Source organism: Megalobrama amblycephala, linkage group LG24, assembly GCF_018812025.1.
Source record: "Megalobrama amblycephala isolate DHTTF-2021 linkage group LG24, ASM1881202v1, whole genome shotgun sequence".
In the NCBI taxonomy this organism is placed as follows: Eukaryota; Metazoa; Chordata; class Actinopteri; order Cypriniformes; family Xenocyprididae; genus Megalobrama; species Megalobrama amblycephala.
In genome coordinates this window covers 2,189,543-2,261,631 of record NC_063067.1, presented here as the reverse complement: position 1 = coordinate 2,261,631, position 72,089 = coordinate 2,189,543, and the positions used below count along the sequence as shown (strand labels likewise).

The window sequence follows — 72,089 nt, the reverse complement described above, 5'->3', positions numbered from 1 at the left end:
AACTGCACGGCCATTGGTTCAAACTGGAAAACTTTTTGAACCAATGACGGCGCGGCATAGCTGCGAGAGCCTATGGCGATGCAGCACGCCAAAACAGGCAGGGCTTATGGCAATACGATTTCAGATCTCCCTCCTTCAGTGACGACTTCTCTTCACTGGATCTCCTTGCTAACACCTTCGCCGCATGGAACGAGCTCTCCCGCCGTTGAAGAGGCACTGAAGCGGACTAGCTGAGATCGCCGAACGCCTGCAGCGCCTCGCAGGTGGCCGCCCGCTTCCCGCTGCCGGTGTTATGAAATATTCAGTGTCTGAGATTTTCGGTGACACTGGGCGGAGCTTACATAAATGTTTACAAGTTTCCTGTTTTGAGTTAAAGCGACGTCGAGTTTGTTTGTTTTAGTAGGCTACAACTGTTTTGATCTGATTTTAGTTCGTTTAAGAAGATAACTTGTATAAATGTATCTGTGGTTGCATAATAAAAGTTTCAGTTGTGATTGTGTCATTCCCAAGCGGCAACCTCCCCAGGTTTCTCGTGAAGTCAATACGAGGTAACTTAAACTGCGATTCATCGACTGACCGCTAGGGACAGGCTGCAAAAGGGAACAGAATCTCATTGACCATCATGTTAAAACAGCCAAGTATACAGCAGAAAAAAACATGTTTACACTCTGGTTCAAATTGTGTTTTGGTCTATACTGCTAATTTTGCCTTTCATGACAACTCTGAGGGGGGTGAATTTTTTTATAACTCGACCGTTTAAATTATATTAAGCCTTAAAGTTCTGCATAATTAAGGGCGTGGTCACTTGAGTGACAGGTGGATTGGCGCTGCTGTCTGTGAGCCGTCATGTTACCTCAGCTAATTCCAGCCGCTGAATTTGGCATCTCAGCCGTATTTGTGCCTTTTTTCTGGATTATTTTATACAATATATGGCTTGCTGCATACTTGAGACAGATGTCAGTCTGTGTACATGTGCTCGCATACGGAACACACGTTGTTGGATCATCGTGGCATTGGCTAAAAGTTTTGTTCCTAAGATTTACTACAATACCAGGAGGATATACAACTCCGACAGGACTGCTTGGATATTATAACTAAAACTGCTGCACTATTTTGAAAAATTATACTTTGGACACGTGCTCATTAGTTTGAGAGAACATTTGAGAGTTATACAGATATCTGGTACTGTACGTATAGAGTTTTACATTATAAACGATGCTCAGATTGCATCCTTTCTTGAAGAACGATGATGGAGAGCAAATCATTCCTTAGATATGTAATGCAAACGATGGATAATATATAAAGATTTCGTGGATTTAACGCTTTCATGAACAAAAAGTAGTTTTTTTTATGTTTTGAAATGGACATTTTACCCAAGTGCAACGGATTGGATTCATCTCGCGATCTCTTTTTCATTAAAGGTATGAAGTCCCAGTTGATTTTTTGTGTTATTTGCACACCCCACACACATTAATTAGCCTACTGGTGTTAGAGCATCTAAAGTTATAACGTTATCTTAAAAAATCACCGTAGATTGACAGTAAAACTTTAGTACTTTCTAATGGTATTGTTATCTTTATTAATATTTTAGATAGTATCTAAGATAGATATGCTAGGCGGGCGTGGTTTCAGCAACAAGTCGCATGGGCTCCAACTACATCCCGCCTCTATGCCCATTTTCAGTTATCCGTGAGTGACGTGCGGTCACGTGCAGCTAAGATGGCCGCGGCCTCATTTACGCGTCAAAACTACTGTTCAGAACTCTATGGGTGACGTCACGGACACTACGTCCATATTTTTTTACAGTCTATGGTCATTCCCTATTGCTTTCTCAGATAGCCTGCATAACTTTAACCAGACATAATTTTTAAAACACATTGAGAGTTAGATTTATGTTCCGTTTATGTTTTTGACATGCATTAATTAATGTAAACCTTCTTTATCCTTTTTCTGCAAAACACACAATGCTCTCTATGAATAGAAACATGAGACAATGATATTAGCTTCCCTGCAGCACTTTCACAAGGTTTTATTTTAATTTTTTTCATATTATTAGGAAACATTCTCAATCTTTTTTCCCACAAAATGATGCATTTCATTGACAAAAAAAAATTAATGTGGAAAAAACATGAAGCACTGTGAATGAGGATTCAGTTTCACAGTGTTGATATGAAACTATATGGAACTAAAAGATCAAACCTGCAGTATATTTACTATGAAATGTATTAGTTCTATTCTACAAGCTTTCCATAACAATTACAATTTTATTTATGTTAAATTAGCTGCTAAAATAATAGACCATGTAGTAATTTGCATATCTGTAATATCAAAGATGAAAGTAAATAATGAGAGTAGTTTCACTTTGAATAAAAAAAGAGCAACTGATTCTGTGTTGGTATTTTATTCAGAATACAAAGAAGGTATGCACTCTAAAAGAGACTTTAATAGAAGCTCACAGGAGATAAATCAACAAACGTTTCGGCTCTTCGCCTTCGTCAGTGTAACAGGATCTATTCTGACTGTTTATCATTGCTAGATTTGTGAGTTTCTTGTCATATGTGGCCTGTTATGCGCTTGAGCTGAAGTTTGGACTAATCATTTGTTTTAATCATGATTGTAAACACCTGTGGATTTAGAGTGTATTTTCTATGTAATCATTGAGAGTGAATGAAATTGTTACACTGACGAAGGCGAAGAGCCGAAACGTTTGTTGATTTATCTCCTGTGAGCTTCTATTAAAGTCTCTTTTAGAGTGCATACCTTCTTTGTATTCTTAATTGAAATATAAGTTATTGCACCTCATTAGCTGGGAGAGCGCGGTGAACGCTTTGATTGGTATTTTATTCACAAATGAGAAGAAGTCACGACATATGACATATTTAATTAGCAAAAACACTTGTATTTAAACACACTTTACAAAGGGTCTTGGGATCCCAGACAAATAAAAGTTTGGTCTGCTCTTGTGATACCAGCCTTTGCTACTGACACATTCAATCTGAAATATATAATAAATGACATTACAACAAACATGTATTATTAAAATTTTTAATACACTGTCATATTCAAAACAAAGTGAAAAATAAAAGTGTCTGCTTTATCTGGTGTACAGGGATATTTATTGGCAAAAGTCCTATTTGGGAATGAAAGAATATTGGCTATAGATATTATATTAGTTATCACATGCGTAATTCACTGTGGCCTATTTGGATAATAAATAAACTATATATAAAGTACATTAACATGTTTTCTAGCATGTGTGAAATTTTTGAAACATATTACATATAGAAATTCAAGTCTACCCAGATTAGAAGTGCTTCTGCAAACTAGGAAAGTTTACTGCTGCCTTCACCACAGGAGTTTACAATTAATATTATTATGTTACCATTTGGCAAACTTTCAAAACTATATGCTTAAAAGACTCAAGGTAATACAGAAACAACAAAAATAGGCTACTTAAAACGCTATTGGCTCGTTTAGCGAATCCTAACGACACCTCTGGTGAATCATTGGCTGTGTTCATATCAAACATAGCTAACACATGACACGACATAAAACAATATAACTTATATATAAAATCTTGTGCATCAATAACAGTTAGAATATAAGCTTGACATCGTTTAACGCTGGAACATATGCTAATTACCTTTAATGTAAGCCGAAGAGCGTGCACTAACATTTTCAGTGGCGCTTTAACTCAAAACAGGAAACTCGTGAATATTCATGTAAGCTCCGCCCAGTGTCACGAAAATCTCAGACACCGAATATTTCATAACACCGGCCGCCTTCTCAGCGAGTCTACTGCCGCCATCCGGCGAACAATTTAAAGGTCTATTTCCAGTAGAGCCCTGCACGGGCCACAAATCTTGGCCCTAGCCCGGCCCTGGCCCGAGACGCTCAGGCCTTAGCCCGGCCCGTGTCCGTCAGTTTGTCAGAATTTTCGGCCCAAGCCCGACCGGAGCCCGTTATGTTTTTTTTTGTTGTTTTTTTAAATCCTCTCCATAACGCAGCCTTTGTTGCAACCATTAAAATGTTCAGTTTTGTTTTTAATTGCAAAGTAGTTGTAATCCTTTTCGTTTCTTTATTAAATTAATTTAGAAAAATGTTTGGAGCACTTCTTTGTTTATTCAAAGATTATGTTTTTAAAGTGACGACCGCAGCGGCCGACAGTGAGTTGAGCATGTTTGATCGATTTAGACTCTCAAATCAACACTTGTTCAATAAAAGCCATAGATATAAAACACTAATATAAACATATCACAATGTTAGTTTAAACGTTTATTAGCCCCAGGTAGCCAAAAAGATGTGGGCCAATAATGGCCCAGAACCGGCAAGCCAGAAGAAATAACTCGGCCCAGATGCGGTTGCCGGACTCTTGTGAAACACGGGAATGAATGACGCGCCAGAATCGGCCCGAGTACACTGGCCCGAGTCCGGGTGCCGAAACTGAGCCGACACTGCCGACATAGGGCCACAATCACGCCAGCATAAATTGTACAATTAGCCGATCCCGGCGCGAGTCCGGGTGCCGAAACTGAGCCGACACAGGGCCACAATCACGCCAGCATAAATTGTACAATTAGCCGATCCCGGCGCAAGTCCGGGTGCCGAAACTGAGCCGACACTGCCGGCATAGGGCCACAATCATGCCAGCATAAATTGTACAATTAGCCAGTCCTGGTGCGAGTCTGGGTTCCAAAGGGAAATGTATATGAAATACATAACTACATCTATTTAATTAATAAGAACTACAAAAAAAAAAAAAACATTTTACCAAAGCAATATTAGCTTGTTTGTTAAATTAAGTAGACCTATATGTATGTATAAGTATTAAGACAAGTAGTTCATGTAATTAACTGGTTATCAAAAACTACTAAAATATATGTTTAAAGACTTAAAGAAATTTTATATATATATATATATATATATATATATATATATATATATATATATATATTTCATTTCCAGAAGTTGAACTGCAGAATGGAGGCTTTAAGTGTCACACTTTTGTACTGTAGGTGTAGTGCTTTACAGTGATTGGCTCTAAACTATTTGTGACAGTCACAAATCCTCTTTACACTTTAACTCATATTTTAGATGAGCTCAGACAAACCTGTATGTTACACCCCATGTACACCTGTAACTTCATGTGAAACCCATGTAAAATCATTGAGCAATATACCACAGAAAACAGTACCATGTTCTTCCGCAGGGCCTATAGCCATGTTTTAAAATGAAAACAATTAACTAATTCAAATTGAGCTTTTATTTCATTCCAAATGTGCACTGAAAATTGAGTGTTTAAAACATACAAAAGCAAATATTAAAATTACACATGAAGAAAAAAAACCTCAGATGTATAGGGTGTGTGTTTGTGTTCAAGTGCATGTGTTGTCTCAGTCCTCTGTCTTCTTCAGCAGGCTTCCTGTTTTTGGATTGAAAAAAAAATCAAAGATTAGGGCAGTACAAACACAAGTCTATTTGTTTTTATTTATTTTCTTTCAGCATTTTAGGATTGGATCTGTTATTTTCACATGATGACTGGTCTATGTATAATGGCAGTACTCAAAAATATAAACAAGCAGATACTATGCAGATCAGCAGCATGCCCTCTAGAAGCCATCCAAGACTGAGTTCTTAGGATTACACAATCATTGGTATCTTTGTTGGTCAATTGGGGTTTTAATGGCATGCCCGCCAAGGTGCCTTGGCATGTAACAACGTAAAAACTTATACAAGGACTTTAAAGTTCACTTTGGATAAAAACTTTAAAATTGATTTAGTGTCATCAGTATCTTAGCATTACAGCTATACTGATGCATATAAACAAATAATCATGTTAGAGGGTTGCAAAATTTGGTAGAGTTACTGTGGACTACTTATAAGCACACAAGGCAACTTACTCATTGGTGGGCACATACTGCAGACTGTTGTCGACAGATGTCGGCGCTGACAGATGCTCAGGGGCTCCAGTGCATCATCAAGCCCCCCCGTTTTAGCTCCGCCCAAAAAATCCTGAAAAAAATATAAAATGCTCTAACTTCACAATTCAGTACTACATAGTTCAGTCTTTGTAATGTTTCAGCAATACATTTTTAACATTTATAATGTGTTTAGAAACAATTCTCAGACTTGACTTTACAGGGACTTTAAGGCTTTTTAAGACCTGAATTTTAAAATTGTAATTTCACAATATTATTTTTTGTAATCAAAATAAATGCAGCAGTGGTGAGCATAAAAGCTTTCTTTCAAATACATTACAAATCTGATCCTAAACTTTTGAATGTTAGTGTATGTTTGAGGTATCACTTACCAGTCACATGGTTCACAATGTCTAAAGATGTTCAACTGCACATCAGCATGGAAAAATCTGGGAACATAAAACAATTTGTCACAGAGCCAACAATATTTAGTAAACAATGGCATGCACATTATAAATAAACTATAGCAGAGTTGAAATGCAGAAAAGAAAAATAATAATATACAGAATATACACACAAAGAAATCTTAAGATAACAGAATTTACATTTTTAGGTTTAATGTTAACCTTACTTATTCAGTAATGCTCATACAATGTCACTTATGTTTGGACGTCAAAGCCATTTTACCATGAAAGATCAAACAAGTTTGAGATGTTTGGAAATGTTTACCATGACATATCAAAACGTGTTTTAAATAGTTTCAGCCCATTTACACTCTCCATGTTCGTGACGTCACCGATTAACGGTACAGTGCATACTTTTAGTTAAATTAATTAGCTTACCAGCAAAACCTTTACAAACCTATCAAAATCTCTCATCTACACATAAGATATATGATTAAAAGCCCAAACTTAAACGAGTTCACGTCTATAAGTTAGTTAACCTCTTATAGTTAATGTTAGCCTAACGGTTGAGATGCTAACGAACTTTTTCGAAGACACTAAACCATTTATATAAAGTAAATATTCAACGGAAGCCAGTCATTTACATTAAAGAAAGTGTCAGGAATATTTTTATGTACTATTTGTGTAATTATAGGGACTAAATTTACCTGAAAGTAGTGAAAACAACAGTGAGAGATGGGGTTCGCTGCTTGTCAGTTGAGAGGTGCCGCGACGTTTCCATGGTAACTTTCTCCGCTCCAGTTCAAATGCGACTCGAATGATCACGCGCACGCACATTAAAACACGTAAAAGTCACGCAGCATTGATTTGAAACATTATGTTACATGATACTGATTATGGAGTGAATTAATTGATAATTTTGGTTGCCGTCCCTACAAAACATTGTTAAATGGGACAGTTACTGATTGTATGATTATGAATTAAATAATTACCAAATTCATTTAATTTTAATATATTAAACAAAGCAAAAAAGAGAATGTGGCAAAATGTTAGGTCTAAAAACTATATATTGACTTTGGTGATTTCTTCATTCTTTTTTGTTTGTATGTTTTGATTGTTTAATCCATTTAAAATTAATTTTAAATCTGAATTTGGTAATTATTTAATTATATAAAATTAAAATACTAATGCAATAAAATAACTAACATTAACAGGGAGAGGCCAGAGTATAATATATATTTTTAAAACAATAAATAAGTTGTAATTATATATTATGTTATATTAAAATATATTGCATTTAAGTAATTTCATGACAAATGCAGATCAGTTTGCTATATAGTTAAAAGATGACCCACTTTGAAAAGTTCTTAGACCCCATGTCCCAGTCCCTGATCTATTTCGACCTCACTCAGACCGTCACCACGGTCTTACCTGAATGACGCCATTCTTCCGCCTATCCTCGAGACCTAATATCAACAATGTCAGGTGACTGACCTTAGGGGTTGACTATATAACATCCGGATGAACCAACCACTTCCTCTTGCCTTTCTCGCCTCATCTGAGACCGAAGCGGTAAAATTTGAGCTTAATTATAGGAGAGATTACAGTTCCAATCCGTCACGTTTTCGTGCAGGTGCTTCACGTCCCTGAGGATTGCGGTGGATTTCTCCTCATTTATATATCTCGGCGCGTCGTTGGAACATACGTCGGTGAGTGTTTCTTTTGTTTGTATTCAGGTGTTTTTTTGTTGGGTCGGCTGTTCGCAGCTGACAAGTGTTTTTCCATCCTATCTACTGCGTGTGCGCACGTAGAATGGTGGATTTATAATTTTCTCTTAGAGCTCTGTTCGCAGAGTTATTTTGTAAGATGATTATGAAGAGTGATTCGTCACAATCTATATATTAATGGTACATTGTTAATTGTATTTTTCAACTAAGACCAAGTAGATTATTCTAAAGAATTACAGTTTAAAAAGGGGTTTTCTGTCAATCCAAGTGTTCTGTTCGCAGACTTTAAGGATGATTAATGAATTGTGATTCGTCACAACCTTTATGTTAATGGCATTTTCACTTATGGTAAACTAAATGCCAGATTGTTTATTTTTTAAATCTTGCAGTTTAATTTCAATTGATTAAAATACTGTGATTCGTTACAGTTAAATTTGTTTATTTAATTATTATTTTCCCCTTACCATAGACTGTTATTTATACGAGTGACTTGAACTCTGGATTGTCATGAGTCACTCAAAATGTCGCTTTTGCCAAACTGGTTTACACCCACGTGATGGGCACCGGGAATGCCCCTCCTGTTTGAGTATGCAGCATTTATTAGATGATATTGAAAACCCTTGTGCAGCTGCATTGGAGCTATCTTTGCAGGAAAGAAAACAGAGAGCCAGACATTCAACTGGTGGTAGCAAAGAAGTGATTCCTAGCACTTCCCCTCATAAACGCAAGAGGCCTGATGATTTCACTAAGTCCTCATGTCCTGGCATACCTCAGGATAAACGGGAAAGGGCCACAGTAGTACAAGAGCCCGAAGGTGACACTCAATTACAAATTTTGGCAGCATTGCGTGACTTAGCTGGTAAGCTTGAAACACGTAATCCTCCAGTAAACGCACAACCATCGGTACTCCCTGTTGCACCTCCTCCTGGAGATGAGTTAACATCAAATCAGGAAAGGAGGGATGATTCTATGGATGCCGTATCACTACATGCAAATAATTCTCTCTATGGTAGTGAAGAGAATGCTGAAGAAAATGAGGAAGAGGAATTTAGATCTGATGTTTCAGAAGGGTATCCACATTCTGACATTATTTCTAGCATTTTAAGTGCAGCAAGGATCCTGGGCCTTGATACTCAGGAAGAAGCTACAGCTCCTGCTCCGACACAAGGTGTATGGACGAGCATTTCCCGTACACAGCCTCCTGCATCTATTCCTGTGGCTGATGATTATTCACAGATGCTAAGGAAAGCCTGGAATAATCCAAAAGCTGCACCTCAGTTTAATGCGGGTTGTAGGCAGTTTGTTAAAATAAATTATCCCTCTGAGAGTGGTATGGGGAACATGCCATCAGTGGAGCGAGAGATCGCAGCCTTAACCACTTTGGGACCTGATAAGGTTACAGACAACCCTCGTTGTCCTGGTAAGGAGTGTCAGAAGACTGATCGGTTAATGTGCCAAGCGTATAATGCAGCTACCCGGGCAGCCCGATCAGGAAATGCTTTGGCAATAGTTTTGGCTGCTTTGAGGAAACTTGTCAATACAGAGGAGCGTGATGTCATGAATTTGATTGACACAGCACTCATCACACACTCACAGCTTACGAGAGATATTGGAGCATCTATGTCTTCAGCAATTTTAGCTCGAAGACAGATTTGGTTAGCCCAAACATCTTTGCCTGAGACTATTAGGAAGGAACTGACTAATATGCCAGTGGTTCCAGGACGGATATTTCACAATGATTCCCAGTCTTTACTGGATACTGCTGAGCAGGCAAGACGCAGAAGAGAAACAGTTCAGCAAACTTTTGGTGGACCTGCCAGATATGGCCATAGAGCTGGTCATTCCTTTCAGCCCCTACCATTTCCTCGTTCGGAACCTTGGGGGTATGACAAAAGACGAACTAGAGGATACCAGTTCCATGATCGAGGCACCAGACAGTTTTACCAAAATCCCCAAACTGACCAGCCTCACACTCCAGTCAGGGGAGGACCTCTTAAAAGGCGTACTACCAGGGGTTCTAAACCCCGGGGAGGCCATGCATAGCGGTCTAGGAGTCGCCGGGGAATGCTCCCAACTATGCCTGGACAGTTGGGAAAAAGTGACATCAGATCCTTGGGTTATAGATACCATCAAGACAGGGTACAGGATACAGTTCCGGCGACGCCCTCCTACTTTTTCAGGGGTTCATATGACCATGGTCAAAGACCCAGTCCAGGCACAAATTTTGGCCAACGAGATCACAGTCTTATTACAGAAAAAAGCGATTGTACAGGTAAACTCCAACGAACAGCTAACTGGGTTCTATTCGAAATATTTCCTAGTACCCAAGAAAGATGGCAGACTTCGACCAATTCTGGATTTACGACAACTGAACAGATTCATAAAGGTGTTACCTTTCAAAATGCTGACTACAGTGCAAATTCTGGAAGTCATAGAACTGGGAGAATGGTTCACTTCCATAGACTTAAAGGATGCATATTTCCACGTGCCCATCTGTCAAGATCATCAACCGTTTCTTCGCTTTGGCTTTCAAGGCCGGGTCTATCAGTACAGGGTCCTTCCATTTGGCCTGTCTCTGTCTCCAAGGGTCTTTACCAGGGTGGTTTCAGCAGCCCTTCGACCTCTTCAGTGTGCATGTTTGAAAATTCTATCATACCTGGACGACTGGCTAATTTGTGCTCCTTCTCACAATCAAGTCATGAAGGACACAGAAATAGTGCTTCAACATGTCCAGTCTCTTGGTTTCAAAGTGAACTGGGAAAAGAGCAGTCTAATTCCCAGACAACAGACAGTGTTTGTGGGAATTTTGTTGGATTCACAACTAATGACTGCATCTTTATCACCCCAGAGGGTGGTGCATTTGCTCACTCTAGCCCAGTCATTCCGTCTGAACAAGAGGATGAAGTTAATTCAGTTTCAGCGATTGCTGGGTATGATTGCAGCAGCAGCAGTTGTGATCCCACTCGGCCTTCTCAGAGCCCGTCCACTACAACGATGGGTGAACAACTTCCAGTTACATCCCAAATTACACAGACATGCAAGGATAAGGGTTACACGAAGGTGTATCCAAATGTTACGCCCTTGGAACAACAAGACGTTGCTATCACAAGGGGTTCCGTTGGGCAACATCCCAGCGAGGCGGTCTGTGATAACAACGGATGCCTCTCTAATGGGGTGGGGAGCAGTTTGGGAAGGCAGGTCCATCAGGGGAGTCTGGGAATCTCCTTGGACCTTGGAGCACATCAATGTGCTGGAACTCAGGGCAGTGTATCTCTCCCTGAGGGCTTTTTACCCATTGTTGCAGAACAAACATGTTTTGGTAAGAACGGACAACATGTCTGCAGTGTACCACATCAATCACCAGGGCGGCACCAGATCAGCACGATGTCTCCAGGTGACAAAGGAACTGCTTTCCTACTCCTTGAACAACCAGGGAGGTCCCTTGGGGATAGATGCACTATCTCAAGAATGGCCGAAAGAATTGTTGTACGCTTTTCCTCCCCTACCGTTGATTCCCCTGGTGCTCAGGAGGATAGCATTGGGCCATCACAAAGTTTTACTTGTGGCCCCGAGGTGGCCAAAGAAACATTGGTTTCCAGCCCTTGTACGTTTGGTCCAAGGTCACCCTTGGCCGTTACCGAAGAGAGTCGATCTTCTTTCCCAAGCGGAGGGCCAAATCTGGCACCCGAAACCAGAGACGTTACAACTGTGGGTATGGCCTTTGATAAGTCCTTCTCTAAAGACTTAGATGAAGCTGTATTGAGGACAATAAATAGTTCCAAAGCGCCCTCTACATGGAGTAACTACTCTAGCAAGTGGAGAATTTTCTCAACGTGGTGTCAAGACCGTCAGCTAAACTCGGCCAGTTGTGACACCAATGTTGTTCTTCGGTTTCTACAGTCATTGTTGGACTCGGGGAAATCGGTAAATACCATAAAGGTATACATTGCAGCCATCTCCCACTTCCACACATTAATAGATGGTGTAAGTGTTGGCAAACACCCCTTGGTATCTCAATTTCTTAAGGGTGCACATCGTTTACACCCAGGGAGAGTTATGAGATCACCTTCTTGGGACCTTACTATTGTCTTACACTCACTGGCTAAAGCACCCTTTGAACCTTTGGAACAAGCTGATCTTAAGTTCTTAACATGGAAAACGGTTTTCCTTTTGGCAATATGTTCAGCCAAAAGAGTTGGTGAATTGCATTCTTTATCAGTCAGTGAAGACTGCTTGAGATGGAAGGCGGAGAAAACGGGGGTTTTTCTTTGGCCAAACCCGTCATTTCTACCCAAGGTCCTTAAGCCTAGTACAATAAATCAAGTAATTGAGCTTGATGCTTTCCATCCTGACCCTCTTTGTACGGGTACAGGGTTGGATAATTTTTCTCTTTGTCCTGTTAGAGCATTGTGTACATACATTGACCGCACTCGCCCATTGCGGCACTCACACACACAACTATTTGTATGCTTTGACAAGAAGTGTACAGGTAAGCCTGTGTCTAAGCAACGTTTGTCTCATTGGATTGTGGATATAATTTCACAAGCATATTCGAACCAGAATCTCCCCATTCCGGGTGATCTGGTTGCTCACTCTACCAGGAGCATGGCTACTTCTTGGGCAGCACTCAAGGGAGTAGCGCTCTCAGACATCTGTGCTGCAGCCTCTTGGAGTACTCCATGTACCTTTACAAGATTTTATAGGATTAATGTGACAAATCCGAATTCTTTGGGGTCTACCGTTTTATCTGTTGCTAAATTGCCAGGAGAGGGAGGAGATATTAGTCCCTCGTGACCCTGATGTTATTAGTCATCCAGGTAAGACCGTGGTGACGGTCTGAGTGAGGTCGAAATAGATCGTAAGTTATGTCTATAACTATGGATCTATGAGACCGAACGATGACCGTCACCATCCCTTGTCACTCGGGACGAACTGGGGCGTTCCAGGCAAGAGGAAGTGGTTGGTTCATCCGGATGTTATATAGTCAACCCCTAAGGTCAGTCACCTGACATTGTTGATATTAGGTCTCAAGGATAGGCGGAAGAATGGCGTCATTCAGGTAAGACCGTGGTGACGGTCATCGTTCGGTCTCATAGATCCATAGTTATAGACATAACTTACGATCTATCCACTCTCAATATGTAACCTAACCTTCTTCAGGTCTGTAATGGCAATATTGTATGCAAAATGAGGCCAGCACTTATGGCCCATAATTGGCCTGAATGTGCCTAATGTGCCATTTGTCAACCACAATCGGGCCAGATCCACACAACCAAAGCCTGGCCAAATCTGGCAACCATTACTGGGCCAGAGCTGGCTCACTTCTGGCATGCCGGTGCCAGTACACAGCCAAATGAGCCGACACTCAGCCGCAATTGGCCCGATTCCGCTGGCTACCTGGGGCACCACCAGTAAAAACAGCTTTTTTTCAAGCTGAGGCAGGCTGCTCTGCTGCTCATAACAGTGTGCGGAAAAACAAAAAAAAACAAAAACAAAACTGGCTTAAAAACAAACTTACAGGTTGTCTTACCTTACACCACAGCTGTGCATCAAAATCAAATCTTCACCACTGAACATGGTCATTTTATTTTCAAATGAAAAGCGAGACAACATGTTACAGCCAGAAGAACACTCTCATAGAGAAAGAGAATCATAAGAGAAAAAGCATGACATCCGCATTGGAAAGTTTTAATTAGGGATGCTCATAATTGACTAGTTAACTGTTAACCAAGAAGTTTGACCAATTAATACTATCGGTTAGACGGTTTAAAAAGAAAACAAACTATAAACATATAGCTATAGACAACATAGGCCTATCCTATAAACGGTAGCCTATTCAGAACAGAACCATAACGAAAAATAAAAGAACATGTCGCTTACCTCTCCAATTCGGCACAAATCCAAATGTTTCCATATTCGTGAAGTATTTGAATGCTAAACTATTATTATTATGTAAATTATAGGCTTTGTACTTCGCTCGCGTTCCAACAATACATCCTTCACATGTGCTTTTTAAGTGAGTCGATAGTATAGGGCTGAACGCCACAGATTGTACAGACTATCCTATATACATTGAGCAGTGTAACTTTGATTGACTGTATTTTATTTTGATAATAAATAGGCTATGTTGTGTATGTGCACAAGGTGCACAAGGCGATTTCTCCATTCAAGCGCTGCGGGTACGTGACGTGTGAATACTCATATTCTGTTGTTTTATATGCCATATTTGCACATGTATAAAACTAAAGCCTTGAAAATAACATTTTGGTATTTTTAATGGGTCACACCGAAATGAACATCCCTAATTTTAATCCAATTCTCACTCTTCAATCTGCTGCGCTGAAGGTGCACTCTCTGCTACACTAAACATGAGGACGCGCACACGCAGCCTCAGAAATGAGACGCAGCTATAGTCTCATCATGTTTCCGCCAGCACAGCACTATATCTATGCATGTGTTTGTTTTACCATCATCAGCTTCTCATGGTTTATTTCAATTAATGGATGTCTAAAGTATTAAAAGGAGGAGAAGCCTAAAACAGGCCCGAGGCCCGGCCCGCCTCTGAGCTATGACGTGAAAATCGGCCCGAACCCTGCTGAAAAAAACAGCTTAAACCAGCCTAAGCTGGTTGGCTGGTTTTAGCTGGTTTAAGCTGGAAATAGCTGGTTTTAGCTGGTCAAGCTGGTCTCCCAGCCTGGTTCCCAGACTCCGTCTGTTGTTTTCACTGATTTTAGTTAAGTTTAGTCCATAAAATCACACAATTAATATATATAACTGTTCCTGATACCTTTCTTACGTGTAATCGACACACTTCTGTTGAATATTTACTTCAAAGAAATGTTTTAGTGTCTTTGAAAAAGTCCGTTAGCATCTCAACCGTTTTCAGAGGCGGTTGGCTAACTAACTCTATATTTTGAGCTCTTGTTTAATGAAAGTTTGGCTTTTAATCGCATCTTTATGTGTAGATGAGATGTTATAATAGTTTTGTAAAGGTTTTGCTGGCAAATTGTTAATGGATGATAGTAAACTAATTTATTTAACCTAAAAGTTGCTGTACCGTTAATCGGTGACGTCACTTGCATGAGCGCGAAAATGAACTGAAACTATTTCAAACATCTTTTGATCTCTAATGGTAAACAGATATGGATAAATCATGTCCTGCAGTTTCAGGGTCGACAGAAAAACCCCTCTACAACAAATGGGAAGCTGACAGAGGAGGAGGAAACACAGGTGAACTGAGAAAGCTCATTAAATACATTAAACATTTTCTTAAAAGTTTTCTTTTGCAAAATTATTATTATATTTTTAATTTATTAGTTAAGAAGTCTTTCACATCCAAATGTAAGTGACACTACATGTACAATACTGAATTCTAAATCTAAAAATATACATTTTGTTATCTTAAGTAATATATATATTTTTTAATATGTATATTATTCTTTCCACCTCTGCTCTAGCTTGGTTCCTTGTAATAAACCTGGCATTTTATACTAAATATTGTTGGCTCTGTGACAAATTGCATGTTATGTTCGTAGATCCTTCCATGCTGATGGCCTCCTGCACCCCAGCAGAGCTGAGCGACCTCCTGTCAAAGGTCCATGAACCAGATGACTAGTAAGCAAAACCTCAATCATTCAGTACACTACTGTTGAAAAGTTCTGGGTCTGTAAGATTTTTACATGTTTTTGAAAGAAGTCTCACATTTTAAAATCATTAACCCCGGGTTGTTTTAGTGAGATTGTCCTTGAAAGGCCTGTAGGCTAAATAATCAGCTAAATGAGGTAGCATAGGTGACAAGTATAAAGTTATAATTCTTGTAGTTATAATCATTTATTTAACTATTATAATAACATGATATCATGGTCATTAATCTATTTTATTGTATTTCTCTATGTCTGTATAAGTTACGTCTGTATAAGTGTATACATTAGCCTATTGTAATGTAGAATGTGATCTTGTAACTGTGCACGCTGTTGCTTTGTCTTTCTCTCTTTCTCTCTCTCCCCTCTCTCTCTCGCTCTCTGGTAGCGCCGCTTGATTGGGACCAGGTGTTGCGAGTCAGGTGGAAGAGCGGGAGCGCTTAAAGGCAGCAAACAAGGACGGTGGAGTGAGCCGTATTGCCGCGTCGTGAAGCTCCACGCGTGTTTTATATCCTGTTTCCTGCCCCAGACAACTAAAAGAGTTATTGTGCTGCTGTGTGACCAGCGTTGTTATTGTCAGTTTCGTAAGCATTATCTCCTAAAATTGTTGTGTGACGGAGATCACTTACTTAATTTATCACTTAAGAGTTGAGACCTTCTGCTGTTTTTCCTTTGTTTAATCCGTTCTGAAAAAGCGTAGTTTTGTTATTCATTATTTGGTTACGTTTGGGTCGGGGAGTGCCACTTTTACTTTGTGCAATCTAGTTTTCTCCTATTTACGTTTAGTTAGGGAGCCAGGGTAAATTCTTTGTATTTTATTTGTTGTTTTCTTTGGTCAGGTAAGTTAGTATTTTCTAAACCCTTAGTTAGCTCTCCTTTTGTTTGTTGTTTTGGCCTGTAACCCCTTCCGATGAAACCCTGAAAATATTATCGTTTCATACAAAATAATCATAATAAAAAGAACTGTGATTTGAGAAATTTGTGGTTATTGTGAGCTGGGACAGGAGACCAGGAACCGTTGCCCGCTTGAGGCTTTTTAAGGTGTTTTTTTTTTACTTTTGTCTCCGGTCCGACCGAGCCCTAGACGGCCGGATCGTGACAGTCTGTTTGTAGTTATGTTTGCCAGTGAACAGACACCATACTGTTCCACTAAAAGGTATTTATTTATTTGTTTGTACACATGTATGTATTTTTATTTTTTATTTTTAACTTAAATACTTTTTACTTATAAAGGCTGACTGTGGTTCAGGGGGTCGACAACTTTAATCATGCAAGTTATTTTCGACAGAAATTTGGCCAGCTTACTCATTGCTCAGTGCCTCTAATATGTTTGAATTATATCACCAGTGCAATATCAGGAATTATATCACCAGTAATATCAGGGGGTAAGATATCGTTAGAGTTCTTACAGTTACGTTTATTTTTGTTACCAGATGAGATGTAATCTCTAGCGTTTGGTGCTGAGATTCTTCAGGACAACGCCTTGATGCCATTCACACTCAGTACATGAAGAAGGTGAGTTTCACAATAGCTGCCACAGCCACAAATCTGAAAAGGCGCCAAAGCAACTGTGTGCGCAACTGCGCATGCGCAAGGAACCAACTTAATTTTTTTTAACTGACTTTAATGAATTTACACAGCTTGGTTCAAAACACTTGTAATTCCCATAAAACCAATTAAATTTTTTTTTATTAAAATCAAAAACTAAATTTAAATGATTTAAACAAGCAAAATGTAATTATGCTTAATTTAAGCATGGCCAAAATAATTTTTTTCAGTGAATATGATTTCCTGTAGCAGCTATGGGAGTGACGGTAAATCGGTTATCAATCTCTCTCTATTTTTTTCATCTTTTTGAAAGTTGTTTCTTTTACTATTTGAGAAAATGGGAATACAAAAAATATATTTAATTTATTCTCTCATTCACCGCCATAGACTTTTACCCAACTATGACGACTTCCGCTTCTGAGAAACCCAAAAATACGAATAGGTCTGTAGTAAAAATTAAATTCCTCATTTTAAGGACTTTTCAGTGAACCATTTCTTTCCTTTTTGTAGATTCACCAAACATCTGGCTGATTACTGGCAATTTGGTAAGAGATTGTTGTCTATATCACTGTCACTTCTTTTTCTAGTTGATTTATTAACATTTTGTGATTTTCGATTACTTAATTGAATATAAATGCACTTAGGTTGATTTTAATTTATTTACAAAGTATAGATAGGATTCTGTTGTGTAATGTTTCTCCATATAATTAGTAATATATCGAGCCCCCAGGGAAAACAATATAAGTATTAAGATTAATATAAGTATTAAATGATAATATATTTTGATGTTTGTTTGTTTTTAATATACACAGCAGTAATGACAATGGACAAGTGAAGAGAGTGGAGGGGAGGGCATCAGAAAGGACCTTGAGCTGCTGCGACTGTCTTGGATAACCCAAAGCACAACTACACTATGTGTCCAAGTACTGAACAAGGCTTTTCTCCTTACATATTATATGTATTTAATTTAAGGCAGGGTTTTGTTTTTTTTCCTGCATAGTGAATTACTAGGTGGCTCCCTGTCAAATTTGATGCTGTCTCCAGCTATTAACAAAACTCAGACAGGCAGTCACATGGTCCGATTCCCCTTTTCCACCAACACGGTTCTGTTGCAGGATCCTGGCCTGTGTCCATTCTCAAACTGTTCCACGAACCTCCACTGCACAAAAGGCAGTTCCAGGACAGAAATATCGGTACCCTCACTCTTCACCAGTCATCACATTCACAACCACCACAGTCAACGAAGTCAAGGTCCCTGGTCCACAGCATCAACCATCTTTGTAGGAAGATGATTACTGCATTTCTTGATGTATCTTTAAAATTGACAGATTTCTTATGGAGTGCAATCCCTCTCTAGATGAACTGAGGCCTAACGGTCTTACAAAATACTGTCAGACTGCATATGATGTTCTCAAAATAATAAATTAATTAATAAAATACTTAAGAATTTGTGTTTGTAAAAAGTGTTTTTTTTTTTGTTGTTGTTTTTTTTATCTAGTTGAAGGTATAGTATACATGAATATTTTGTGTCATTTTGAGCTAGAAAAGCCTTGATTTAAGGTTTGTGCTGTAATTGTAGAAAAAAAACCTTGCATTTTCATAATATGAAATTATTATTACACATATATATTACACATTAATACACATATTATTGTATGCTACAGGTTTTTAATATTACCTCTAAACATTGCAAAGTTGAGATGTTTTGTTTTATAAAGTGTTTTTAGTATTTTTTAGTGCATGTACAGTAATTATGTAGTATTGTCATGTTCGTACAAACGCAAACTAGATTGAAATTTAATGTAAAATAGTGTATTTATCCGTGTTGAGGGTAACAGGGTGAAACAACGTCGCATTTTCAAAGTTGATCCAATTTGCAAAATCGAAAGGTAATCCAACATTAATTCAACCATAAGACGGTGAAACCACGACGCGATATCAACGGTGAAACAACGTCACAATATTAACGTTGATCCAATTTGCAAAACCGAAAGGTAATCCAACGTTGATCCAACCATGGTACCTGACGTTGTTTCAACGCTGAAATGCCGGCTGGGATGTGATCAATCAAATCAAACAGTCAATCAAAATCAATCAATTTGAACAGCTAAAACCAGCCAGCCTGACCAGCTTAATCCAGCTAAAACCAGCCAGTCTGACCAGCTAAGACCAGCCTGACCAGCTAAAATCAGCCTGACCAGTTTAAACCAGCCTGACCAGTTTAAACCAGCTAAAACCAGCCTGACCACCTAAAACCAGCTAAGACCAGCCATCCTGACCAGCTAAAACCAGCTAAAACCAGCTAAGACCAGCCTGACCAGCTAAAACCAGCCTGACCAGCTAAAAAAGTGGTCAAAACCCCTCTTAAACCAGCATGAGAAACCAGCTATGACCAGGCTGGGAGACCAGCTAAAACCAGCTTGACCAGCTTAAGCTGGTTTTAGCTGTTTTTTTCAGCAGGGAAGCCCGGCCCGTGGTCTGTAAATAAGTCAGGGCCCGTCAGGCTTGGGCAGAAATGCAGGGCTCTAATTTCCAGTGGTTTTAACCACTTAAAAGAGCAATTCCTCCGCCGTTTTCACGGCGTTCTTTCATTCTGCAGATCTTCGCTCTCTAGCAGCTGTTCACTGCGCCGCCTTCAGCATCTGAGAGCATTCAGCTCATCCCCTGCCGTCTTCCATCAGGGGAGTATAGAGCTTATTTTTCTATTTTCTCGCTGGCGTTTGCTTCAAATGCCATTTGCTTCAAATGCCGGGTCCGCCCCCACAAACCGCATCATTACGAGAGCACGAGAGCGAGCTCTCACTCTCAGCAGAGCGAGCTCTCACTCTCAGCTGAGTTTGACATGATGCTCTCCCCTGACTTAGGCGAGACTCATGATACATTTTCAATCTGATTGAGTGTTTTCTCCATATCTCTTGCCGGTCCCACCCCCGCAAGCCGCATCCATTGAGAAATAAGACGTTCTTCCCCGACTCGGGCGAGAAACATGTTATATACTCAATTAAATGGAGCATATTTCTGCTGTTGTTGAGTTCTCTACGCGTTGTTTTCCAGTTCCGCCCTCAAGCCGCGTTCATTGAGAAATATAACATGTCGCTCTCCTCCCCTCGGGTGAGACCCATGTTATATATTCAGCTGATATAGCAGATTTCTGCATGTTTGTTGATTTTCTCAGCGCGTTGCTTGCCGGTCCACCCCGCAAGCTGCGTCCATTGAGAAATATAACATGATGTTCTTCTCCGACTCGGGCAAGAAACATGTTACAGTAGGTGGACAACCAAAATGGGTATTACCGCCGCCGCAGGGCCGTTGCGTTAACTGAAATTCAGTCGCGTGTAAAAAACTACCGCCAGGTGGCGCAAAGGGACGGATTGGAAAGTGACTGTAATAATAAAATGTCGGTTTGTAAACGGAGATGAAAGGACGAAGTAAAGCAACAATAACATTATAATATAAATTTTAACATCCTTAAAAACCATTAGAAAATTTAAAGTAATAGTTAATTTCAAAACGTGGGATAGTCTTTGGCTACAGCAGTGGTTCTCAAACTTTTTTCCCAGTGGGCCGCACAATGATCCAAGTGCAAGTCTCACGGTCCGCATATAATTTACATATGACGTCACCAATGCAAACTAATCAGATTTAATGTTATGGTATTAGCAGATAATACTATTATTATACCAAGATGTTGCACACAATAAATAACAAATAAAAACTAACTTACTGACATTAGCTTTACAATAATAATCAGTAATGCTCAATGAACACACAAACTGTATATACAATCACTTTAAGTTGCTATTTAATTCTGTATGACTTTATGACTCTCTTCAACATCATCGCAATAGTCACCAAACAATCACATAAATGCCTTAATAAGCAAATGTTACTCAGCTCTTTTTACAAACAACACTGAGTGCACTGTAGGCTAATTACAATTACGATATCAAGCATTCTGTCATGTCGCAATCCCTCGCGCAGCATCGGATCCACGAGCGCGCGCTGAGTTGGGCTCATTCCAGCCGCGGGTGCGCTGATGCGGTTATTTTACTGATTTAAAATACATCAAACAAACACATCGAATTCACAGTTCAGTCTTTTGAAATTGTAGGTTTTGCTTGTCAAGTACTTTACTACAGAGCAAACAGGAAGGCTGCCCATCTCGCTCATTAGGCCTAACAGCAAACTGATTCTTCCATTCTTCTTACCTTTACTGCTGATGCTGCGACTCTTCTTGTTTGCATGTGTTCCTTCATTTTATCTTCCACATTTAGTTTTTCTCCTTTAATAACAAATTTGACCATTTTGAGGCTTAAATTTACAAAATTAATGGCTACTGTTTGAATTCTTCCTAAGCGCGCACTTGTGTTTCGTTAACTGAGTGATTGCGTCATTACATTGCCTGATGTCTGAAAATAATAAAAGCTCACCAAAATTATTTTATATGACAAATAAAGCATTATAGCTCATTTATATATTTTTAATAATTCACTTTAATTTAAATTTTAAAACAAAAATACATTGTATGCTAATTTTTATTATTATTATTATTATTATTATTGTGGTCGGCATATCGCGGGCCGCATTTACATTTGTGCCGGGCCGCAGGTTGAGAACCACTGCTCCACACCCATTCAAACGCTTACTGCGCGTGAAGTGTCGCGTCGCGCATGACTCGTTGTCATGGCAACTGAATCACGGAGGAAAACTTTAAATATCTCGCCTTCGCTTTAATTTCGGACCATCTCCAAAAAGACATAAAACACTAAACAAATGATTTTGACATGCGTTTATCAAAGTAGGAAATCCAGATTTTTAATCCCTTACACACAATTGCTGTTGAAATACGAAATGGAGGCGGGTCCGGATTGAATTCCCTCCGGGTCCGGATCCGGACCGGAGTCCGGACTTTGAGAAGTGCTGGGCTACAGTATATGCATCAAAAATTAAAAGAAAGACCTTTACACAAAGTCTTACTGCATGTTATTGTCATTAAACAGTAATTACTAGGCATATATAGCATTTATTTATTTATTTATTTATTTATTTATTTATTTGGAGCATACATTAAATGCACGGATTAAAAATGTAATATTTTCATTCTGGTTTGCTCTTAGCAAAAAAAAAAAAAAAAGTTCCATATGCGGAGCGAAATGAGAACGGTCCAGCATTAAGACCGCATTAAGAGCAATAATTCTTATTAACTGATATTGTTCTTAATTTTTTTATTGTTGTTATTGTTAGGCTATGCTATATAACGTTTAGTAATTTTGATATTGCAGACTAAAATACCGGCAGGAATAAATATTTTGGCTAATTTAGGCTACTCATTAAAACCAAAGGTGTTCATCAGTGATTGTACATCAATAGCAAGGACATGTTGTGTGCATTTTGTTTTGTGCTTTTACCAGAACGAAACGCTCGATTGTCTGTGTGAAAACTGCGCGTGTGCACGAGCGCCAAGAGAACAGCAGCAACGATTCTGCTTAAGTATATTCAAATCAAGTCAAGTCACCTTTATTTATGTAGCGCTTTTTACAATGCAGATTGTGTCAAAGCAGCTTTACAGTGATAACTGGTATATAATTCTGGCTGCACAGCAGCTCTTAAAGAATAGTGTCAATGCAGGCAGATCAAAGCACTGTTGAATATCAAACTGGGCTAATATGGTCATACTTCCTAGTTCTAGTAAGAACTCTAGCTGATGCATTTTGTATGAGCTGTAGTTTATCAAGCGAGCGGAACAACCACCCAGTAGAGCGTTACAGTAATCTAGCCTTGAGGTCATGAACGCATGAACTAACTGTTCTGCATTTTTCATTGAGAGCATATGTCGTAGTTTAGATATATTTTTAAGATGGACGAATGCGGTTTTACAGCAATATGGTAGTAATAGTAGTGCTAGTAATATGTGCTAGTAGTGCTAGTAATATGGCCTTCAAATGAAAGATTGGTATCAAAAAGCACACCCAGGTTCCTAACTTTCGACGAAGACTTAACAGAGCAGCCATCAAGTGTTAGACAGTATTCTAGATTATTACGTGAAGAAGTTTTTGGTCCAAAAGTTAGAATCTCTGTTTTTTTTCTGAATTTAATAGTAGGAAATTACTGGTCATCCAATTTTTTATATCAGCTATACATTCCATTAATTTTGTGAATTGGTAAGTTTCGTCAGGGCGAGAGGAAATATATAGTTGAGTATCATCAGCGTAACAATGAAAACTAACAGCATGCTTCCTAATGATATCTCCCAAGGGTAGCATGTACAGAGTGAAAAGCAACGGTCCTAGTACTGAGCCTTGCGGTACTCCATATTGAACTTGTGATTGATATGACCTCTCTTCGTTTACTACTACAAACTGATAACGGTCAGATAAGTATGATTTGAACCATGACAATGCAGTTCCACTAATGCCAACATAGTTTTCGAGTCTATTTAAAGAATATTGTGATCAATAGTGTCAAATGCAGCACTAAGATCCAGTAACATTAATAGAGAGATACAACCACAATCTGATGATACGAGCAAATCATTAGTAACTCTAATGAGAGCAGTCTCAGTACTATGATGTACTATACTGACTGGAAATCCTCACAGATACTATTTCTTTCTAAAAAGGAACATAGTTGTGATGAAACTGCCTTTTCTAGTATTTTTGACAGAAAAGTGAGATTTGAGATTGCCCTGTAATTGACTAAATCTCTAGGATCAAGTTGTGTTTTTTTAATAAGAGGTTTAATAATAGCCAGCTTAAAAGTTTTTGGTACGTATCCTAGTGACAAAGATGAATTAACAATATTAAGAAAAGGATCTATGACCTCTGGAAGCATCTCTTTCAATAGCTTAGTCGGTATAGGGTCTAACTGTTCGTTCAAACCGCCGCCGACGGGAGGGTCAAAGTAAATGACAAGTCGCGTCAACCAATCGGAAGCCTCTCAAGCGAGGACCTCTACATTCCAATTGGTTGCCGCCGAACCGCGTCATAGCTCATTACCATAAAGTTAACCTGATTTCAACTCTCCTCGACGCTCTCACCGTCCAAGACGCGCTGCGCCGCTCTCGCCGGAGCTCGCCGCCGGCTCTCATTGAAAATGAATGACTAGCATCACTTTGACGCTCTCACCGCCGGCGGTGTGAACACACAGTAACTGTCATGTCTTGTATCTGTGTTGTTTCATGTTCATGGTTTATGGTTTATTTTAATTATTATGCTATGTTTGTTTTACTTGTTTTTGCCATGAGTTGTGTCATGTGATTTCCCATTGCCCTCATGTGTTCATGTCTTGTGCTTCCCCTGTCTCATGTGTCATGTTCTCATTGGTTGTCATTGTCATCTGATTCCAGTTCTGTCCTGTCATTGGTCCTTTGTCTTCATTGTTCACAGGTGTTCTGCATTTGTCATTAGTCTCTTTGTATAAATAGCCCTCATGTTCCATTGTTACCTTGTCTAGCTTTGTTTTATGTAACCCGCTAATGGTGAGTGTCAGGATCTGTTTTCATGTCAAGTCAAGTCAAGCCAAGCCAAGCCATGTCAAGTCACGTCTCTGTTTCTATTCATGTTATGGATTATTAATATTAAACTGCACTTGGGTTCTACCTACGCTCGCCTCCAGTGGACTCCCTTACGTTACAGTACCTTGGTGTAAACATCTCAGAGGACCTGACTTGGACAACCCACATTCAAACTCAGGTTAAGAAAGCTAGGCAAAGACTGTACCATCTGTGACAGCTGAGAAAATTCAGAGTCTCACCAGAAATCCTGAAAACTTTCTATTCAGGGGCCATAGAAAGTGTATTGACTCAGTGTATCTCAGTGTGGTATGGGAACAGCTTCAGTCAAGACTGCAAAGCCCTGCAGAGAGTTGTGCGCTTAGCTGAGCGCATCTCAGGGTCTGCTCTCCCCTCTCTGCAGGACATCTACCTCAAACGTTGCAAAAGCAGAGCTGTCAAAATTATTAAGGACACAAATCACCCTGTTAACTTTCTTTTCATTTTGCTGCCATCTGGTAAGCACTTCTGTAGCCTGATGGCAAAAACTGAGAGACTTAGGAGGAGCTTCTTCCCCCAGGCCATCAGGCTCCTAAATTCAAATTCAAACTCAGTCTCTTAACTTATATATGACTTCACTTAAAGGTACAATTTGTAAGATATTCGCAGTAAAATATCCAAAAACCACTAGGCTAGTGTTATATATTTTGTCCAGCTGATTACGAACAATATCTCTAATGTTTTCAACTACTTGTATATCATGAGAAAATTCCCATTCTAAACAGTGACATGGGGCAGTGCAGTCGCCTGTCAATGACGTCAGTTACCCTTTGTTACCGCCTTTACTGACGTAGAAACCACATGACAACAGTGTCGTGGACAAATGCGGAAGTAGTGTCTAGCATCCAGCAAACCACTAGCTTGCTTCAAGCAGTTCCTTATTTACTTCTTGCACGTTTTATGGTGGATTGTGTTACTTATTCATGAAACATAATTACTGTTTACTATCTGCCGCTGGTTCTGTCGACAAGGACAGCTCCCGTAAACGTAAGCGTACGGGCCAACCAAACGACCCAAGAAGAGTTTGGGACAAGAGGAGAGAAAGAGCGAGGATCAATATCGGTGTTGCATTTTCTAGATGGAGAGAGCTTCGCGACAAACTTCACCTAAAAAGAGATGCCGATCTCGCTTGTGTTTTACTCGACAGGTGAGTTGTTTTGATTCGTATCTTTACAGAAAGGTATGCCATTATAACGATCAACACGATTAGCATTATGGGGCATACACGGCAAACGCAGGGCATCGCGTCTCTAGACCCGCGCGAGGACGCTTCTGATCCATAGTCTGATTGCGTCTTTGCATTGACTTTGTATGTAATCTACTCGTGCAAATCGTTGAACTCGCGTTTGCTATGTATGCCCAATTATTGTGTTTGAATGTACACGAGTGTATATATTTGTTGAACAAGTGGTAATCGTTTTTATATCATCTGACTAAACAGTAATCAATTAATTTGATAATTTACTGTCAAACTATATTTGCTGTATTGTATTGCAATATAGCATGACACAATATGTAATGGTGGCATGTGAAAATTGTCTTTTTCAGACACTTACGAAATCCAGTATTGGATAGATTTTGTTAGTTACTGTAGCAGCTACAGTGTAGTTATCATAATTTTACATCATAACCTCACAATAAAAATTGTGCTGTCAATACATATGATACATATGGTAAAGTGGAAGCAGCGCCGGCGATTGTGGCATAATAAAAGTTCCGGTGCTCGTGAGGCGTGTGTTGCGCAATCGCTCCAGCGGCCTCGTTCAGCTCCCACAACACTCGGTCCTGCTCTGCTTCATACTACAGTAACGTTAATAATCGCATCCATTAACATGTTTTCTTCCCAAGTCCTATTGCACTGTCCTATTACATCTGTTGAGGTGGAGACCTCATGTCCCAAGATTCCACACTCAAACTTGCCATCATCAAGCTACGCCTTTGTTTTGAATAGGCCTCTAGCGACCTCTAGCGGACAAAATTATTACATACTGCACCTTTAATTCAGTAATATACTAACATTGACACTTGCATATAGCAATTTTTTTTTAAATTATATTTTTTTATTTATTGACTTTTTACTTATATTGCTGCTATGTAAATACCCTGTACAACCTGTTTGCCCATTCTGTTTTTGTACATTCCTGCTCATCATAATATTTATTAAGTCTATAGTATACTGTCCTGCACATTTTATTTTATAAGCTCATTTTTCATCTTATTATTATGTATTATGTATATTTGTATTCTTTAATATTTGCATTGTCCATGGAGCGGACCTAATTTACATTTCACTGCTGGTCATATGCTCTCCATATAACCATGCATGTGACAAAAGTCTTGAATCTTGAATCTTGAAGTCGGAAGAACACAGACTGCAAGTAAGCATGTACAAACAAGTGTTCGCACAACCACGGGTTGTTTAATTTTCCTGGTTTTGTCTGTTGCTGGAGGGGCTGAGAAGAGTGCGCTGTCATTATACAGTACAAGAGCGACCTCTAGAGGCGAAATAAAAACTATCACTGATGCCTCGGAGAGTTTGTTTTGACACGTGATGTGAGGCTGCACGCTGCACAGAGCTGGACACTTCAAAAATGGATTTAATACGGACAACAAAATGGTATGTTATACAGTGTACACTACAGTACATGTTTTCATATCATTATAAAGTAGTTTGTTGACTAGATGCTGCATTAGTGGAGAACAGTAGTATGTTTGCCGTTGAGGCTGAGAGGATGCTAACATTAGTTGTACCTCAAGCGGTTAAAACACTGTGACAAAACAACCAACTGTTTCATATCACGATTGTTACCATTCATTTGCATTTGTTTATATCTATTTGTTCTCTGTTATGCATTTGTTATCCAGCGAAGTTGCATATTTAAACTGTATCCTCATCATACAGCGACAGAAACAACAAATCAGAAATGTATTCGATTTCAGTTCTTTTTTTATGCACTGTAACAAATTTTGATTAGATAATCATCAAGTTTTCTAAAATAGAGGCAAATAATGTGTAAAAGTATACATATAATAGACCTATGCTATGCCTTTGTGTGTAAAGATGGCAATTTTTAAGCATGACTGTTTGGATCTATAAGAAATGGTAACACTACAATAAGAGTCCATTTGTAACATTAAATAAGGTTAATAAAATTATTGTTCATTATTAATTTCAACATTTACATTTTATCATTTTAAAGTTGTCTCTTACATTAGTTATAATGCACTATGAATTAACATGAATGATCAATGTATAATTAATATATTAGTATTTTTTTAAACTTACAATAAACATTTAGCCATTTTTTTTAATTCAAAGAAAACAAAATGTAAGAAAGAGATAAAACTGAACATAAACTTGCTGCTCAAACTGTATAGAACATTTTTTTACAATATTTTTTTCACTCCTTTTATATTTTACATTTACTTGTACTTTTACTTTCAATGCTTATGTACGTTCAATGTCAAAAAAAATACTTTTCATACTTAAGTACAAAAAATATCACATACAGGTGCTGGTCATATAATTAGAATATTGTGAAAAAGTTCATTTTTTTATTGTAAATTATTTTAAAAAATGAAACTTTCATTTATACTAGATTCCGTACATGTAAAGTAAAACATTTCAAAAGTTTTTTTTATTTTTTTTTTTTATTTTATTTATTTTTTATTTGTTGATTAGAGCGTACAGCTAATGAAAGTCCAAAATCCAGTATCTCAAAATATTAGAATATTTACATTTGAGTTTCATTAAATGACCATCCCTACAGTATCAATTCTGGGTATCTCTTGTTCTTTGAAACCACACTAATGGGGAAGACTGCTGACTTGGCAATGGTCCAGGAGACAATCATTGACACCCTCCACAAAGAGAGTAAGTCACAGATGGTCATTACTGAATGTGGTGGCTGTTTACAGAGTGATGTATCAAAGCATATTAAATGCAAAGTTGACTAGAAGGAAGAAATTGGGTAGGCAAAGTGCACAAGCAACAGGGATGACCACAAGCTTGAGAATACTGTCAAGTAAAGCCGATTCAAACACTTGGGAGAGCTTCACAATGAGTCAAATGAAGCCGGAGTCAGCGCATCAAGAGTCACCACACTCAGACATCTTCAGGAAAAGAACTACCAAGCCACTTCTGAAACAGAAACAACGTCAGAAGCATCTTACCTGGGCTAAGGAGAAAAAGAACTGGACAGTGAACAGTGGCCGAAAGTCCTCTTTTCAGATAAAAGTAAATTTTGCATTTCAATGTTGAAATCATGGTCCCAGAGTCTGAAGGAAGACTGGAGAGGCACAGAATCCAAGCTGCTTGAAGTCTAGTGGGAAGTTTCTGAAGTCAGTAATGATTTGGGGGGGCCGTGACATCTGCTGGTGTTGGTCCATTGTGTTTTATCAAATGCAAAGTCAATGCAGCCATCTTCCAGGAGATTTTGGAGCACTTTATGCTTCCATCTGTTGACAAGCTTTATGGAGATGCTGATTTCCTTTTCCAGCAGGACTTTAGCACCTGCCCACAGTGCAAAAACCACTTCCAAGTGGTTTGCTGACCATGATATTACTGTGTTTTATTGGCCAGCCAACATGCCTGACCCCTGAATCTATGGGATATTTTCAAGAGAAAGATGAGAAACAGTTGATCCAACAATATACAGATGATCTGAAGGCTCAGTAGTGCCTCAGCAGTGCCACAGGCTGATAACTTCCATGCCACACTTCACTGATGCTGTAATTTGTGCTAGGAGCAAGTCATTTGCTGTAATATGTGCTGCCGACCAAGTACTGAGTTTACAAATGAACATACTTTAAAGAACTTGAACTTTTCTGTTTTGAAAATCCATTTTTTGATTGATCTTAGGAAATATTCTAATATTTTGAGATACTGGATTTTGGACTTTCATGAGCTGTGCGCTCTAATCATCAAAATTAAAAAAAAAAAAAAAAAAAAAACTTTTGAAATGTTTTACTTTACATGTAGGGAATCTAGAATATATGAAAGTTTCATTTTTAAAAATAATTTACAATAAAAAAATGAACTTTTTCACGATATTCTAATTATATGACCAGCATATAACCTGTACATACATACACACAACTTTTACTCAAGTAATATTCTAAACAGTGACTTTAACTTCTACCAAAGTCATTTTCTGGTAAGATATCTATACTTTTACTCAAGTATGAATTTCAAGTACTTTATACACCACTGGTCACCACATGTTCACATGTGAATAAGCCTCCACATGTGAATGCCACCACATATGTTCACATGTGAATAAGTCACCACATGTGAATAAGTCACCACATGTGAATAAGTAACCACATGTGAATGTCACCACATGTGAATATGTCACCACATATGTTCACATGTGAATGTCACCACATGTGAATATGTCACCACATATGTTTACATGTGAATATATAACCACATATGTCACCACATATGTTCACATGTGAATATGTCACCATATATGCACACATCCCACCCAGCACCAGACGTCATTTCGACGTTGTTTTTTGGGCTAAATCAAGTCGGACCATCATGGCCTTCGTTTTTTGCAATTTTATTTCTATACCACATTTACCATTTCTAAAGCTATTATATTATATTATATTATATTATATTATATTATATTATATTATATTATATTATATATTAACTGACTAAAAACATTGTACATTCTCAGTACTTACTTCCAGGTAAGTTTAGTCCCTAAAATTACACAAATACTGTAGTACATACAAATATTCCTGACACTTTCTTTAATGTAAATGACTTTGGTTGAATATTTACTTTATAGAAATGGTTTAGTGTCTTTGAAAAAGTCCGTCAGCATCTCAACCGTTAGGCTAACTATAAGAGGTTAACTTTAGACTGAACTAGTTTATGTAAGTTTGGGCTTTTAATCATATATGTTATGTGTAGATGAGAGATTTTGATAGATTTGTAAAGGTTTTGCTGGCAATTTATCAATAAAAGAATGGAGGTAAGCTAATTAATTTAACCTAAAAGTATGCATTGTGCAGTTAATCGACTGAAGGGTGTTGTATTTGTGCTTTTCTTATTAATATCTCATGACTGCCACTTTTCTTACTATGTTGCTTACCAGAAGTTTCTGTCTTACCCATGATGCTCTCAAAAAAGGTCATGATGCCTATCCACAGCAATGTATAAAAACTGATTTATTGTTTTTTAAAGATGAAATTCCAACTTTATTTTGGTTTTATTTTATTTTTTCCGGCCAAGCAGCTTCCACCCTGGACTCAGTGGCGGAAGCATCTTACCTGGGCTAAGGAGAAAAAGAACTGGACAGTGAACAGTGGCCGAAAGTCCTCTTTTCAGATAAAAGTAAATTTTGCATTTAATGTTGAAATCATGGTCCCAGAGTCTGAAGGAAGACTGGAGAGGCACAGAATCCAAGCTGCTTGAAGTCTAGTGGGAAGTTTCTGAAGTCAGTAATGATTTGGGGGGCCGTGACATCTGCTGGTGTTGGTCCATTGTGTTTTATCAAATGCAAAGTCAATGCAGCCATCTTCCAGGAGATTTTGGAGCACTTTATGCTTCCATCTGTTGACAAGCTTTATGGAGATGCTGATTTCCTTTTCCAGCAGGACTTTAGCACCTGCCCACAGTGCAAAAACCACTTCCAAGTGGTTTGCTGACCATGATATTACTGTGTTTTATTGGCCAGCCAACATGCCTGACCCCTGAATCTATGGGATATTTTCAAGAGAAAGATGAGAAACAGTTGATCCAACAATATACAGATGATCTGAAGGCTCAGTAGTGCCTCAGCAGTGCCACAGGCTGATAACTTCCATGCCACACTTCACTGATGCTGTAATTTGTGCTAGGAGCAAGTCATTTGCTGTAATATGTGCTGCCGACCAAGTACTGAGTTTACAAATGAACATACTTTAAAGAACTTGAACTTTTCTGTTTTGAAAATCCATTTTTTGATTGATCTTAGGAAATATTCTAATATTTTGAGATACTGGATTTTGGACTTTCATGAGCTGTGCGCTCTAATCATCAAAATTAAAAAAAAAAAAAAAAAAAAAACTTTTGAAATGTTTTACTTTACATGTAGGGAATCTAGAATATATGAAAGTTTCATTTTTAAAAATAATTTACAATAAAAAAATGAACTTTTTCACGATATTCTAATTATATGACCAGCATATAACCTGTACATACATACACACAACTTTTACTCAAGTAATATTCTAAACAGTGACTTTAACTTCTACCAAAGTCATTTTCTGGTAAGATATCTATACTTTTACTCAAGTATGAATTTCAAGTACTTTATACACCACTGGTCACCACATGTTCACATGTGAATAAGCCTCCACATGTGAATGCCACCACATATGTTCACATGTGAATAAGTCACCACATGTGAATGTCACCACATGTGTTCACATGTGAATGTCACCACATGTGAATATGTCACCACATATGTTCACATGTGAATGTCACCACATGTGAATATGTCACCACATATGTTTACATGTGAATATATAACCACATATGTCACCACATATGTTCACATGTGAATATGTCACCATATATGCACACATCCCACCCAGCACCAGACGTCATTTCGACGTTGTTTTTTGGGCTAAATCAAGTCGGACCATCATGGCCTTCGTTTTTTGCAATTTTATTTCTATACCACATTTACCATTTCTAAAGCTATTATATTATATTATATTATATTATATTATATTATATTATATTATATTATATTATATATTAACTGACTAAAAACATTGTACATTCTCAGTACTTACTTCCAGGTAAGTTTAGTCCCTAAAATTACACAAATACTGTAGTACATACAAATATTCCTGACACTTTCTTTAATGTAAATGACTTTGGTTGAATATTTACTTTATAGAAATGGTTTAGTGTCTTTGAAAAAGTCCGTCAGCATCTCAACCGTTAGGCTAACTATAAGAGGTTAACTTTAGACTGAACTAGTTTATGTAAGTTTGGGCTTTTAATCATATATGTTATGTGTAGATGAGAGATTTTGATAGATTTGTAAAGGTTTTGCTGGCAATTTATCAATAAAAGAATGGAGGTAAGCTAATTAATTTAACCTAAAAGTATGCATTGTGCGGTTAATCGACTGAAGGGTGTTGTATTTGTGCTTTTCTTATTAATATCTCATGACTGCCACTTTTCTTACTATGTTGCTTACCAGAAGTTTCTGTCTTACCCATGATGCTCTCAAAAAAGGTCATGATGCCTATCCACAGCAATGTATAAAAACTGATTTATTGTTTTTTAAAGATGAAATTCCAACTTTATTTTGGTTTTATTTTATTTTTTCCGGCCAAGCAGCTTCCACCCTGGACTCAGTGGCGGTGTTGCAGGTTTACCAGGCCAAACTTCTGTGTGACCTGGACCAGCCTGGGCAGGACTTGCCCGCCTTCAAGGAGCTGCACTGCGCCTGGCCCTGTGAGCCACTAAGATCACGGCCCAGGCGATTGGTCATTCGATGACACAAGTGGAGCACTTGCCACCTGGGCCAAGGCCTGGCAGGCCATCCTCGTAGTGTCAACTACGAGGTTATGTACTCCAGTTTGCTCAGCAGGCCCCGTTATTCAATAGAGTGGTCCAAACCTCAGTAGAGAGCAGGGACGTGCACGTCCTATGCTCCGAATTGAACACTATGCTGGCAAAAGGAGCCATAGAAATGGTTCCCCCAGCACTGAGCGAATCAGGCTTATTCAGATATCTGAATCGGGCCCTGATAAAGCACTCGTTCAAAATGATCACTTTGAAACAGATCTTCTCGCAGATTCACCCAGGAGACTGGTTCTTTTCCCTGGATCTGAAGGTGGTGAGCGCGCTCCAGTGTGGCAGCAGAGCGTGAGTTCAGTCTCCAGAATAAAATGAAAACGATGCGTTTGATTACACGCACCCAGTTTGTCCATTTTGTTATATATTACTTATGCTTGCATAATTAAGTTTCTAATCCGTTTTGTTCTATAAGTTTATGGTCAACGAATGGCTTTTCTGAGGTATACGTGACATTGTTTACAACACTGATTGAACTGACATGATATAGATTTTGGTAAGCTACTGCAACTTTCAACATATTCTTTGATTTTCATTCATATTTATTTCCTTCTGTAAAATAGCTAGTAAAGAGGAAGAGATGATCGCGTTCACTCACGATCCCCAAAAAGTGTTCAAGATGAAAACTGAGAAGTGACGCAGTCTTTAACTTCTTTTCATGATATAAATAAATGCATAGCTTAGGCCTATTTGTTTATCCTATAAGTTTGTGAATAAATATGAAAATGCGAAGCTATTAAATGTCTTAACATTAAAATATAAAAATTAAAATGACAGAACGAAAAAAATGCTATTAACAATCGTGCATTGCGCAAAAGTATTATAATATGAACGGCTCCCATACAGAGCGGCACAAAGCGGTTATGCGCATCCCGTGTGCAGAATGATGCGCTTGAAGCATCATGGAGTCACGGCGCTCCGCATTGAAAAGTTCAAAGCACAAAGAGAAGATATATTGATGGGTATTGTATTACCGTTATCTTGATGAAGTATAATAATAGAAACATTGATTCATCTTGGAGAGTGTTTCATTGTGTTGACTGTCATAACCGAACGCGACACGCAGTCTGAATTCATTAATGCTGAATGGAGAATGACTGACTGCCGCAGCGGAGGGAGGCATTTAGGCTACGTGAACTTTCATTTAACGACTTAAATATTTATCTGTACCTCAAATTAAACTATGGAATGGCTTCAGAACACTTGGAATATAGTGCACAGAAACTTTATGGTGCTTTTTTAATGTTTTTGTGCCTTTTGTGGAGCTTAACAATAACAGAATAGTACACGCACAGTATCGGATTTGGATCGGTGCACTCCGGCCGATACCCGATCCGGCAAAAATGGCAGTATCGGAGCCGATACCGATCTGAATATCGGATCGGTGCATCCCTAGTTTGCATGTGTCATTCATTACTGTAAAAAATCTACTTTTTATTTTCAGTAGCAGAAGCAGAGACGGTCTGTGCAACAGCAACAAGGTGAGAATGATGAGACACTTTAAGAAGTAGAATAATTTTGTTTAATTAAGCACTGTTAAGCAAATTATATTATTTTATTTGTGTAATTTATGAATTGATATGTTCTCTGCACTTGTGTTAATATCTGTTTCTGTCTGGAATAGGTGCGGGTCCAAACCCATCTGTCAAGACGCTTGTCCACTTGCTGTCCACCCCACCAGCCCAACGATTGTCCTGGAGAGCCTCTGACCACAAGTCATAGGTACAGGTTCATAGTCAAGTCATATTCATTTCTGTGGCACTTTATACAAAACAGCTTCACAGTAATAAACATGAAATTAACAGAATTCAAAATTCAAAAGTTGAATTTAAATATAAAGACCAAACTTTTTTTTTTTTTTTTTTTGGCTAAGAAAAATAAAGTTTTTGTTTCTGATAATACTAAAAAAGGGATACTCCACCCAAAAATTAAAATACTCTCAGAATATGACTTTCTTTCAAATTATGATTTTTGGAAAATAATCCAACTCTGTGAGTGCATGTGTAAGGTTGAAAACCACACAGAGTAAAAAAAAACAACGTAGTCAACATGACCCTAGTTGAAGTGAAACACTAGGTGTGTGTTAGAAAAATATTAATATTTTAAAGTCTGTACTTCCAAATGATTCCTCAAGCTTTAAAACACACATCACAAATTACAACATGTTGACTTTGAGCCCATACTGGACAGTTGGCAAATCTGTAGTGTAACAAATTTAACATAATAGTATTTTCCTCAAACACGCCTATTGTTTCACTTCAGAAGAAGTTGATTCGTCAACTGAGGTCATGTGGATTACCATCATGTTCACTTTGGTTTTTGACCTTCTTGCATGAACACACAGAGATGGATTATTTTTTCTAAATATCTCTGTTTGTATTCCACAGAAAAAGAGAATGTCATTATCAACTGGAACAGCTTGAGGGTAAGTAAATGATGAGATAATTTCTGTTTTTGGGTGGATTATCCCTTTGAGTTAAGTTATCTTAAATGAGTGACTTTGTGATATTTCACTATCCCTTCATTTGTAAAAGTGAAAATGCAATGCAGAAGTGTAAAGAAAGGCCTCTCCTCAATCATCAGTTTCTTTACTGTACTGTCCAAAAATGTGCCCATTAAATATCTTTAAAATCCAGTATACCTGTAATTGTTTTATTTGCAGTGTAAACAAAAATATCAGGAAATCCAAAACTAGTCAGAAGACAAAGTGCATGCCCTCTGTACCTGTACAGATGTTCAGTTATTGTGTTTTGTCTTTTGCAGGAGTACAGTGGTAGAGACAGAGAAGAAGTGCCCTTGACGAGGAAACCATGGCAGCCATATATACGGTAAGTCAATACTTGGTGAAAGGAAAATTTACTAGAAACATTAAGTTAAAAAAATAACTCATTTTTGTCTCACAGTCAAGAAGAGATTTCCAAATGTGTCCAAAGAGGCTTTGAGGATTTGAACTGGGGAAACTGAGACTTCTTGAAAGCAAAAAAGTTATATTTGTTTGAATATTGTAATTTTTTTGAACATTGTAAAGTATGTTCCTTGCTGATTATTATTCAAATGTTCACTTGTTATAGACAACAAATAAAAGTTTTTCAAATGTGACATGTGAATGTATTTTCTTGGGTTGAAATATATGTAGGGCAAAATATATTTTTAAATGCTTTTGTAAAATATATTTTGAAAATATATTTTTTAAAAATATACAAAAAATGGCCAGAAAATATATTTATATTTGAAAATATATTTTAACGAAATATATTTTTTGGCCATTTTTTGTATATTTTGAAATATATTTAAAAATATATTTGAAAATATATTTTTTTTACCGTATGGGGTCTCTTGGCTTCTACTAGCGTCGCGCCTGCCACAGCTTAGTGTCGTGTCTGCCTCAAGATCTCTCACTGTTTACAGCTACCAGACACCCAGGACTGATGCAGGAGAGCACAGAACAAAACATGTCACAGCCAAGGTGAGTAAATTGAACAGGTAAAATCACATTGTGGTCTGTAAAAAATTGTTTAAAGTTCTTTTTAAATACTAGTTTAGTAAGTTAATAAGATTTTTACAGTCTTGATAAAAATTTCTTTAAATGTTTGTGTCATTCAACAACACTGAAACAGCATTAGTTTTATTTTTTATTTATTTATTGTAATATGGGCTCAGACACCTTAAGCAGAGAAAAAAATGTAAAAAATATGATTGTAAAAAACGGGCTACACATTGTGGCATTAAGGAAAACTCAAAAGGTTATGCTGTACAAAATAAGTAACTATATTAGTTCTGCAGTGACTTTTTAGACTGTATTATTCAACAAATTTGATAAAGATAACAGGGAAGGGGGCACAGAGAAAAGTCCAGACAGTAGCATAATGTGTGGTACAGTAACAGGAGGCATCCCTTTGTCATCAAAACCATTCAGGATCAGAATCTGTGGATGCTCTGTAAAATTGAGTATAATTATTTAAGGGTTTAAGGCTAGACTGAATATTAAAATCAGGAAAAGGGAATTTAAAAATGCCATTTTAACACACTTACCCCAAATGTCCCTTTGTTTGCAAAGCCGTTTCTGCCTGGAACCTGTGGAAGCCCTCTGTCTTTTTTAGGATTAATAGGGTTACTTTTGAAAGACCAAGAGAGGACAACCATTTACAATGCATTTAATTTGATTGTTCTATATGCATCACCCATGCATTTTTAAGCAAACAAAATTATCCAAAATTTTACCTCAGGAGTAAGTACTTCCAAAATGTAGGATGTATTACTTAATTCTGTCATGTCAATCTGTGTGACTCTTTTAATTCTATCAATGATCCCCTCTGTCTGTTGGCAATAGGCATTGCATTCAACATTGTTACAGTATATTGGTTATATATTAAGTGTAGCTCAAAATGCTAGGAAATAATTGTTTGTTTTATTACAAAATTGGTTTACCTGTTCATGAAAAAAATAAATCCTTTCATTAAGTTTCATCTTCAGCTTTGGGGAAAATTTTGGATTTTTATGCAAAAACATCCTGTTTGATCTAATTGTGCCATTTGTCAAGCCGTTGTGTAGCTTCTACAATGTGAAGAAATGCATCATGCGGTATTTCTTTTTGAAATAAGTGTAACAAATATATAATATTTTTCTAATTGTTCACTTCCAAAAACTTATTAAACTTAACAGATATGCATGTAAATGTCACAAGAGAATGGATATGCAGATGAGAACCTTACAAAAGGTAAGGCACATTTATTCAGTTATTGGTGTGATGAAGTATTCATGTTGTCATGTTATGTAAACATCGTTATCGGTTTCAAGGTAGTAACATGCTAACTATTCATGTTAAATTAAAGTAATACTGTTTGTATTATAACAGGGCCTCAGCAGGGTGCGAGATGGTTTTGCACAATTTTAAACGTCCACAAAAGTTCCGCAGTCATAACGCAGCAATTTCCACACACACGTGGTACAAGATATGAATACATAAAAATAAAATAATAATACACGTGCACATTACTTTGTATTCAAAAATAGTTAAAAGTTAACAGTTGTAATGTATTGTATATATATATATATATATATATATATATATATATATATATATATATATATATATTGTAGTAATGTTCATTGTAAGGAAGGAAGAGGACAGGGTCGGCTTGACTACTGACTGCTTTTATTAAGTAGTGAACATAAACAAAAGGTGTGCAGAAAGGCACAATGCGGTCATATAACATAAAGACACAAAAATAAATCCAACAGGCAGAGCCTCAGGCATCCAGACGTGTAGCAGTCAGTAGTCCTTCTCTCTCTCACACGCTCCTGTTTCTCCTGGCGTTCTTCGCCAAACCATGCCCCCCTTGCCATATATATATATATATATATATATATATATATATATATATATATATATATATATATATATATGCTATAAAACATGAAATACTAAAAATTGAATAAATGTAACCAGTTGTTAGGGTTAAGCTGTTACCCATAATTGTACAAAAACAACTGTAAAAAACAAAATTTTACAATTCTAAATAAAGCCCAAATGTGGCCCACATTCAGCCCATCAATGTGCCCACTCTGAACCCATGCCCAGATGATGCCCATATAGCCCAGAAAAAACCCTTGTGGGGCCCACATGGACATGTTGGCTGGGTTCCTTATCCCGAGGTTACCATAGTCAGCTGGATCCCCTCCAAATCCAGATATGATGGTGGACCTGCATCTTGGCATGACCACAACGCAAGCCTAAATGTCAACGAAGACCATGTCAACTAGACAAGCCCTAGAGACAGATCCCCTGTGAGGACTTCGTTGACAGCTATCACCACAGATCCTCAGCAAAGACCACAAGAACCAGACAAGTCCTCTGCACAGACCCCTACGGCCAGCTTCAACTCTATGCCAGCGTGTTGTATATTGATCTTCAAACTGATGGAACCATATGAAATATTCTAAATTATACCAATCCACAATCTGACTTGTGTTGCAGCCTGAATCATATCACACCATGTTCGTTCATTGGCCAGAGGAGAATTGGTCCCTGACTGAGCCTGGTTTCTCCCAAGGGTTTTTTTTTTTTCTTCTCCATTTTTGTAACCTGGTGGATTTTGGGTTCCTTACCCCTGTTGCCTTTGGCTTGCTAAGTTTGGGACACTTAATATTCAGCAATAATATTGATTTGATTGCACTGACACTATCATATGAGAACTGAACTGAGCTGGACGATGACATCACCGTTTTTTGCAGAGCTGCTTTATAACGAATTGAACTGATTTCATAATTGATTAACTTTACACAGTTGTTGAACAGAACTGAATTAAAACTAAACTGACTTACAGAGCTGATTTACAGCAGAATTGAACTAGAATAATTTAATCATTCTCCTGTTTATACCTGTAAAGCTGCTTTGAAACAGTCTATAAAGTGTTAAATTAAAGGTGCCTTGACTTTTGAAATAGCCTGATCTGGTAAACAGTAATGCGTTGCCAAAATGTCACCATTCTCATGTGGGCCACATGAGGATTTTTATTTTAACCCACCAGGGTTAAAATAAAAATCAACTGTGGCCCACATTAGGGTCAGTTCTGGTTTATTATTTGGTTTGTTAGTGGCTTAGGTGTGGCATTTCTAAGGCTTGCTTGTGGCCCAGATCTCGCAAACAGGAGTGGACCGCTCAAGTGCCATTGTTCAATGAAGTACGTGGGCCAGAGCAAGGTGTTGGATTTAGGCCAGAATTAAAATGAACTGTTGCCCAGATTAGGGCCAGTTCTGCTTTATTCGTATTGCTTATGGCTGACATGCGGCATTGGTATGGCTTGCTTGTGGCCCAAATCTAGCCAACAGGAGTGGACCGCCTAAGTGCCATCATTCCATGTGGTATATGGGCCAGAGCAAAGGGGTTGGATCTGCCGCACACTTGACACTTTCATGTGGCCCACATTTGGCAGAAATAATGGCACTTGGGCGGTCCGATCCTGTTTGCCAGATTAGGGCCACAAGCAAGCCACAGTTATGCTGCATGTCAGCCATGAACAAAACAAATGCAGCCGAACTGGCGCACATCTGGGCAACAGTTCATTTTAATTCTGGCCCAGATCAAACACCTTGCTCTTGCCCACATACCGCATGGAATGATGGCACTTGGGCGGTCCACTCCTGTTTGCCAGATTTGGGCCACAAGCAATCCATACCAATGCCGCATGTCAGCCATAAACAAAACGAATATAGCAGAACTGGCCCACATCTGGGTAACAGCAGGGTGTTGGATCTGTGCCAGAATTAAAATGAACTGTTGCCCAGATGTGGGCCAGTTCTGCTTCATTCGTTTTGTTCATGGCTGATATGCGGCATTACTGTGGCTTGCTTGTGGCCCTAATCTGGAAAACGGGAGCAGACCGCCCAAGTGCCATTCCTGCCAAAAGTGGGCCAAAGGAAAGTGTCAAATTTGCGCCAGATCTGGGCCATATCAATTTTGCTATCTGGGGCAGGTGTTTTCTCTGGGCCAAGGCTCATTTAAAATGGATTGTGGCAAAGTGGAAAACTGTTCTGTGGTCAGACAAATCAAAATTTGAAGTTCTTTTTGGAAAACTGGGACACCATGTCATCCGGACTAAAGAGGACAAGGACAACCCAAGTTGTTATCAGCGCTCAGTTCAGAAGCCTGCATCTCTGATGGTATGGGGATGCCACAGAGTGGTAAACATGGCCTTGTCCCAACTTTGAGATGTGTTGATGCCATGAAATTTATAAACCAACTTATTTTTCCTTTATAATGATACATTTTCTCAGTTTAAACATTTGATGTGTCATCTATGTTGTATTCTGAATAAAATATTGAAATTTCCACATCATTGCATTCTGTTTTAATTCACAATTTGTACAGTGTCCCAACTTTTTTGGAATCAGGTTTGTATTTTTTAAAATATAAAAATACAGTAGTTTTGTAATAATGGAGTTGGAGATCCACGTGTAGGCTTTATTCATAAGAAAATAGTCGTACAGGCAGTAGGTCAAACACCAGCAAACAGGAACAGGAAGGCAAGGCGAAAGAGTAATCCAATACACAGGCTATGGTCAAGGCAAGCAGCAAACGATCAAACCAAGAAACAGTCCAGGATCAAAAAAACAGGCAAGGCAAGGCAAGAAACAAGGAACACAGAGACAAGGTCGAACAAAGGCTAAACAATACTCAGCAATGAGTCTGTGTGTGAGTGTAGCTTATAAAAGGTCACTGATGGGAAACAGGTGTGAGTGCATGGTTGGTTCCAAGGTGGAGGATTGTGGGAAATGGAGTCCATATGAAGAAAACAAAACAGACCCAGGGCACATCTCAAAGGAGTGGCTTCCAGACACTCCTAAACAGTCCAGGAGGAAGGTGAAGCGGAGACAGAACAGGGGGCGGGATGGAGGGCCAGGTCCATGGAAAGGAAGGCAGCCTGGCAACTGAGGCAGGGCAGACGGCCAGGGTGAAGAAGGCTGGACAGATGGCCCGGTCGACAGGCTTGAAGACCCCCACGGCAGAGCAGACGACCACCACTGCAGGTCAAATGGGCTTGAAGGCCCCCACGGCGGAGCAGACGACCACCACTACAGGTCAGGTGGGCTTGAAGGCCCCCACGGCAGAGCAGACGACCACCACTGCTGCTCTAAAAGGCTTAAATACCCCCACGGCAGAGCAGATGACCACCACTGCAGCTCAGATGAGCTGGAAGACCCCTACGGCAGAGCAGATGACCACCACTGCAGCTCAGAAGGACTTGAAGACCCCCTCGGTGGAGCAGACGACCACCACTGAAGCTCAGGCGGGCTTGAAGACCCCCACGGCAGAGCAGATGACCACAACAACAGCTGATCAGGTAGCACTGGGAAGCAACATGGCTGAATAGGAGAAACTAAAACATGAAGCACAGAGAGGTTAGCATTAGCCACTAGGGCCATGACAGTACAGGCAGGGAGCTCAGAAAAGCCCTCCAGAGCTCTGACTGGAATGTCCTCTCTGGTCATGTAGCGGCAAGCAGACAGTTCAGGAACAACCTCTGTGGTTGTGTCGGGACAAACGGACAGTTGTGGTACGACCTCTGCAGTCATGTCGAGGCAGACAGGAAACTCAGGGATGATCTCCGTGGTCGTGTCGAGGCGGACGGGAAACTCAGGGACGACCTTTGTGGCCATGTCAAGGCAGACAAGTAACTCATGGATGACCTCTGTGGTCATATCCAGGCAGACAGGAAGTCCATAGCCCACGAGGCTGGGTTCTGGGACCGTGGCAAACTCTAGAGTGGACACACGGACTGAGGCGGATGCTGGACTGGACTCATAGGTTGAATTAAGCTCAGGAGTGAAGTCATGGGCTGGATCAGGCTCTGGGGTCTCATTTATAAAACTGTGCGTAGGATCCCTACTAAAAGTGTACGTACGCGCAAAAGCTAGATTCTGCGTACGCACAAAAAAAATCAGATTTATAAAACCATGCTTACGCCAGAACTGCGCACAAATCCCTTTATAAATCGCAGTCAGCGGAAGATTGTGCGTACATGCATCTCCACCCTGTCTCCTCCCCAAAATCACCATATATGGAGCTTACGACGCCTAGTTTTACTATGCATAACCTTATCTGCATATCATTTCCATACACGTTCCCATCCACGTGACACCACGGTTAACACCGTCAAAGGTACAAGACATTGGAAAATATTAGATATGGACTATAAATGCAATTTGTGCCACACATTATATTGATAAAGATCATCCAATATCCTCTTTATGTTTTAGAATAAATATATCAAAATATCCATAAAAACAAAATTGTATAAAATACTTCAGATAAAGGTTTTAGAATAGAGTTGATTCATTCATTTCCACTGGCCAGATAGTATTTTAATAGTTTTAAACAATTCAAATCAAATTTATGCAGTTTTGCTGATACGGTGAACATATCTTTTAGGAAGTTTATAGGCTATTTTTTAGTGGAAACAGATCGGACTACCTATTTATTGCAGTGTAAATACAATTGTCTGAAACGGCGCGTCACTGACAAAGTATTTTAAAAAGAAAACATGCAAATCTTACCGTTTTCCTCAAATGATATCCTTCAAATAGTAATTGTTTGAAGATCCTTCACACGACATCAACACCTCCTGCAGCTGTGGTTCTACAGTAAGATATTATTGGACCTATTCAACTGGACAACGGACCGTTCGACCACCGAATCCAGCAGTGTCTTCCATAATATCTAAGTTAAGTGTGCATCACTGATCGTCATTCTCGAAAAAATATTTTGTCATAACATCTGCAGTTTAGTTTAAAGAGGAATTATTGTGCTTCCAGCACTCCTCGCTGTCATTAAAACAGCGTGTCACTGGAAAAGTGATCGAAAGTAGCACATCTACTATCTCAATTCATATCACTTTTGTCTCCAGAATGTGCGTACGCACAGCTCAAAGTTTGCTTAAAGGTGCGCACATTCTCCCGTCAAGTTTGTTTTTATAGATCACAACCTTTGCGTGGGAACTGGCGTACGCACGTTTCCATCCCCGTTTTGTGCGTACGCACGCTTTATAAATGAGACCCCTGGACCGGAATCATGCACTGGAACAGTCTCTGGAGTGGATTCATGGACTTGATTTGATGTGTGTGCAGCCCACACAAACCAAATGGCTGTGGCCATAATGGCCAACGTTGAAATCTCTGAGGGCTCAAGCATGGCAGCCATCTTGGCTGAGGGCTCTGGAAAGTCGGCTGAGACGTGACGAGGAACAGGAACAGGAAGGCAAGGAAAAAGAGTAGTCCAATAGGCCACAGGCTTTGGTCAAGGAAGGCAGCAAACGATCATCAAACAAAGAAACAGTCCAGGGCCAAAAACACAAGGCAAGGCAAGGAACAAGGAGACAAGGTAGAACAAAGGCTAAACAATACTCAGCAATGAATGTGTGTGTGTGAGTGCAGCTTATAAAAGGTCACTGATGGGAAACCGGTATGAGTGCCTGATTGGTTCCTAGGTGGGGGATTGTGGGAAATGGAGTCCATATGAAGAAAACACAACACGGACCCAGGGCACATATAACAAGTTTATTTTGATACATGGTGTGGCTGATGTATTTTGTAGTTTATTTTGATACACTTAAAATTAAGGTATTTGGTATTTTATTTTAAAATACATTTTGATGTATTTTTGCCCAACCCTGTCCAGGCCTTCCAAGAACTCAAGATCAGATTCACATCAGCTCCCATTCTCCATCATCCCGATCCTAGCCTGGCATTCATTGTGGAGGTAGATGCTTACAGCACAGGTATTAGGGCCATTCTCTCACAACCTCACAGGTCATTAGCCAAAATGTTCCCCTATGCATTCTTCTCAAGGAAATTATCAACTTCTGAATTAAATTATGATGTGGGAAATCATTAATTTTTGGCAATGAAAGCAGCTATGGAGGAGTGGTGTCACTGGCACAACTGACCATAAAATCTGGAATACTTGAGATCAGCCAAATGACTGAATCCCTGACAGGCCAGATGGGCACTATTCTTCACTTGATTCCATTTTACAGTCATTTACTGACCCGGGTCCAAGAACGCCAAAGCTGATGCTCTCTCACAACTCAACGAAGAGAATGATCACAACAGCATAAAAGAAACCATTATCCCTGAAAACCTGCTTGTCGCACCAGTCCAATGGGACATCTTAAAGGAGATTGATCTCTCAAACACCCAGGACTCTCCTCCCCCTGAATGTACTCCACAACTCAAGTTCGTTCCAGAACAGCACATACCTGTAGACAAACTTCTGCATCAATTTCATGACAATCCCAGTTCTGGGCATCCTGAAATCACCTCTACCCTTCACCTCCTCAAAAATCGGTTTTGGAGGTCTACTATGTCAGATGACACAGTAACTTTCATAAATAATTGCACAGCTTGCAATACATCCAAGTCTTCATGCCAGCTACCAACCGGTTTGCTTCAGCCACTACCCATGGTCCCATATTGCTATAGACTTCGTTACTGTCATGAATGTGGCTCCCACAGCCCTTCCTTCAGACCACCGGAGGGAGCCATCACCAGAATACTGATCGGTTACCTTTCGGACTACGTTACCCATAGGCCCTCATTCCTGGGACTGATTGCACACACACCTGCACTGCATCACACTCACACTATTTAAGACACACACACATACATACACATCGCAAAGTCTTGATTTGCCTTGGTGATCATTTCTGAGAGTTTTCCTGTGGTTTGTTACCTGTTATCGATTGGATCTATGTGACCCTTTGCCGCCTGCCCCGATTCCTGCCTGTTTATTGGACTTTGATTGTGTTGCCACCAGCCCTGATCCTTGCCTGTGACCTGATTCTGTTTGTCTGCCACCTGCCACGACCATTGCCTGTTCCTGTTTATGCCTCTGCCTTTGCCCTGTCTGCATTGTAAGTTCTTTTAATAAAAGCTGCAAATGGATCCACATTCTCTCGACCCATCATTACAGTTTCAGATTTACCCAACTTTACCCAAAACCAATTTTCCAAGTCCTGCTGTCTCATTCCCTTACCAAAGCTTCCTTCTGCCTTCGAAACTGCTGAGACCCTGTGCAACTATGTGTTCCGGTTCTATGGGCTACCCGAGGACATTGTATCTGATAGGGGTCCACAATTCACCTTTCGAGTCTGGGCAGCTTTCTTTAGACTTCTCAATGTGAACGTAAGCCTTACCTCCGGCTATCATCTCTGGTCCAATGGACTGACAGAACGACTGAACCAAGAACTCACCCTCTTTCTCAGAACTTACTGCCAGAGCAACCAAACTGACTTGAGCAAATATTTGATGTGGGACAAGTATGCTAAGAATTCCCTCCAAAAGCCCACCACTGGTCTAACACCATTCAAATGTGTACTGGGCATTCAACCACCCCTTTTCCCTGGTCAGGAGAACCATCAGAGCTCTCCGCAGTCATAGTTACGGTGCAGTGGGGAAACCTGGAATCATGCACATACTCATCTACAACGAGCTGTAAGTAGGCAAGAACAACAGGCCAACCGTCACCGTCGCCCAGGTCCAGAGTACACACCAGGTCAATAGGTATAGCTATCCACCAGAGACATCCGCCTCAGACTTCCCTGCAAGAAACTCAGTCGTAGGTATGTGGGTCCATTCAAAATTCCCAGACAAATTACGCCAGTTTCATTCCATTTAGAGTTACCTGCTAACTATTGTATTTCTCCCATTTTTCATATGTCGCTACTAAAATGTGCTGGTGGTCCGAGAGAGGGTTAGGAGACTGAAGGAGCCGAAGTCCAACCACCCCCACCCATTCTGTTAGATGACGAGGAGGTGTATCAGGTCAGAGAACTACTCAACTCTCGTCATCATGGCGGTGTACTCCAACATCTGGTCGACTGTCGAGGGGTACGGTCTGGAGGAACGGTCCTGGGTCAATGCAAGGGACGTTCTCAACTCCACACTCACAGATGAGTTTCACAGGACAAACCTGTTGTCGCTTGCCTCCTCGTGTCAGAAGCTGCTTGCAGGGTGGGGGCACTGTTACAAATAAGTCTCCCACACCAGATCTCTCGCACCACCAGAGGGAGCCTTCACCTGAGTATTAACTTCATTTGGACTCAATTTCCTATCAAACCTCATACCTGGGACTGATTACTTTGCACCTGCTGTCAATTACACATCCACTCACTCTCACATAAAAGACACTCTCATCACTCACTTGCACTTCAGTGTGAAGTCTTGATTAGCCCCGGTTGTCATTTCTGAGCATTTACTACTTTTCTACCTGCCTGTGTATTGACTGTTTATCTGGATTCTGATTTCTGCTGCCTGCCTCGACCCCTCGCCTGTTTATCGTTTGTGTTTTGCTTGCTGCCTGCCCTGACTATCTGCCTGATTCCTGGATTTGTTCACTGTTGTTTTCTGCACTGCCCTGAACTACCGTTGTCTAATAAACTGCAGATGGATCAATACCCTTCTGACTCGTCACAGCACCCTTCATTACACACTGACATTACTGACCATTTCAGAGACACTGTTATTATTATTATTTGTTTCTGCTTTATTATTTAATGTAACTTTTTCTGTAGTTAATAAAGTGGTTCTTTGAGCCTTAACCTTTGTTTTTGTGTGCATCCCTTGTTTTGTTGCTTCCCTTGAGCCATCGTAACAGCATAATGAGAGATTTATAAGCAATTTTTTGTAGGCCTTTTTTGCCCGGGAACATCACAAGTGTTATAAGGTTTAACACAGCACAAGGGTTAAGAACTCACTATTAGTCATCTTTATTTATATAGCGTTTTTTACAATGTAGATTGTGTCAAAGCAGCTTTACATTGATAACTGGTACATTATTTTGGCTGCACAGCAGATCTTAAAATTAGTAAGAATTATTAGTATACAGCCTATTAATATATTACCATGTAGTGACCACAATATATTAACTATAAATAGTTTGCAAATGACTTTATAATACAGTGATAAAGTACACAGAAAGTGTTACCCATAACTTGACATATTTGCAAAAAAAAAAAAAAAATAGTGTGCCTCCCTATTGTGCCACAGGTGTGGTCTGTACACAGACAATCTGCATTATTCCTTCACTGGCCTTCTCCCCACAACAGTTTGTGCATGCGAGCCTGTTTCTTTAATGATTATAGTATATACTGAACATTGAAGCATTGCTGTCCACATCTGCTTCTTTTTTTATTACCATCATCTCTGTCATGTTTTTGCTGTTGTTCATTGTATTCAATAACTGTAAAATTCCTGACAGAAATTTTAACAATAAAATAATTCAAATTGCCTGCTTAAATATTTTGCCATTTCAATTTGTTTTGTCTTGGGGTCAGTACAAACACATACACTACACACACTTGAAATCAGATGGATTCATTCATAAATAAATAAACATTTCACTGCTAATGTGTCCACTCTACATCTAGCACACTGAATTTATTTTCTGCTTTTACACTTTTATTTTCCACTTAATGGATCTAAAAATATCCGTAAAGTACATATTGTTGTAATTTTAGATCACAGTGATTGAAGATCACATAGACGATCATTACAGTCATTTTGAAACATTCAATCTAATTGGTGCAGATCTGTTGTTAAGCATTTTTCGGATTAAGTCTTTGATTTTAGCTGTGGTTAAAACATAAATGATGGGATTTAGCATTGGTGGAAGAGTTAATGAAAGAGTTCCGCCAATGATCTTGGCATTAGGATAATATCCAGTAACAATATTAGATATTATGGGAAGAAAGAATGATCCAACTACCAAAAGGTGAGAAACACAGGTCTTTAGTGCTTTAAAACGTCCTTCCCAAGTTGTAATTTTACATAAAGCAAAAAAAATGCCCACGTATGACAGGAGTATAATGAATGGTGGTGCTACAAGGAAAAAAGCTTCAAGGATGAATACCATAATCTTATGAATGGTACTGTCATTGCATGGCATATTCATCAATCTCTCATAGTCACAATACCAACTCTCTATCACATTGGATTTACAGAATGAAAGTCTGGTGATCAAAGATGTTGAAATTGTGTTCATAAAGGTGTTAAATATCCATATTACTGAAAACAATATAGCCATGAACTTATTATTCACTATAGTATTATATCTTAGTGGCAAACAGATTGCAATGAAACGATCAAATGCCAGAACAACAAGAGTGTAAGTCTGCGCAATAATAAATACGTTCACAAAAAACATGTTTGCCAAACAATCATTATAAGAGATGTACCGTGAGTCAAAAAGAAAAAGCTTGATCATGTTAGGGATCAGTGCATTAGTTTCACCAATATCAGCCAAGGCCAAGTTAAACACACCAATGTACATTGGACTGTGCAGGCTCCGGTGAAGAGCTATAATGAGAAGGACTATCAAGTTCCCAATTACAGAAATAAAATATGTGATAAATATGAATATATAGAAATAAGTGCTGTACGGTGCATCTGTAAGCCCAGTGATGAAAAAGTATTCTGGATGAACAATTGAGATATTCTGGGAAAAACTCATGGCAGCTTAGCATTTGTTGTTTTGCACAGGCTGAAAATATAAATTACTATGAAGAAATAACCAAAATATGGACTTTACTAAACTGTCATCTCACACATTTAATATCTATTTTCAAATGTTGAAAACTTATTGTTATTTAAACTTTCTGCATAATATTTGAATCACAAACTTGTCTAAATAATCTAAAAGTTTTAGAGCCAGAGCAAACAATGACAGTGTCTAAATGCTTGTGAGCTGCTTTGAATTAAATAAGTCCATTATAAATGCTTAAGTCCTTATTCTCTCATGTCGCAAAGATCATTAGACAGCTGCGTCATTGAGTCTAAATATATCTACTGATTCGCCTCTTGAGAGCTTTCAGACAATACAATGATGTAATACTTGTACTTGTTGAAGTAAATGTTCTGGCCACAGCTTTAGTTTTGATAGATATTTTTGTTCACTGGCCACCCAATTCCTCTTTGTGTTCTCATTAGTGCACATTATTTTACAGTAACTCAAGGATATATTTAATGTTAAGTCTATGTGACAGCATACTTATGTCCATGTGTTGGCCTTAACATCAAGTGTAAATGGTTGAGATCCTCTGGGAAGAGTTCTATTAAATTATACCTTTATAATATACAACAACTATAATAGAAAACAACCTCTAAAATATGCAATATTTATAATTATTGTATCCAAAAAATCAGGGGGTTTCAAACTGAGGTTTAGTGTTCACCACTTGTGGACATTATTTATTGTGAAACACTCTAAATAGTATAATGACAACATAAAATGCAAATCATTGTAGAGGTAAACTTTATTATCCCCAGGGGCAATTTGTTACACAGCCAGCAGTAAAACCTTACAGTCAACAAATCAAACACACACAGTTGGTACAAATTACAGTATGGCAGCTGGTACAAAAGAATTTTTAAATCTATTTGTCCGACAAAAAGGCAGATAATATCTACGAGTAGAAGGAAGCAACTTAAAAACCTTCTGCAAGGGATGGCTAGATCCTCTCATAATTAACTCGGCCTTCCTCCTAGCTTTATACAAATTATTCAAATCATTCAAAGTGGTGCTAACAGCACACAAATGAAAAAGTAATAACAAATTCAATAAAACACAAATACATTTTTTTCATAAAAGTACTTTCCATGTTAAAACCACAAAGCTTCCATAGAAAATATAAGTGCTGGTTGGCTTTTCTTACACACAGCATCCACCTGGGCCACTTTTCATCAATTACAGTACCCAGATATTTAAACTGATGCACAACCTCAACAGCATGATCATTTATAATTACAGGTGAGATGACTGTTGTCACAGACCCGTCAGGCTCATCCATCAGCCAATCACAGCGCATCCCTCACCAGAGTTCTAACCACACACACCTGATCCTTATCATCACCCAATCACCACCAGATACTTAAGCACACCACTCACCTCAGTTCACTGTCCGGTCTTGTTGATACAAGGACTACCTTTCCAATGCTTCTGATAATTGTGAATACCCATTCAACTCCAGCGTGCTTCCCAGTCCGTCAGTCAGTCCGTCCGTCCGTCCGTATTATTAGTATTATATTTTTGTTTTTATATTTCATTTATTGCCACACTTTAATATGTGAATATTATCAGAAAACGTAACACATTTAGGCTTTTGTTTGTGCTAAATGGATAAAACAACGGAGCTGTGCACTCAGGTTTATGGCTGCTGTAAATTTTACCTGCCACAAGATGGCACCGTTTGACACTCTTGATGCTTTGGAACGTTTCCCGAAACATTTAGAGAAAAGCTTTAAAGATTTAAGAGACTTCATTTCTCCATCCCTACTCAATAGTTTTAGGCCTTTTTGCAAATGTTTCAAACAAATTTAGCCGTTTTAGAGACCATTTACTCATTTTGAGCCTGTTTTTAAACGCTAACTATCTGCTAACTATCATGCTTTCATTTGTCATGTGAAAAAAAGCAACAAAACTAAACAAGCCAAACAGATTTCTTTTCACCCAAATCTCACACTTGCCTGGTTCTTCCTAAACCAGAATATGGGGGGAGTACTCTGGGTTCGGGCCAAATACCGAGCTCGGTGCCCTTTCCTCGGACAGCACGCCAAATATGCATACTATTTATTTATCTGACTTATTTGCAAGTGTGAACTCGTGAAATATGTCATGAGTGTATACAGATAGATTTTAATAATCATTTTAAAAAATTATGTAAAAAATAAAAACAGCATTATTTAGTGCCCTCTCATTGTAGGCGCCACTGCTCCCTGGAACACACACATGTACCCCCGGTTGGGAATCACTGATCTAAACATTTGTAAAATACTCCACACAACCACTAGTTTATGACAGCTTTATTTTTGACACAGTTATTATCGCTTATTTTATATAGTTTTTGCCATGCCTAAAAATATTGCCTACATTTAAAATCATTTAACAAACATTTTAGAAGTAAAAATGATACATGATGCTGATTCTCCTGCCAGAGATGGGTTCTGTTCGGCGGAACTAATTTCACACCCTACCCAAACATAGGCATGAACACACACACACACAAATACACAAAGACTATTTTGAGTATTACACACATTTTTTTTTTTTCTTTCCACAGACATGAATTTTATCCTACCATGATCTAATATCCATACATCCATCTGACATTACCATATTCGAACACACACACACACACACACACACACACACACGTATGCACGAACTGGCTTTAGTCTTTAGTGACCCTGCTTCAAAAGAATCTTTCTTTCATGTTCTTTGTTTCATCGCAGCTTCCAGACAAAATATAATGACACTGTGTTTTGGGACTTTGGTGTTCTCACATAGAAGCACACAAAACTTTACAAATATAGCTGTTATAGCACAAACACATAAATGCCTCACAGTCTCTTGCTTGCTTGTCATTCATTTTGTGGCAGCAGAATGGTGAAGAAGCTGATTGCCCTCACCTGTCGCTTGTTCCCTTCCTCCCTTTTATTCTCTGCTGTGTCTGCCCCTTGTTGTCAGTAGATTTAATGCTGTTGTTCATGTACTGTTGTCCCTGTGCTGTGTGTCTTTGTGTCTTACCTTCTTCCGCTGCTGTGCTCAGGATGCCTAGACGAGGAGTCCTTCAGCTAGCCGTGTGCCCGCTATCCTCAGTCTCATTCCTTGTCCTGTTGGGCATTGCACCTGTGGTGGTCTCCACAGCCTGTGTGCGCAGGTTTCTGTATGGACGGCTCTGGACCAGTTTTCTGTTCGTGTGTGTGTCACTACACACGTTGGATGTTTATTGGATTTTCTGTTGTGCCTAATAAACTGTTGCACGAATCCTCTGCATTTGAGTTCTCTCTCTTCACATTCCTGACATTGTGTTTGTTTCTTGCTTGCATGCTTTCATGTCGTGCTTGTGTTTATGTTTGGTGTGAGCACATGGCTTGAATTAAATCCTCTTTTGCCTCTTCTAGCGCGCTGGAATGGTTTTATATCTATTTAATGTGTAAACTAGCAAGACAAAACACGTTCAAATGATAACCTTTAACTCTATTGCGGTTAAACTTGCAATTGATCCGCAAATCATGTGTCCCAAACCGTGGGCCTTGGTCCGTATGGATCACGGATCAACGATCCGTTTAACCACTACAAGTGAGGATGAGGCAATGCAGGATGAATCTTGCAGTGAAGGATTATTAGAAGATGTATCAGAAGAAGGAGGCACCACTTACCATGCTACAGACCTTGAAACAACAGATGAGCAGTAATCTTCTGATGATGAGGGGCCAGCTGAGGTTATGGTTACATTTTGGTCGAAAGATGAAACTTTGTCCTGGTCTTCATCTCCACCTGTCTGGGTTCTGTCACTTCTATCTAGTGTAATTTCTTGGTTTTATGACAGAGCTCTGACACTCCTATATTGTCTTGTCTTTGTGTTGGTTTCTTGCTGCATGCTTTCATGTCATGCTTGTGTTTATGTTTGGTGTGAACACATGACTTGTCATGTGTTTCTTTGTGCCATGTGCTCTCCTGTCTCCGCAGCCGTCACCACCAGTGTATCCTTGAGCAAGACACTTTTACTCCAGATTAGGATTGTCACTGTAATAAGAGCACTGTAAGTCACTTTGGATAAAAGCATCTGCCAAATGTACAAATTTTAATTTGATTTTTGTTACAGTCTGGGGCACAAATGCTAATTAAAGCTGCTTTTTTTCATAAAGTTTACTTTTTCAAGGTACTACTATAATATAGATACATACATACATTTCATACAGTTTCTATTTGGGGGCATAAAGGGTTAGTTCACCCAAATATATAAATTCAGTCATTATTTACTTGCCTTCACGCTGTTCAATCCCTTCTTTTTTTTCTGAACACAAAAGGTGATTTGTCAAGTTTTTCCTGCTAGTTTCTGTTCATCAATGTAGCCTGACTTCAAGAAGCTTCATGACATTGATGCTTTTGAAGCTCCATTGTATGAACAAAAACCAGCAGAACAAACATCCTCAATGTCTTTTGGTCTTTGTCTAGATGTTCTCACTGGCTCTGGGCTCATTGAGGATGACGAAATCACATCAACATCAGTCCAGATGAGGCAGTAAGGGCAGGTGGAGTGATGGAGGGTCTCATCCATGGCTCTACACCATTTCCAGGATCTGCTGTGGCTCTCTATCCTCAGTGCTCACACCAGTCTGAGGACATTTCAGATCCTACAAAAATGCACAAACATAATACAAAAGCAGTCATTTTAACAGCACAGTGTCATTTGATTTGTGTATTAGAAGTAAAAAAATGATCTTACTTTATATTTTTGTTTTGGGTTTTCCAATTTTTAAAAAAAAAAATTTTGATTGTTTGTTTTGTTTTTGCGACCGTCACCTTTCCTTGAAGGTCCTGCTCCACCACATAGCTCTGCAGCATAACTATGTTTAAATTATAATAATTAAATTAAACTACAACTTAAGATTTAAATAGACTTTGTATTAATTTCTGTAGTATACTCACTCAAAGCCTTTGATGGCACCATTCCTTCATCAGCCTCTCTCCACTGGATAAACACACATGTGATCATCTGCCCCTGTAACATCCAGACAAGATTCAAGTTTCCTCTGAGATTTATGTGCTCAAATCTGCATATACATACAGTGGCATGAAAAAGTATGTGAACCCCTTGCAGAATCTGTGAAAAAGATAATTATTTTAATAAAATAAGAGGGATAATAAAAAATGCATGTTATTTTTTGTTTAGTACTGTCCTGAGTAAGATATTTTACATAAAAGATGTTTGCATTTAGTTCACACAACAAAACAATAGCTGAATTTATTAAAATAACCCCATTCATATCATAAGTATGTGAACCATTGATTCTCAATACTGTGTGAGGTTACCTGATGATCTACGACTGTTTTTATGTTTTGTGATGGTTGTTCATGAGTCTCTTGTTTGTCCTGAGCAGTTAAACTGAGCTCTGTTCTTCAGAAAAATCCTCCAGGTCCTGCAGATTCATCAGTTTTCAAGCATTTTTGCATATTTTAACCCTTTCCAGCAGTGGCTGTATGATTTTGAGATTCATCTTTTCACACTGAGGACAATTGAGGGACTCAAACTCAACTATTAAAAAAGGTTCAAACATTCACTGATGCTCCAGAAGGAAACACGATGCATTAAGAGCTGAGGGTGAAAACTTTTGAATTCAAATATCAAGGTAAATTGTACTTAATTTTTCTGCCGGGAAACATGCAAGTATCTTCTGTTGGTTGCGAAGGGCAGTACTAAATGAAAAACAATGATATTTAAACAAAATAGGAAAAATTGTGACATCTTCATCCTGTTCAAAAGTTTTCACACCCCGACTCTTAATGCATCGTCTTTCCTTCTGGAGCATCAGTGAATGTTTGAAACTTTTTTAATAGTTGTGTTTGAGTCCCTCAGTTGTCCTCAGTATGAAAACACAGATCTCAAAATCCTACAGTCACTGCTGGAAAGGGTTCAAATATGCAAAAATGCTTGAAAACTGATGAATCTGCAGGAGCTGGAGGATTTTTCTGAAGAACAGAGTTCAGTTTAACTGCTCAGGACAAACAAGAGACTCATGAACAACCATCACAAAACATAAAAACAGTCGTGGATCATCAAGTAACCACACACAGTATTGAGAATCAATGGTTCACATACTTATGAATGGGGTTATTTTAATAAATTCAGCTATTGTTTTGTCTTGTGAACTAAATGCAAACATCTTTTATGTAAAATATCTTACTCAGGACAGTACTACACAAAAAATAACATGCATTTTTTATTATCCCTCTTATTTTTTAAAATAATTATCATTTTCACAGATTCTGCAAGGGGTTCACATACTTTTTCATGCCACTGTATGTTGAGGTAGTTGATGATGTGTTAATTCACTTTTTATTTAATACAAATGTTCTTTATTTTATTAACAGTACTAACAGACAAATAAAATGGATAACTTATGTCTAGTTAATTGTACATTTGTTTATTTACATTTATTTACATTACTTCTGTCGAGGAACACTTCAGAATCTGGGCGAAGCAGTAGGCCATCCGGGAACTTCTCGACTACTCTTTCATGATTACTGATGTTTCTGACATACTTATTTGCTCAACTAATGCTTTTGTCCATATATATATATATATATATATATATATATATACATATTTAACATATATATATATATATATATATGTCCGAATCTCGCAAGAATTAGTACGTCACCCAGGTAATTTTCGCCTACTGTTTTTTGAGTACTAAGGCTTCGGACATACTTATTCGCTCGCCTACTGCTTTTGCCCTACTAAATAATAAAGAAGTGGGCAGTTTCGGACACAGCCATCCACTCAGTCTCACATAAAAGACACTCACGCTTCAGTGCAAAGTCTTGATTAGCCCCGGTTGTCATTTCTGAGCATTTACTACCTTTCTGCCTGCCTGTGTATTGACTTGGACTGTTTATCTGGATTCAGATGTTTAGCATTAGTGTTTTGGTTGCTGCCTACCCTGACTCTCTGCCCGATTCCTGGTTCCCTTTCGATACTTCCCTCGTACTGCGTATGGGAAAAGCTCCTTTTTCCTCGATGCTGAAGCCTTTTTCAATAGCGCAGTGTAACTGCACGGCCATTGGTTCAAACTGGAAAACGTTTTGAACCAATGACGGCGCGGCGTAGCTGCGAGATCCTATGGCAATGCAGCGCGCCAAAACGGGCGGGGCTTATGGCTATATAAGTGGACATTTCGCCATAGGATTTCAGATCTCTCTCCTTCAGCGACGACTTCTCTTTGCTGGATTTCCTTGCTGAACACCTTCGCCACATGGAACGAGCTCTCCCGCTGTTGAAGAGGCACCGAAGCGGACCAGCTGAGATCACCGAACGCCTGCAGCGCCGGCGCCCTCGCAGACTGCTGCCCTCGAGTGCCACTCTTGGGCCGCCCGCTTCCCGCTGCCGGCCGCCTTCTCAGCGAGTCACCTGCCGACATCCGACGAACAATTTAAAGGGCTATTTCCAGCGGTTTTAACTGCTTAAAAGAGCAATTCCTCCGCCGTTTTCACTGCGTTCTCTCGCTCTGCGGATCTTCGCTCTCTAGCAGCTGTTCACCGCGCCGCCTTCAGCATCTGAGAGCATTCAGCTCATCCCCTGCTGTCTTCCGTCAGGGGAGTATAGAGCTTATTTTTATATTTTCTCGCCGGCGTTTGCTTCAATGCCGTTTGCTTCAAATGCCGGGTCCGCCCCCGCAAACCGCATTCGTCAAGGATGCGTGCTCTCATTACATGTCACTTTAAAGCCCAGGCATGGCTACATCCCTAAAGTGCTCTCGACCCCGTTCAGAGCACAGGTCATTTCCCTCTCAGCGCTGCCTCCTTCGGATGAGCGAGAGTTGGAATTACTCTGCCCAGTGAGGGCATTGAGGACCTACATTGAGCAGTCACAGCCGTACCGGCAATCTGACCAGCTCTTTGTCTGCTTTGGTGGCTGCACCAGAGGGTCTCTGGTCTCAAAGCAACGACTCTTGCATTGGACAGTCGACGCTAATGCTCTGTGTTACTCCTCAATGGGCCTTGACTGCCCCATAGGAGTAAGAGCCCACTCCACTAGAGGGATGGCCTCTTTGTGGGCCTGGTCTAGTGGTGTCTCTATCTAAGACATCTGTGAGGTGGCCGGCTGGTCCTCGCCGTCCACTTTTGTCAGGTTTTATAACTTGGATATCCCGACCTTGCATGCTTTGGTCCTCTCAGTGTGATAAACTGCAGATGGATCAATTCCCTTCTGACTCGTCACAGAAGACTTCGCCACAAAGTGATCCAGCAGTGATCATAAAACTCTCGTCTGAACTATCTGCAGAAGCTAATTAACTAGCCGTTCACCAACACCAACTAATCTGTTTAACACTCTGAGGTCTGAAAACGCGCCGGCGCGTTTTGCAGGTTTTTTTTCACATTGCAGCAAAACAGACTTAAAATACTCCGTCATTTTTTGTCATAGAGACATAAGTAATATATCAATTGAAACTATAGAATATCATCTTTTATTTGTATACACTCAGAGTAAAAACACAATGTTGTGCTTTTTGTAAAATAAAAGAAAACTAACATGATGCGTGATTTCTCCTCTCCCTCTGAACGAAGTCCAATCTGATAGTTCTCAGAAAATGAACTGTAACTTAGTGAATACTAATCACAGAAAAGTTAAACTTATGTCTAAAAAAACGTTAAGATGTCAGGTTTTAAATAATTTAAGTCAAATCGAAAACAAACCTTCTGTGTTTATGTAATCTGTATGAAAAGAGAGCCATGTCAGAAGTCCGTGATTCAGCTCATTATCTGCTAATGCGGCCACGCCCACGGAGCCAGCGCTATTCAGACGCAAATTCAGAGGCAATACATGCATTCATCGTCTCAATCGTGTATTTATTGTCTTGAAAAGTGTTTATCTGGATGTAAAAGTCATGGTTAGGGAGCTCTAGAAGACATGCAGTTAGTTTCTGTTTTCTTTTCTTCTACAGATGAATTTTAGATGAGTTTTTGTTTCTTTAGCGCCCTCCGGCTGCAATATGAATTGGAAAACTCCATTCATGGAATAGCCTCTTCTTCTTTTAGATGAATTTGTGGACTAAAAATGCACAGAGAGCGCCCTCCGACTTCAAAGGATGAATTGAAAACACCAGCGCTCATAGTAATGACAATGAATATTAAATAAATATAACTTCTCTGTATAGAAAATTGACATAAGCATATGAGAATCCAATATTTCTCCAAATGTGCATGCTTTTAAACTAAAAGCCTATATTCAGACTCTTTGCATCACAGAAATACATTATATTTTTAAAGTATAATATAAACCATTACTTTATATTGTAATAATATTTTTCTGTATGTTTCATATATCATGATGAGCTTGAGACATCACAGAAGTTTTTTTTCACAGCCTACCTGACTGAAATGCCTCATTAATATGCAAGTCATTTCAGCTCATTACTATTCCAATTCTTTTGTCTTCTCAGGTGAGAATGGCCCATTTTTCAGTGGTGATTCACGCCTCCATGCATACTGTGTTTCTTGGCAAAAAGTGTCTTACAAAAACTAAATCAATATATTGTTTTATATGAAGGAGTAGGCAGCATAATTTTTACATAATTTTGAAGCAAAAACTCTAGTCTACAACCTCCAATACCCAAAAGTCTTGTGAACACAGATTTAATATACTTATTTTGGCCTTATTTCAGTGACTTAAGTTTTTTTGTTTTTTCAGTAACCACGCATAAACATTATTCCTTCAAAAACACAAACATGTACATACATGTTCCTCACATATTATTGTAGCCTAGTTTGTGTTGAATACAGTGTAATGACACTTTTGTCATTTATATGTTTATGAACAACTGAAAAAAGCACAAATGTCAGAGCATGTCAAAACTTCTCCAGGCCCCAATCAGCCTCAGACTCCAGAGGGTTAACCCTCTGGGGTCTGAGAAATTTTTGGGGCCCTGGAGAAGTTTTGACATGCCCTGACATTTGTGCTTTTTCAGTTGTTCATAAACATATTAATGGAAAAGGTGTCATTACACTATAATCAGCATGACTTGGCTACCATAATTTGTGAGCAACATGTATGTACATTAGGGGTGTCCTCGACTACGGATTTACATAGTCGAATTAGAATCAGATTGCCTATATTCGACTGATAGTCGAATCATATATGTTTGGGGGGGGGATTTGAGCTTGAAAAACAGCAGTCCACTAGATAGTGCTCACGGACTTTGAAAGGTTCGCGCGCTGAACTGTGCACGAGATGGAGCGGGACACGGAAAATTAAGGCCTGGCTATAGCCTGCCCGCGGCTTGAGACAACTTTTATTTTATTTCACACACAGCACAGAGAAACATCTTTCTAATAAACCGACCAAACTGCCTGTCAAGTGATAGACGAAACTGACAATGATTTTATCTTTTTTAAATAAATGATAGGCAATGTGGATAAACATTTAACACAGATAGATATAAATTTCATATGTCGGCAAATCAAATTACATCGGCTAAATTGTCTGTGCGAGCAAGCTTTAACTAATCTACAGCGCAACATTGATGCACCAAAAAACAAAAAAATAAATTAATTTAATAAAAAAAAAAAAATTTTTTATGAAACATTAATTTACAGAATTGAATTAGAACAGAATATACCGTTCTAATAAATGAAAATAGTCTAATTAAAGGGGTACTTCACCCCTGGAAAGATGAATGTGTATTTAAAATTGGTCATTTATGTAGTAGAAATGTGAAATTATTTTTGAATTTGGAGCTTTCTAGACTGAGAAAAGGCAGAAAATGTATTTTTTGACTAATGTGGATGAAAGACAACAACTCCCAGAATGCACTTGTTTTGCTGCCCTTTGCGAGGCCACGCCCAAACCACGCCTATCGGTTACAGGCGGCATTCAGGAAAATTCAAACAAATAAATCGTGAGTTAGTTCATACATTTACAGCGAAATGGTGCTAAATTGCTTTGTACCTGGATATACACCCAAAACCAGGAAAGGACAAGTAAGTTTCCATCATTTTCCGATTAAGTTAAAGATTTGGAGCGATGTAAACAGTGGCTGCGGGCCATCAAACACCGAAGTTTGGAGATGACACCGTTATAGAAAACCTAAAAAAACGCAGAATATGTAGTCTCCATTTCAAGCACGAGGACTACGAACCAAATATCTTTGCAATGAAGAGAACCATTCTGAAGGACACCGCGATACCATCGATATTCACTTTCCCAGAGGACGAACAGCCTGGACATCTGGTACTAAGCGTATTCGCCTAGAGGTAAGACTCGCTGATACTAGACTGATAACACAGTAGCCTATATGTAGTGTTGTAGGTAGCAGTAAAACTGCAAACTTAGCAAAGTAACGTTAGATAGACAATTACATATAAGTTGCATATAAGTTGACCGTTATCAAAGTAAAGCCTCTGTTCTGTAAAACTGAGTTTATTTATCTATTTATGCTAACTTTACCACAAAAGCCTGTTGCTGTATTGGTTGAGATGACTGCAAGAGACCGATACATTTGCGAGATGAACCACTGATGTAGTGCAGACAAAATAAAGTGAATTACTGTAAGCTTAAAAATATAATTGACACCCACTTTTGATAAAATCTTTGATCTATAGCTGCCTTCACGTCACCTCGTATTTACCGGTATCTTGAAATGGCAACACGTGACGTTATATTCGGAGCTGTTCACGTCCTTTGACTGGGAATTAAGCGTTTCCATGGCATCACTATCAATGCCTAAATGAATCTACGGCGGTCAGGTGGTACAGCGGCCACGTGGTACATGTGGGAGCTTTCAGAAAACTCCCAGCTTACAAGCTGTAATTACGATCTCTACGAGGACGTGAACGCATTTTACAAGCTAGAATCTCGTAACTACAGGAATTACGAGGCCGCGTGAACGCACCTTATGTCCGTGAGTAACCTCAAAAGCGCATATGTATGGGGCGTGGTGAAAAAATGCGGAACTACCTGCTATTACTGGCTGTAGTTTTAAGCCTCTGGCCAAAAAAGCCTCCGATGATGCAAAATGACGATTTTTGCATCATCGGAGGCTTTTTTACAGAATAAAAATGCATAAATCTCTCATCTCGGGCTGATATGAAGGGGGAAAGCACGCTAATTCGAAAATACTAGTGGTATTCTACTAATACAAAGCTTAATGCTAAATCCTGAAGTAACCCTTTAAAAAATGATCAAGTCAAAGTGCAAAATGCCTGAAGTGCAGCATATATTCAAAACACAAGACACAAATAGTTAAATTAAATAACCCAGAGTGATCAATAAATAAATTAAAATTTAAAGAAATTATTAAAATAACGAAAGTATAGCCAGAATTGTCAACTTTGTCTTTTTAACTGCAGAGGCAATAAACGCTAAACTGGAGTGGCAGTCTTTTAAGCTAAACATTCACAACATCCAAAAATCATATTACATCCGGCTGAAATAGTTTGAAATCACTTGTAGCTACCCTACCTGATTGAGAGAGAAAAATCCAGTCTTTCACGCAATCTGCCTGTGTCCCTTTGAGTCTTTTCAAATAGCGCGCTATAGTCAACTCGTTGGCCGGCAGAAGCGCGCTGCAGTGTTTGTCGTTGTTGAGTTCTAGGACATGAGCCGTTGGCACAACTTGCCAAAACATACGTTTTTTTGGATCATCTTTTACCATTTCAAAGTGCATCCAATTGTACACTTTATCCAGGACATTGTTAAAGATTTAATTCCTGCCGCAAAGATGCTCCTCTATCGGTCACGAATCATGGAAGTGAAACTTAAATCTGGCAGAGGGGTGGTTGGATTTATTCACGCACATTAAAAATATTTATTAAAAGCTTCTTTCTTTTCACATTTTTATTTATAGTATTAACATAATAGGCTGTATGTTGACCTATTGGAAAGAACCGGTACATCTATATAAAATCAGATATTGAGCGCCCCCATATCTCGTCTCATAACACCTCTGCGACGATTCGACTGTGAGATTGGTAGTCGAATCAGGCTCTTCCTTTCGAAGATTCGAATCGTCCACTATTCAGGGTCACCCCTAATGTACATGTTTGTATTTTTGAAGGAATAACATTTATGCATGTGTAACAGATATACAAAGTATACTAGTAAATATTGTTATAATTCACACAAAATTGTGCTTTTATATGTTTTATGATACCTGATCTAAAGGTGCGCTTCTCCTTTAAGTGATGCGAGGTCACAGTATGACCTAATTTCCCGTCCTGTCTCTCCTCTTCCCTTTTGAACTGTGATTCAATGGAAGAGGTAGGTTTCTTTTGTCATCCTGTTAATTTTATTTAATCCTTATGTTAATTATAGGGCTGGGCGATATATCGCATGCGATTCTCACGCGCATTTCGTCAGTAAAGCCGGTTCCCTGATTACCGCTAAATCGCCATCACCTGCTTTCAAATGGTGCGGCATTTAATAGACAGAGCCGTAGTTCACTGATAAGCCACGCAAATATCGCGTTCATTATCGAAGGCGATTCATCTGCGATATGAACGTGGCTTATCAGTGAACTACGGCTCTGGCTATTAAATGGCGCTCCATTTGAAAGCAGGTGATGGCGATTTAGCGGTAATCAGGGAACCGGCTTTACTGACGAAATGCGCGTGAGAATCGCATGCGATATATCGCCCAGCCCTAGTTAATTATATCTTTTATATCTGTATTTCCACCCAAACTTATGTGTAAAGTACTATTTTATCTATCCTTGGGATTATTTTTGTCATTTTACATTCTTTGAGGAATATTTCTGTCTTTTATGTGAAACAAGCACATGGTAATGGAGGCGCACCATATTTGTTTTATAGAGTGTTATAAGGGCCACTCGATCTGAGGCTGCTTATGTCTCTATTGATACAGGTATGTTTTTCTGTATATATTTTCCTTATGTTCATGTTTTGCCCTTTTGAACTGTGATTCAATGGAAGAGAGTGTTATAAGGGCCACTCGATCTGAGGCTGCTTATGTCTCTATTGATACAGTAAAAAGATCCAGTGAATCGGCTGCTTGCTGTCCCGTGTCTGTCTCTTCATTCAACACAACGTAACACAACGCAGACCAAGTTTTAATACCCGGTGTCACTGACTGCACATCACGCTGGGCATAAGCGAGCCGCACGGGTTACACGTGGTGCCGTGAACCTTGGGTTTCGCATGATCGGCTGTTCACTGATCGCCGGAGTTGCTGCTTCAACAGACAACGGGTGTGCTGTTCCGAATCGCTGGAGGAGTGTTTCGCTGACCGCAGAGGCTGCAGCTCGTTTCATCTCGTCACCTGTGCTCGACCAGTTCACTCTATCTGCTGCTCACATCAAGTAGGACGGCTTTAATCGAACGATTGCTTTTTGTGAGGTATGGTTGAGAACTGTTTTGTTTCTATCGACTACTATTCGCTGCATATACACTTTGATGTGTGTTGAACTGTTCCGTGAAACTGAACACTCATTATAAAGGAGTTTGATCGTCACGTGGAACTTTTTTTTTTTTATCATTCTCCGTGCAACTGTATGCTGAACTGTTCTTTGCGCTGCTGCACGCTCATAATAGCGGAGGTTTTTGTGATCGTCACATACGTAAGTTTTTTTTTCTCTCTCCGTGCGTGAGACGTCACACTGAACTGCTTTGAAAGAGCTTTATTACATGTGTTTCTGCAAAGTGTATATATTTTTTTCAGCATACTATGTTGTGTCTTTAATGCTTTTAATTCCATTTTCTGCATAACTCTTGTCGTTTACTATTCAAGTTGAGTCATGTTTGAGGACACTGTTAGTCAAGATAACTTTAGCTCTGTGCAACAACCTAACGCCATGTTTCCATTAGGCAGGGGTAGTGGGGCTGTGTTTAGTCATCCGGACAAAACGTCTGAAACTCCACCTCAATGTTTTGGGAGAAGGGCATTCTTTAATGCAGAAATTGACCATGTACATGCATCTGATTCAGCTATTGGTGCCTCAGTGGGCCCTACTGCCTGTTCCACACCTTTTGCACGTTCAAATGATGATAATGTTTTTACTTCAGAGTCCTTAGGCGGTTTTATTTCTGATTTAGCTCAGAAAATTGGCGAAAGCATTTCGGCCAGTCTCAACTTAACACAACATCCCAGCCAAATGCAATCTAAGTCAAATGTGCAGCATTCAGATGACTGTGATAAGTCAAAGTTAAAAGTGATTGTCCAACATGATGTGACACCTCCACCATTCTTTAGAGGTGATCGAAGTGATTCATTTACTGTGCACGAATGGGAGGACATGATGTACAGTTATTTGAACAGTAAGAAATGCATTGATGAAACTGCTTCTGATCTCATTTTGAGCAGATTGGCCGGAAAAGCAAGGGACGTGGTCAAAGTGTCCTTACGTAGCTTCCCAGGGCAGACCACTGCAGTGCTCCCCGCTACAGTGTTCGATATACTGAAACGTAATTTCAGCGAGTTAACTTACTCGAACATGCCTATGGCTGACTTCTACAACACTCTTCCTAAGGTGGACGAGAGTCCAATGGACTACTGGATTCGGCTGAATAAGGCGATCGATGTGGCTGATGAGTGTTTACGTAGACGCAACAAGTGTGTTGAGGATCCTGCAGCTGAAGCTGTTATGATGTTTGTCTCTCACTGTCCAGATCCTGGCCTTGCTTTGTCTTTTCAGTTCAAGCCTGCTGAACAGTGGAGTACTGCTGAGGTTCAAGAACGACTGGATTGTCACCGCAGGAACCTGAAAAGAACTTCTGCTAGAACCCAACGTTACTCACCTGTGTTCGCCTGCCATCGGGACACTGTGACTGTCCGTGACGATCCTGTATTGAGTTCTCCCAAACAGCCTGAACCCTCCTCAGGTCAGTCATCGTGTTCAAATGGTCAGCTCAACCCTAACGCTGTTCCTTTTACGCCTAACAATAGTATGCAACAGTTAGTCGGCATGATGGATAAAGTTCTCTCTCTCACTGTCCTCGTCCAATCCTGGATGTCACGTCAGAACATCAGACCCCAAGCCTAGTGTGAGCCCAGCATGTAAAGAATGTCGATCTAAAGAGCACACTACACATTCTCATTGCATGCGGCAGAGGCTTTGCCATAACTGCTTCAAGCCTGGACACTTTAAGAGTGATTGTCCAAAGAAGACAAGCTTTGAGCCTCATTCTTCTGCCACTCAGTTAAACTAGATAGCCCATGTGTGGAAGGGGGCAGCATGGGCAGTGATGTACTTCCCCTAAAAGATGAGTTGGACCCACATGAGATTTTTGTAAATAGTTGCAAGTTGCAGCCACCTGACAAAACAGTGCTGTATGTGGGATCTCAGAGAATCGATGGAGCAAGTGAACTGTTTTATGCTCCTGTGACTGTCAGTGGCCAGTCTGTACTGAATGGTTTGCTAGATTCTGGCAGTATGGCTTGCACCCTGAGTACGGAGAGTGAATCCAAGTTGCGTGCCGAAGGAGTTCTTTCGCAACCTTCAGTAGTTCCTGGTAACGTGGTCCTAGTGGGCTGTGGTGGTCTTACTATTCAGCCTAAGTGCACATATGACCTGGAAATCGAAGTCTATGGATTCAAGTTCATCGTACCTACTTTAGTAGTGCCTGGACAGAAAGATGAGTTCATCATCGGCAGTAACGTTATCAAATGTGTGCTTAAGAAGATGAAAGCCGAAAAGAAGTACTGGGAAGTAATTTCATGTGAAAACAGCAATCCTGAGTCTGAAGAGTTCCTTGAGCTTTTGAGCTGTATTTCTCGTTGGTCTGGTCCTCGCCAACCTGTTAAGCTTGGCACGGTGAAGCTCTGTCAAGCAGTTACCTTACTTCCCAGAAGTGAACACCTGGTCTGGGGAAAACTTCCTGCTAATGTTAATGTTTCCCCAGGAAGCACAGTCATCGTTGAACCCACTTCTTCACGTTCAACACCCCGTCATGTTCTTGTGGGACGCGTAGTGAGCCCTATGTGGGGTGATCGATGGGTGCCGATGAAGATTTTGAACCCCACACAATCTCCAATAACTCTTCGTCGCAATGCTAAGCTGGCTGATGTGTCTCCTTGTTCGGCAGTGGAGGATGTTACTGTCACGCAAAGCCTGTGCAGATCTCATGATGTTCCTGATATGGCTTTCCCCAAGCCTGTGCATCTGTCGATCCTGTTAGGTTATTGCACGAGTACGGCTTGGAAGACATTAATATCGATGAGTGTGAAGTCTCCGACTTATGGAAGGAGAAGTTGGCAAGTGTTATTGTGTCTTATCGTGATGTTTTCTCCATTGACCGACTTGATTGTGGAGAGGCGAAAGACTTCATACACAGGATACATTTATGTGATGAACGTCCTTTCCGTCTGCCCTACCGCCGAATCCCTCCTGCCCACTACCATAAGTTGCGAGAAGTTCTTTCTGAAATGGAAGAAAAGGCATTATCAGCAAATCAGTTAGCGAGTACGCATCTCCCTTGGTAATGGTTTGGAAGAAGGATGGATCGTTAAGAGTCTGCACTGATTTTCGCTGGCTTAATGCAAAGACTATAAAAGATGCTCATCCTTTGCCCCATCAGGCGGATTGCCTGGCCGCTCTTGGTGGCAATCTTCTATTCAGCTCTGTGGATTTGAACATCTGGATTTTATAACGTCCCACTCCATGTATCTGATCGGCATTACACAGCATTCACAACGCCCATGGGCTTATATGAATATAACCGTCTCCCCCAGGGCCTGTGTAACAGTCCAGCATCCTTTATGCGCATGATGCTCAGCGTATTTGGAGATCTTAACTTTTCCAGCCTCCTTTGCTATCTCGATGATTTGCTGGTTTTCGCCTGTTTTGAAGAAGAGGCATTGAAACGCTTAGAAGTGGTGTTTGCACGGTTGAGAGCAAGTAATTTGAAGTTGGCTCCAAAAAAGTGTCACTTCCTCAGGCGTTCCATCAAGTTTTTGGGCCATGTGATCAGTGGTTCAGGAGTTTCAGTGGATGAAGATAAGGTTGCAGTCATTGCTGCCTTTCAGAAGAAAGACCTAATGAAAGAGGATGGCAGCACACCTTTGCCAAAGAGAATTAGATCGTTTCTGGGCATGGTTCTTTACTACCAGAGCTTCATCCCTGGCTGCTCACAAATCGCAAAGCCATTGTTCAAGTTGACTGCTGGTCAAAAGTGTTTGGTGAAAGGCAGAAGTCGTCGTAATAGTAATGGCACTTTCCGTGAGTTGACTCCTCATGACTGGACTCCTGACTGTGATGTTGCCTTCGAGGAGTTAAAGAGAGCCCTTGTCGAGAGCGTGGTGTTGGCCCACCCTGACTTTGAGCGTCCCTTCGTGCTCTCTCAAGTTACTGTTGGCGAGGATAAAGCACGTCCTATAGCGTTCGCCAGCAAGTCTTTGAACCACAGCCAAGCCAATTACTCTGCTCACAGGCTGGAGTTCTTGGCCTTGAAATGGTCCGTATGTGACAAGTTCAGCCATTGGCTTAAAGGCTATGAGTTCCCTGTATGGACCGATAATAATCCGCTCATGTACATCATGACAAAACCTAAACTGGATGCATGTGAGCAGCGCTGGGTTTCAAAACTTGCCCCGTACAACTTTAAGATCAAGTACATCCCTGGAAGGTTAAATGTTGTGGCAGATGCACTCAGTCGTGACCCGTTTGTCAAGCCGGTGAGTCAGCGAATTCTGACCGAGCCTTACTCCGAGCTGCTGAAGCATGTACACAGTGTGGAACATGATTCTGTACAGAGAGCATTCCATCTCACGTGCCAGCCGCAAACACTTGGCACTGAACGCGATCAAAACTCTGAAATGGATGTTTCCATGACTGCTGAGGATGTGTCGTCCATCTTGTCATCTTGTGGTGATTGGGATTTAGGAGCAGTATCCAGAGCAACATCCCTAGCTGATCACATGAGCTCTTTAATTCATGCCTGTCAAGATGTCTCCCATGCTTTTTCATTGTCTGAACTGCAGTCTCAGCAACACAAAGACGCAGTTATTTCACGGGTGTCCTTCTATGTCAGCAGGAAGCGCAGACCATCCAGGCACGAGCGTGTGAATGAGGATTTGCGTGTATTAAAGATTTTAAAGCAGTGGGACAAACTCTTTTTGCTCAATGGCATTCTGTACAGAGCCATCAAAGATCCACTCACAAAGCATAAGAGAATTCAGTTCGTCCTTCCTGAATCCCTGAAACAGCAAGCTCTCTCTGGTGTTCATGATTTGGCCGGTCACCAGGGCCAGCCACGTACACTGTCTTTAGCCCGCCAGAGGTTTTATTGGCCTGGGATGGAAAGTGATGTTCGTGATTACGTCAAGACTTGTACCCGTTGTGTCCTGAGTAAAACTCCAGAGCCAGCTGCAAGAGCACCCTTGGAGAACATCAAGACTACTGCCCCATTGGAGCTCGTTTGTATTGATTTCTGGTCCGCCGAGGATAGGCACAATAAATCTGTGGATGTCTTGGTAATCACGGATCATTTCACCAAGCTAACTCACGCTTTTCCATGCCAGAACCAATCGGCTAAGAGTGTTGCGAAGAAACTCTGGGATGGCTTCTTCTGTGTTTATGGCTTCCCTCAGCGTATTCATTCGGACCAGGGAGCAAATTTTGAGAGCGAGCTGATAGTAGAGCTCCTTGATCTTGCTGGTATCGACAAGTCACGAACTTCCCCGTACCACCCCATGGGAAATGGTGGAACTGAGAGGTTTAACAGAACATTAGGTAACATGTTGAGATCGCTTCCACCCAGATCTAAACAAAAGTGGCCACAGTTAGTGCAAACGATGACATTCGTGTATAACTGCACTGCCCATGAAACAACTGGATTTGCCCCTTTTTACCTGATGTTTGGAAGGGTGCCGAGATTACCTGTTGACCTCATGTTTTCAAGTGTGCTTCGTGATGAGTCAATCTGTGATTACAATGACTATGTACAATCTCTTGTCAGTGATCTACAGTCTGCTATGGTGCTGGCTCAAAAGAATTCTACTGCAGAACAGAAACACCAGTCTGATCAATACAACAAGAGAGTCAAGGGATTGCCTCTGTCAATTGGTGATCAAGTTCTCATCGCAAACAAAGGCTGTCGAGGTAAACGGAAGCTTGCAGATAAATGGGAACCCACCATGTACTCCGTTGTCGCTTCCAAACCTTCCCTGCACATTTATAAGATCCGTGACAGATCTGGTCATGAGAAAGTGGTACATCGGAATCTCTTGTTGCCAGTTAACTTTCTTCCTTTGCCTACAACAGAGTTTGAGTTTTCTGTTGGTGAATGTACTGGTGATGGTCCTTGCTCCTCAACTTCTCGATCTGTATGTGATGTAACTGAGCCAACAATACCTGTCACTAATGCTTTGTCACATGCAGAGTCTCTATCTGTCATTTCTCACATGGCTGTGTATGATGATGATTGTACAGCTTCTTGGGTCTCATCTCATTCTTTTCAAGATGTTTCTGAAGCACAAGCTGATTTATCTATTGTTGACCCTGACACTGTAGCTAGTGCTTTTTCACCTACTGTCCCCGTTTCTACAGATTTGTATGATCCTGTGGTTGACAATAACCCTGACAATCGTTACATTACCAGGCTTGGTAGAGTAATTAAGCCTGTTCGTAGGCTGATTGAGTCAATGGTTCAACTCGAGACCTTACTTGGTGTGGAGTCCATATCTCCTGTTATTCATGTTTAAATCTGTGTATAGCATTGCTCTTTGATACTACTGAGTGTAAAGTATTGTATTTTCTCATGTGTATACTGTTTAAGCAAATGGTCTGAGTTTTTCAAAGTGTAAAAGGCACTTTGGTATGCCTACAACATGTGTAGTGGTTTGGCCAGCTTCTTTCATGTTTGTATCCCTTAGTTGGGTAACTTTTCATGTTGATAGTCTTCACTGTTTTTTTCTGGAGTGTAGACCAAGTCATTCTCATGACCTGTGCTCTTGTTTTTGTTATACTCTGTGGAATTTTGTGTAAATTCTGGGGGGTGAGTGTAACAGGTATACAAAGTATACTAGTAAATATTGTTATAGTTCACACAAAATTGTTCTTTTATATGTTTTATGATACCTGATCTAAAGGTGCGCTTCTCCTTTAAGTGATGCGAGGTCACAGTATGACCTAATTTCCCGTCCTGTCTCCTCTTCCCTTTTGAACTGTGATTCAATGGAAGAGGTAGGTTTCTTTTGTCATCCTGTTAATTTTATTTAATCCTTATGTTAATTATATCTTTTATATCTGTATTTCCACCCAGACTTATGTGTAAAGTACTATTTTATCTATCCTTGGGATTATTTTTGTCATTTTACATTCTTTGAGGAATATTTCTGTCTTTTATGTGAAACAAGCACATGGTAATGGAGGCGCACCATATTTGTTTTATAGAGTGTTATAAGGGCCACTCGATCTGAGGCTGCTTATGTCTCTATTGATACAGGTATGTTTTTCTGTATATATTTTCCTTATGTTCATGTTTTGCCCATTTGAACTGTGATTCAATGGAAGAGAGTGTTATAAGGGCCACTCGATCTGAGGCTGCTTATGTCTCTATTGATACAGTAAAAAGATCCAGTGAATCGGCTGCTTGCTGTCCCATGTCTGTCTCTTCATTCAACACAACGTAACACAACGCAGACCAAGTTTTAATACCCGGTGTCGCTGGCCGCACATCACGCTGGGCATAAGCGAGCCACACGGGTTACACATGGTTATTGAAAAAACTAAAAACTTTAGTCACTGAAATAAGGCCACAAAACTAATATTATATATGTGTTCACAAGGCTTCTGGGTATTGGAGGTTGTAGACTAGAGTTTTTGCTTCAAAATGATGTAAAAATACTCGTTCATATAAAACAGTATATTGATATACATTTTGTAAGACACATTTGCCAAGAAACACAGTATGCATGGAGGCGTGAATCTTCATGAATAATGCTGTGATTCACACCTAAGAAGACAAAGATCTGCATAATGACCTACATAATGACCCGCATAATGAGTCCTTTCAGTCAGGTAGGCTATGTGAAAAAACCCTTTGATAACAGGATCGTTTCAGCTGTATTAACGTAAATATAATGTCCACTCTTGACAAACAAAAAAAACATGATTTTTGTGATCTCATGCATGTGTATCATTGCATATGCAAAGAAAATTTTGTATAGGCCTATTATAATTTAAATTACAGTACCAGTCAAAAGATTGGACACATTACTATTATAATGTTTTTAAAAGAAGTCTTATGTCTCTAACCAAATTATGGTTTTCTATTTTAATATACTTTGTTAATGTGCAGTTGACAAACTACATCATTAAAAAGATCTAAGACTCAAGCTTCACATTTTGATCTCTGTTTTACTCTTATAGTGACCGTAATTTGTTAATAGCCTATGCATCAGAAGTTATAAATATGAAAAAGTGAGTCGTTACCTTTGACAAAACAACATCCATCAGGGATTTAAGCTTAAAAGCATGCACATTTGGAGAAGTATTGATGGATTCTCATATGTTTATGTCAATTTTCTATACAGAGGAGTAATATTTACTCAATATTTACTGTCATTACTATGAGCACTGGATACTGTGTTTTCAAATCATACTTGCAGCCGGAGGGCGCTCTGTGCACATTTAGTCCACAAATGACTCAGTGAAGAACAGGCATACGTTGGCTGTGTCCCAAATCACCCCCTAT

The 72,089-nt window shown here is 39.5% G+C and overlaps 1 protein-coding gene and 2 long non-coding RNA genes across 6 annotated transcripts; 2 read left to right on the top strand and 1 right to left on the bottom strand.

Moving 5' to 3' along the window:
* Positions 1 to 14,889: 14,889 nt before the first annotated feature.
* LOC125260342 lies at positions 14,890 to 18,630 on the top strand. Of its 4 annotated transcripts, XR_007183007.1 has the most exons (7): positions 14,890 to 15,279; positions 15,585 to 15,663; positions 16,803 to 16,845; positions 17,123 to 17,204; positions 17,748 to 17,782; positions 18,050 to 18,160; positions 18,353 to 18,630. It is a non-coding gene; the product is annotated as an uncharacterized LOC125260342 (long non-coding RNA). The 4 variants fall into 4 exon arrangements; XR_007183006.1 differs by lacking the exon at positions 14,890 to 15,279 and having other exon boundaries at positions 15,312 to 15,663; positions 18,053 to 18,160; XR_007183005.1 differs by lacking the exon at positions 14,890 to 15,279 and having other exon boundaries at positions 15,312 to 15,663.
* A 15,591-nt stretch (positions 18,631 to 34,221) lies between these two features.
* Positions 34,222 to 36,514, top strand: LOC125260347. Its single transcript, XR_007183015.1, has 5 exons — positions 34,222 to 34,863; positions 35,007 to 35,104; positions 35,770 to 35,807; positions 36,146 to 36,210; positions 36,286 to 36,514. It is a non-coding gene; the product is annotated as an uncharacterized LOC125260347 (long non-coding RNA).
* Positions 36,515 to 48,139: 11,625 nt separating this feature from the next.
* Positions 48,140 to 49,668, bottom strand: LOC125260315 (olfactory receptor 1-like). The gene has a single exon (XM_048178635.1). It carries the CDS (start codon positions 49,386 to 49,388, stop codon positions 48,435 to 48,437), a length of 954 nt encoding a protein of 317 aa, XP_048034592.1. The 5' UTR covers positions 49,389 to 49,668; the 3' UTR covers positions 48,140 to 48,434.
* Between the last annotated feature and the right edge of the window lie 22,421 nt (positions 49,669 to 72,089).

Bases quoted from the DNA above. Each gene is read 5' to 3' on its own strand.
- LOC125260315 (XM_048178635.1), bottom strand. From the start codon at position 49,388: ATGAGTTTTTCCCAGAATATCTCAATTGTTCATCCAGAATACTTTTTC.